The sequence below is a fragment of the Lycorma delicatula genome, chromosome 2, assembly GCF_047948215.1.
Source record: "Lycorma delicatula isolate Av1 chromosome 2, ASM4794821v1, whole genome shotgun sequence".
Classification (NCBI taxonomy): Eukaryota; Metazoa; Arthropoda; class Insecta; order Hemiptera; family Fulgoridae; genus Lycorma; species Lycorma delicatula.
Window position 1 is genome coordinate 16,850,407 of NC_134456.1, and position 72,089 is coordinate 16,922,495.

At 30.3% G+C, this 72,089-nt stretch overlaps 1 protein-coding gene across 2 annotated transcripts; it reads right to left on the reverse strand.

Annotated features, from left to right (window-relative positions):
* Positions 1–541: 541 nt before the first annotated feature.
* Positions 542–48,126, reverse strand: LOC142320507 (uncharacterized). 2 transcript variants are annotated; one of them, XM_075358370.1, is made up of 6 exons: positions 47,841–48,126; positions 18,026–18,446; positions 10,357–10,428; positions 6,672–6,823; positions 6,212–6,323; positions 542–851 (listed from the first exon to the last, which is right to left on the reverse strand). In XM_075358370.1, exons 2-6 carry the CDS (start codon positions 18,273–18,275, stop codon positions 835–837), a joined length of 603 nt encoding a protein of 200 aa, XP_075214485.1. In that variant the 5' UTR covers positions 18,276–18,446; positions 47,841–48,126; the 3' UTR covers positions 542–834. The 2 variants fall into 2 exon arrangements, with proteins under 2 accessions (XP_075214485.1, XP_075214484.1); XM_075358369.1 differs by lacking the exon at positions 6,212–6,323.
* Between the last annotated feature and the right edge of the window lie 23,963 nt (positions 48,127–72,089).

Here is a 72,089-nt window from a genome sequence, read left to right on the forward strand (position 1 = left end):
TTTTCACTTGCCTATTTTTACTTATTTATTTTTTTAATTTCATAAATTAAGTAATATTTTACTGACTGTACTGTCAAATACAAGTCTTTATACCTAATTTTCCTTTATAAATGTACTTTTTAAATTTATGTAGTAAATATTTAAAACAAATAATTTTTTTGTCATTATCACTCCAAAACACTTAAATTGTTCAATTATCTGAAAATATCTTAAGAAAGATAGAGGATAATAGTGTTGAAAATTACAATAGTTAATCACAGCATTATGAAACAATCAGTGCAATAAGAGTACAGATCTCAATCAGTAAAGCATCAAAAAGGAATTCCATCAGAAAAAAGGAATTCAAAATTATATATTCTGAACTATAATATACTACTACTACTACCACCATCTGTTACTTTAGAAAAGAGTGGTCATCAACCTGGTGAAATTGGTAGTGTAGAAAAGGTACTTAATTTGGATTCATACCCAGGACCAATGTACAAAATGTTGAGTACTACCTATTCAGTTACGGAGGTTGGCACTAATTAATTAAATTAAATTACATATTTAAATTAATTTTATTTATTTTCAACAAAATTATAAATGTAAGATTTATATCACAATATTCTTCAACATAAAATTGTTTCATAGATGAATAATATATAAATAATCATAGCGTATTTAAATCCTGTATTTCAAATTATTTTAAAATAAAAGATTTAAAAAAAAATCCATTTATCCTAAAAACCAGATTCTTCATACACAGGAGAAGAAGTTAGTAATGTTTTTCCAGCTCTCTCACCTCGACTGAATAGTATTAATTCCTCCATATGATAATTTCGGACTAGTTCTTCAACTGAAGCAAATGCCTGAAATAATACATTTATATTAAAAAAAATAGCTACTTTGATTCTTGTGTGTGACACATATTTTCTTAATATTATTTGAGCTGCAGTTCTGATATTTGAGCTGCAGTTCTACTATTAAGTATCTAAAATACAAACACTTTAAACCCAAAACTTCTTTGTCATTGCAGTTTCTAATGTAATTCACTAGGATGTGGCTCACTGTTAAGTGGCAGTCCCTTCGTATGCATACTAGTGCGTTTACTGCTGGCATCAGATACCTGTTATTACTCTCGTGTGACCTATTCGCAATTGACAGAGGACCACTTCCTCATGACGAATGTTCCTGTATGAGGAATCCTGTGGCAACTCAGTCCTATGTGCTGGAGTTTATCTACTGTAGCCGTCCAGTCATCTTGCCACTTGGCGTTCATTACCCGGAATCCCACTGTGGCTAGGAATCCAACAGAAACTCACTTGTTTGTGATGGTACAATCTCTTCCATATTCACTTTTAAGGCTATGTAAAATATGGTGTACTTCCCAGATCACACACAAAAAAAAGGACAGTTGCTTTGTATAGGTTAGTATGAATACTGCAACTGGAATTTTAGGCAGTTCCTGCAACTGCTGCATATCAAAACAGGAGAGCCTATTTTTCCATTTGGATCATTTCAATTTCCTAGATATGGTTATAGTACTCTTATAAATACTACTGGTTATAGTACTCATCTAGTAAAGTATTTTTTATTTCAGCCTCATCTGCTAGCTAATCGCATTTTTTTCTAACACAAAAATTACACTTGTCAGTCACAGGAAACCCAAATCCAGGATACAGAGTGTTTTTAAAATGGTGGGCTGGCTAAACTTTTTCAGATTCTACTTGTAAAACTAAACAAAAAATATCTTAGTAAAAATGGCAATTTCTCCTTCGTTCTCCCCAATCCCCATTTTGTTATTTTTATATAAAAATTTTTATCTCAAGTTTGGATAGAGGAATCACATTAATATTTGGTAAGCGTCTTTGTAATAAAGTTTTTAAATAAGCAAAAAATCAGGAATTAATTAAAAAAATGGTGTCAATCTCGGATAATTAGTTTTATTTTTTTAAATTATTAGGTCCATTATTGTGAAAAAATTATTACCTAATTTGATACTAATTTACAATATTACAATTAACAAGAATTAAAAAAAATAAATTTAATCTAATTGAGTGAAAAGTGGAGGACATGAAAACACAAAATTGCAACATAAATTTTCTGCCATAACTTGATTATTTTTTAACAAATTAAAAAAAAAGACATTTTGTTCAAAACAAGACCTAATATTTTAGCAAATAACAAAAATTTTGATAAAAACTAATATTTACAGCAATATATATAACGGATTGCAAAAAAACGTGGCCACCATTTTGTAATTTGCAAAGGTATTTGGTTCCTGATTTTTTTCTAATTTTAAAACTTTATTACTAAGATGCTTACCAATCATTACTGTGATTTGTCTATCTGAACTTGAGATATAAATTTTTATGAAAAAATGGGGAACGAGGAGAATGAAGGAGAAATTGTCATTTTTACTAAGATTTTTTGTTTAATTTTACAAGTAGAATACAAAAACGTTTAACCAGCCCGCCATTTTAGAAACACTAACTGTTTTTTTTCTAATTTTTTTTTGTCTTCTTTTTTTTGTGCGTAATCTTGGAAGTACACTACACCATATTTTTACAAAGCCTAAAAAGTGAATATGGAAGAGATTGAAAAGAAATCTCATCTGCATTAGTAAATTTTATAACTGGAAGAAATTTAAATCTTGTCTCTATAGTTCTTATTTGCAGGTGATTGTGGGGAAGAGAATAAAAAATTTGTAATGCAACAAAATGTGATAAAACTGTAATATTACATTTTACTGTAAGGGGTTATTCATTTCTGTCTGTAGAGAGTATTTGGTAAGGTAGAGAAAAAACTCAGAAAATATGAAGTAATTCTAAATTTAAAAAAGTACAATCAAATTTATAAAAAATTTAATGAGTGAAAAAAATTAGGAACATTTTAAATATATATTTCAAGTGAAGTAAAAACTGTCAGGGATACAAAAGTTAAAAAGAATATTCATAAAAAAATCTAGAACAAAGGATGGTTATTACTGTAAAAGTACAGTAATACCAAGTAAAGTTCTTGTCTTGTACTATCTACAACTCGGACAATCTAAGAAAGTCATTTTCATTAAGAACAGTGTTGCTGAAAAAAATCCCAATCAGCCAATGATCTTCAAATAAAAAAATAAATATAGGATTTGAAATGCTATAAGAAAACGTACATGCGAGGAAGGATGCAATTGTGTGAAGAAAAAAAGGAATAAAATTTAAGAATTTTTTGTGTATTCTGTAAACGTGTTAGTTAACAAGTTTACATTTTTTCATTATAGAATTATGAAATTAAATTATTTTTGTAATAGAATAAAAATATTGTTTTGGAATTTAAATTGTTTATTATTTGAATTTCACTAAAGAAATTTTTTTCTTTAAATTCCCATTAAAAATTCAGTGACATTCAAAAACAGTATGTTCATTTTATTTTTTCAACTTACCCAAAAAGTTTTTAAAAATTAGTAATCTAATATAAGATTTTTCTTATTTTAATTATATTTTTTTAAATTGAATTTTCAGAGTGTGGGTTTTTGCTTAAATAATTTTTTCCATTTTATCAACACTTATAATATAGTGTGCAGAACTGGGTTTAGAAAGTCTGCTCCTCAAGTAAGATTTTCAATCTTGAAAAGTTTAAGAAAATTGACAAACAGAAAATTGGGGGGGTTTAAAAGTTTATTTATTTATTTGAGTGGTTATTTAGTGTATTAAGCTGGTTCAAATTGGCGAAATGTTACTTAACAAGACTAAAAAAGTATAGTTATTAAAAACAAAAAAAAAATATGCGAAGATAGGATCAGAAATTAAGATAGAGCTGGAATATGTTTAGTAAAATATTTGTGCCAACTTTCAACTTTGTCAAAGGATTTATGCAAAATCTGTTTAGAAACAATTTTGAATATTTCTCATCCCTAATTCCAGTTGATTTAAAATGTATACATATTTTTTTTATGATCGTTATGCAAAAAGTCAAAATTAAAAATTGTGAAACTTACCTTTCTACCTTTCTTAATTTTGTAAAACTGTAATGCTATGAATGCTCCTATATAATAATTTTTTTAACGATTTTCAGAAGATTTATGTTAAACCAGTCTGGAAATATTAATAAAAATACAGGCCAACACATGTACTTACATCTTCTGAAAATTTTCTGGTACTTATTTTTGCGTTTTTTCGACTACGGGGGTATTTCAGTGTCAACATTGTAAATACCATGATAGCAAAAATTTTGACAGATTGCTATACTTTCCCTTTATAATCTTGCTGTAGACAGCGTAGACCTATGGAGGGAAATTAATAGTGCTTCCAGAAATTTGTATCATATATTTTCAATATGATTAGGTGGTGTAGTTTGCCAGAAAGGCACTGAAGCATCTTTTCTATTTAAATTGTTTCAGACAGTGATCTCTTGTGCAAAAATAAAACGGACATTTGTATTTTAGCAAAAGCCTCATTAATAGCTTAATGTCACAATGATATTGAATTATCACATAAGAAAATAGACTGCAAAAGAAAAAAGAATGAGAAAACTATTTATTTGTGCATATGAGCATGAATAAAGAAATGATGCCACCTTGAAAATAAAAGTATGAGTGAGAACTCATATTACCTTTCTCATCTGCAGGAAGCTAATGGCTATTTTCATCATGATGGCATATACCACTAAATTGTCATATTTTGTTAGTGCCTGAATTAAATGGATACTGATATCACAATGTACTCGTATTAAGTGCTGGTACTTTAGCCTTTGGGCTTATTCCAAAGCACTAGAGAGGAAATAAAGCTATCAGTCCTTTTGTTAATCCCCACCAGATCAACTGGGGATGGCTGTCAGGGCCTGATCCTGGTATATTCGGTTGGGGCTGATGCTCACAGAATAAAGGATGGATGATGAAAAAGGAGTTTACATCCTCAAACGAATTGTTCTACAAAATGAACAGCCATCCCTCAAAGGTAAGTTTATTTCATCTTCTTTATGAACACTTTTACTATCATTCTCAGTTTCTCTCACTCTATAAGCAGGATTTCTTCTAACCCATGTGGTGATTTTTATCTTCTATACAACATCATACTTCTTTTAATCTTCTATGTCTTTATTTTTTTCTTTTAGCCACCTTTTCCTAGCTTTATGTGTCTCTCTCTCTTTAATTCATAATTCAGTTATCGATAGATTGCTCTATTGTATTCTTCTTCTTTACTTTTATATTTTTTCTTACATTTTTTGTATTGTTTCCGGTATTACCCAAGGTTTCTTTGCCTGGGTGCCTTTACAGAACATGATTCCTTTCTCTGTAGTTTTCCTCATAGATGATTTTATCCTTAGCCACATTTCCAATGCCGGTTCATTTTCCCGTTTACCTTGAGTAACTACTCAACTCCCAAACCTAACTCAAGGGTCAGACCCTAACTCAAGGTCCCATTTACCTTGAGTAAGTACCTAACTACCTTTGTCATCATTTCACCCACTTCTACTCTCCCCCATGTCCTCTATATTCCCTCTATATTTGATTTCTTCACCTTCATTGCAGTTTGAATTCTTTTTAATTTTCTTTTCTTTTCCATCATTAATAGAATATGATCACTTCATTGTTGGCTCTTGGAAACCCATTTTTCTTCTTAACAGCATTCTTTTATCTATTTTCAACCAAAAAATGATTTATCTGAAAGTGAAAGCCATCTGTTGGTCTTCTCCAAGTATATCTTCTTTGTTTATGATTCTTAAAAAAATGTATTCGTAATGAACAAATTCTTCTCTTGACAGAATTGAACCAGCCTGTCTCCTCTTTCATTTTGTGTTTCCAATCCGAACTTGCTCGTTGTCTTTCCATCTTCGCCTTCTTTCACCACTGCGTTCTAATCTTCTATATTTATTTTACAGCAATCATACTCAATTTCTAATAAGAACTCAATGTTATTGTACATCTTTTCAATATCTTCGCCTTTATACTCCGACATTGGCAGGAACTATAGGTCTTTTGGCAGCATTCCCAATCCTAAAAGCCATCACTTATCATTCAGATAAGTTTCTTTTTATATTCTTCTTGCTATACTGTTTTTTACAGCTTAAAACTGTAAAAGTAAAATTGTTTAAAGATTTACAGCTTACTTTGTTTTTTCCTCTTTCAATTCCTGATTAATATAAGGTAACTTCATCACTTTCCAACTCTCCTCTTCCCATCTTACCTCGCTTATCCCTACTATAACAATTTTGTTATTTTTATCTAAGTTTTTCAACTTACCTGATGGCAATAATGTTCTCACATTCCATGTACCTATCTTCAATGCTGTATTTTTTCTATGACATTCTTTATGCTGCTTTCCCTGAAGATTCAAACAGGAAGTCATTTTCTTCTGGAATAAAGAAGACAAAAGAAGACATTACCGTAATGCCTGATTAGGAAAAGTATTAGTATTCTGTTGCCTTCCTATAGAAGTTTCTTCCAACTTTGAGGGTGAGTTCTCACTCGTAGGACAATAGTGCCCCAAACCCTTACCACTTATACTTCCTGTAAAAAGGTCATTGACACTGGGTAGGGGTGGAGCTTTTATTCTGGAGCTGTTTGGCCCTTCGCTCATTAGCCACTTGTATAAATTATACCAACCAACTTTAATATATATAATCCTATATCTATATATATATATAGGATTATATATGTATATAGGAAGTTGACAATATAATAAGTAAAAACAAATACTTACTGGTTCATTTTGTTTACGTGTGCCAAGCGCAAATAGACCATCTTCTCTATGTCGAATAAGAATGTTAAAAGGTCTATGCCGATGCCATAAAGTTAAGGTCAAGGCATTATTACCAGATCCAGATGGCCTCACAAGAAAACAACCTTGGCCTCCTAAACAGTAATTAGTAAATAAAACTGAGTATAATGCAATGTAACTATTATGGAACAATTAAAGTTGCTCAATGAATAATAAAATAATAATAAAATTCAACTATAAAATACTATTTAATATATTTTATATGCTACATATTTTTATTTTATGAAAAACTAGTTTTTTAATCAACTCTTGAGCAGAGGTGTACAATTCATTATTTCTCAGCAGAAAAGGCTATATCAGCAGAAAGTGGTACATCAATTGTTAATTTATATAAATGTATTATGGTTGTGACAAGTATGCCTCCTGTGCACCAAGAGGTATCAATTCATGTTTTTTTTTTTTTTGAAAGTAATGATTTTACTTTACCTACAGAGAACAGAGTGAAAAAGTCATTTGTAGGGTTGAATGTCACTTGCATTTTAATGGGTATGGCATGCTGATGTGCAACAGTATTATTTTTAACTATTATGGGATTAAATTATTCTTAACGTCAGGTTGCCTAAAACTACTTTGTAATTATACCAAACAAAAGACTAAAATTGTTTAACACTATTTTCCTGTCTACATTTTAATCTAAGTGCCTTTGGATAACCACATAGTTTATAAAATTTCTAAAAATAAAATAATTTTATTTCAAGATGGAGTGATTTACTGATCAAAAAACAAGCATTTTTACCTTGGATTAATTTGATTATATACATAGAAAGTTTCTTGGCCTTAAACATAATCTTTATAAATTATATTTTTCATATACTTTTCAACTCTTTATATGCACAACTATGGTCTCAACATAGTGATAACATATCAAGTAAAGTCTACATTGCAATAAGGGTAGTTGCATGTTCATCTTGGAACCACACTCTTTGGGTCTATATATCGCTTACATTTTTCAAAAGCAAAAAAGCTGCCTAGTCAGATGAATTTACGATAGCATTTTTGTATCCCAAAGTTGAACCTCTTTTTTGTGGAAATAAAGAAATCTTTACAGCTATTTGTAAGAATCGTACAACGTATTATGAATCATGTACAACAATTTGCACATAATTTCTGTATACTTTAATATACATACATGTAAACATGAACTTAACTATTTATAACTTGTCTTGTTATCAATTAATTATAAAAACAAAAGGTGTTCAAGACAAAATGTAGAAGACATAGAATTTAAAGGAGAGGTTTCATATTATATGAGGGTCACCTGAAGCAGTAATATGAAGCAGAAATTCCTGATTATTGTAGGTGAATTGAGTATGTAACAAAATGAAATCTTCTTTATTCTTTGTTAAATCTTTTAAGTTTTAATATGAAAATGATGATTTTACTTCTATATGCTATATCATTAGATTCTGGTGGAATTGAAAAACTTACAATGGAATATATCATAATATAATAGTCCTAGCAGTAAACTGAATAAATTGTTGAATACAGTGTGATCACAATATGGGAAATAATTCCTTTAAGAAGAGTATGTACATAATATTTCCAGATACAAATATGTTTTTGGAACTTTGAGAGTGTGGCCTGTATTTCTTTCAGACGTAACATTCATCATCATTCTGTAAACATAATACTTAATATAAAGTACATTTTCAACCTGTTAGTAGCAATAGGATGGGAATTAAAAACTTCCTCTTCATCAAAACTTTTCATTACCCCTATCTAACAGATATAAAAGCAATGAATATAAAATTTATACACATATAGTTTCACCTAATAGTTTCACCTAATATCAAACTGCAAAATTTATGAACTACTAGATGCACATTTCACTCACTCTGAAATATGTAACGAAGTAATGCTTATTATTATTAGAAAAACACAACTGTAAAGAATGAATCTATACTACTCTGAAATAAACAGTTTACAATTGACAACAACAGACAAGAGTAGTAACATACTCAACCAATAGTGACATTATTAGTAACAGTATTAGTGGCACTAGATTAACTGCAGGTCAAGCCAGCTCGGTTTGGTTTTAACTTGCTCAGCTAGTAAATTAAATAGTTCAAAAAATTGCATTCTAGTAGCAGAATATAGTTAATCTTTACTTGCTATTTTCCCTTTTTATAATCTTTGTGAAGTACTTTGCGGAGTAGATTTTCTATGAAAAGTTATTAATTTATAGAAGCAGAGATGTTTGATATTTATACAATATAATATTCTTTCAGTATCCACAAGGCTTAGAATTAGAGAAACACTTTTACCTTTAATTTTTTTACTTCATCAAAATGCTTTCAGGCCTAAGCTCATTCACAGTGATATCTTTTATAAATTCTTAAACTGTTTACAATTTACACATATGTACACAATTTATATAAAATGTAAAAAGCTGTGTTAGCTATTTACATTTAAAAAAAAATTTTTTTCATTCTTGACTGAACAAATATTTGTTCTAGATTTTTTTTAGATGTTGTTAAAGATTTATCAAGTTTTTTCAATTCTGTGCTTTGTGGAGGCTGAAAGTATATTATATTGCATATATAAAATAATTACTATATATATTTAAATATATCTGTAAAAGAAAATTGCTGACATCTGTGGGAGAGTGATAGTGTCTCGGCCTTTTCATCCAGAGGTTCCAGGTTCGAATCTCAGTCGGGCACTATATTTTTCATTTGCTACTTAATTTCTATTTTCATTTACGCTTGCATAAGCTCAGAAAAATCTGTGGTGTATTAATTCATAAAGGAAAAAAGATTAAAGTAATTTAAATTAAATTTATTATTGCCATAAGCACGATGTCCAAATTTAACTTGATGTTGATTAAACTTTCATTGATGCTTTTTATTACATGGGATTTTTATTTTTTACAATTGAAAATCAGCTATCGTTAAAAACGTATTTCAACAAAATAAATGAATTTTGAAAAATATGAGAATATATTTAAAAACAAGTTATTCTATTACTATTGAATTGTATATATATATAAATGAATTATATGCAGATATTATGTTATCTTTATTGTCTCATATGGTTTGCATCCATAAATTAAGCAATTAAATATAATCTACACAATGATTCGCTATAATCCTAAGCTTTTTCAAAGTGTTATTTAAAGATAATACATCACAATAACTATCCAACGAGATTATACAAATTCCAATAATTAATTATTGCTATATTCCCATATAAATAAAAAAAAAAAAAAAAAATTTTGATGTTTATATTACCATGGGCAGGGCCTAGCTATATTAAATATTCACAAAATAAGAATTCAAGAAGATACATGATAAGCTTTGTTACAATAAACAGAAGTAAGGTTTAAAATAATTTAAAATCCAAGTAAAAACTAAAATTTAAACCAACTTTTGGTAAAAAGAGCTTAATCATTATATTTTCAGTGAATTCTTAGTAGATTTTCTGTTGTTTATTTTAAGAATCTGTATTTAATTGCAATGTATGTACATTGTACGCAATTTGTTTGTACATGTACAAACAAATTGCAACTGCAAAAAAAATTCAATTATAAACTTAATAATATGCGTTTCATGTATTTCATTAAGAAAAGATATATAATACATTATCTTCAGTAACATATGATACTAACCATTACGAACCATCTCTTGTGCAGTTCTTCTATCTACTCTGTGAAACCATGCTTGGTGTCCTATTTCAGCAGCTAAAACAAAAAAATATATATGTATATAAACATGTAAAATAATTTTTATTAGCTAACAGTTGGGTAGAGTTTAACATAATGTCGATGATGTAGTACCTATTGCAGAATTTATCTTGAGAATAGTTGAAAGTAATGGAAACTAAGTAAATGGATGAAATTAGTATCTACTGCTAGATGAGAAGCTATCTGCAAAGTTATATTTGGTTTTGGTGCATTGCACGTATTAAATAAATAAATCTTATTCTGATTGCTATATAATGATAAATTGTATAGATCATGTCAGGAATGGGTAGATATACTATTCCACAAATAAAGATATGAATTGCTCAGAATTTGTCTTGATAAATCAAGGGAAACTGCCATAAAACCTTAATGAAAATAACTTCACAAAATACAGCTAATAATATGAAATAATAGATGTGATCATAGAATCCATATTAATTACACTGATAAACATAATTTTTGTTTCCTAACATGGAATACATGATTTTAATTTGTTTTTTGATGCTGAAAACAAATATGAACCCAGAATCTATCACCCACCATTTTTGAAAACTGTTTAAATTTAATTATACATTTTTCAATGTATAGTTAGCATTTTAAGCTCCTATATTGTATTTTGTTAGCTCATTTTTTAATGTTTAATAACATAATTTGTAAGCTATAAATAAACAATACTAGACAAAGAATTGAATCATATCATAGTCATATATTATGACATCAAGTATGAGCCTTCATGGACAAGATTAATTATGTCTATGCAGGTCAAAACATGTAGCTGAAGACACAGCTGTGTTTTTTTTTTTAAGCACTGGATTTAGGAATGAATTAATTTTGTTCAGTCGTATTGTCAAGTTTGTTAAAGTACAGTGTCATAATGCCTTGAAATTGTGTAAATGATGTGGATGCTTTTTGTTATGTATGTGGTGAGTTTACCGTAAAGCCAAATAGAAAAAAAACATTACACCTTTAATTAAAAAAACATATCATTTGTACTTTCAGTGTAAAATTGGTGATCAGGATAAGGCGTGGGCTCCTCAAATAGTATGCACTAATTGTTGTTCTGTATATTTAAGAGGATGGCTGAAAGGTACACGGAAGGCTTTGTTATTTGGAGTACGTATGGTTTGGCATGAACCAAAGAATCATGTAACCGATTGTTACTTTTTTTTGTCTGGAATTTCTAAAAATCTAAACATACTGTAAAATATTCTTCATTGCAATCTACAATCAGGCCTGTACCTCACAGTGAAATTATTCCAGTTCCTGAGCCACCTGTCAATGTATGTTTTGAAAGCAACAATGAAGAATTAGGCAGTACTGATGAAAACAACAATGATTTTGAATTATTTTTCAATAAGCCACATCTTATATCACAAGTTAAATTAAATGACTTTGTGAGGAATTTAAATTTATCAAAAAATCAAGCTCAACTGTTAGGATCAAGACTGCAAGGTTGGAATTTACTTAAAAAAAATACAAAAATTTCAGGCCTTTGAAGCCAAAAAAAAGAACTTTCTCAGTACTTTATTGATGAAAATAATTTGGTTTATTGCACATATATTGATAAGCTTATGTTGCACTTAGGACAAGTTCATAAACCTGAGGGCTGGCACCTTTTCATAAATTCGTCCAAGTATTGTTTAAAAGTGTTTCTATTACACAACGGTAACAAATATCCTTTGCTACCAATCGGTTACGGTATTAATTTGAAAGAGACATACGATGTGATGAAAGACGTTCTTGAAAAAATAAATTATAAAAAACATATGTGGCGATTTGAAAGTTATAGCTATTTTCTTAGGCATAGAGTTAGGCTATACTAAGAACATGTGTTTTCTTTGCAAATGAGACAGTCAAGCTAGGGATAGACATTATGTAAGAGTGGAAGAAACGAGATAACTACAAATGGGAAAAATATTATTCATGAGTCCTTAGTTGAACCCAAAAAAAATGTTTTCCCCCTTCTCCATATCAAGCTAGGACTAATGAAAAATTTTGTAAAAGCAATGAAGAAGTTAGTCCCGGATTTTGTACATCAGGCAGAAATTTCTGAATGTAAGTGAAGTAAAAATTAAAGAAGGAGTATTTGTTGGTCCTCAAATAAGAGAGTTGGTCAAATATAATGTATTTAAATCAATGTTAAATAATGAAGAAAGTACAGCTTGGGCTTCATTTAAAGACGTTTGCAAGTTTTCTCGGCAAACAAAAATCCAACAATTACCAAGATATTGTTATAATAACTTACATGTACATCATTTTTCAACATAGTCCCCATACACTTCAACGTACTTGGTCTATCGTTGCACAAGCAACGATAGACGGCGAGGACAGCAGTCCTCGCCGTTTACTTCGAATTGTAGGCTTCAGCTTGGCAGCAAGCCATCTCACTGTAACGCGCACTGTTTATTGTCGTGCCCCTTTCCTCATAATGTTCCAGTACTGGGCCTTGTGAGTCCCAAAAAACCGTAAGCAACATTTTTCCTGCGGACGGCTGGGTCTTGAACTTTTTTGCAGGGCGATTTTGGATGTTTTCATTCCATACTCTACCGTTTACTCTCCGGCTCGTAATGAGGGAAACATGTTTAGTCACCAGTGATGATTCTGTCGTAAGAAGATGTCCCGTTCGTTACTTAAGTGATACAAATGTTTTTGGCAGATGTCCAAGCGCGTTGTTCATGCAACTGTGCATGAACAACGCGCTTGGACTTGAACTGTGCTTGTTTTGGGACCCATCTTGCACAGACTTTATGAAACCCAAGTCTTTGTGGATGATTTCGTAGGCAGAACCGTGACTAACTTGCAGACGATGTGCCACGTCATCAATAGTTACTCGTCCGTCTAAGAAAACTATGTCACGTGCACACTCAATGTTTTCCTCATTTGTGGCGGTAAACGGTCGTCCGGCTTCTTCGTCGTGCGTAACACTTGTGCGACCATTTCTGAATTTTTCAATCTATTCGTAGACACTCCGTTGCGGCAACACACAGTTCTCGTACTGTACCGAAAGCCTTTGATGAATTTCGGTCCCTGATACACCTTCCGTCCTTCCGATAAAAAGAAGGAAGATACACCTTCCGATAAAAAAAGGATCACTGAACGTTGCTCTTCATCGGTGCAAACAGAAAGCCACGGTTAACAGCAGGGCAGCGATAATGGAACTAACCTAGCAAACCTAGCAGCATAAAACCTGCACAGACATAACAACTTTTAAACCATGCTTGCGTCACCTACGGAACACGACAGTACTACCAACATAAACCAAAAATATAACTAAATTGCGGATAATAATTGACTTACCCTAGTACATTGAGATGCCAAAATAAGAGTATTTTAAAACATTTTTAATTAATTTTATTTAGAAATATATCAATTGAATTTCCATAATACATTGTTACTGTAAAAGAAAAATAAATTTGTGGAACGATTTTTTAATTTTTCAGTAATTAAAAAAAGATGACAGAGCATAATAAGACCCTTTTAAATTGATGTATTATGTTGAATTATATGATAACAGTTCTCTAGTCTTGTTTGATGGGGTTGGATATTGTTTTTTTTTCTAAAAATAAGTGACTATTCTTTTTAGAAAAGATTGTATATTCATAAATTTAAAAAATGATAACGTAACAATTTGGCATTCTAGTAATAAATTCCTACTAGTATCATACAAGTATTATAATCTAAATAATAAGTATTCTTAAAGGAGACCCATAGTTTCCAGCAGATTCCTAAACATACACACCAGGTCCAATTACAAAACACGACCTATTGGACACTCCACCAGTAATTCCTTCACTTAAACAGAAATTTAATAAAATCTTTACTTAAATGAGAAATCTTTAAAGTTTATTTGAGAGAAATTGTATTTTTTGCTAGTATCATGTTAGCATTGTGGACTGGTTGAGGTTCAAAACGACTTTTGGGCTAAAAAACTAGTTTTCTTGTTATCCTCAATTCTTGTGATTGCTATGCACCCATATGGGTTCTATTAATTTGAAATACTGAAGGTTAGAAAACCTTGAATTGCAAGATGTCCTTGTGATATAGAAAACATGTTTATCAACACAATTCATCTCTAGGCAAGTACGAACTCTTTGAGAGAAAGATTCACAAAAAACTCAGTTTGAGAACTGTTAATACATTCTCTCTGCTGATATCAAGGTTAATCTTAAACCTGTATTATATGCATACTTTTGCAAAATATCACTACGTACACAACTTGCATTTTATGCCATTAGATATAATATATTACAATATTGATTAAAAGCGATTATTTCAAACTTGATAAGTATGCCATTATATGTGTGATATATTTTATGGACTGCATCATGTAAAGAGAAAAAATACAACTGTGAGAGTGAAATATTGAATTATTGTTTGGTTTATTTATAAATAACTGAAAGAAATTGAGAAACTATTCAAATCATTAAATGATGAAATTAGAAAATGGGAATTTTAATGTAATGTTTAAGTAGTGACAAGAAGAATTTCAGGAAGTAATTCAGTTAGTTTCACATGTGAATAATCTCAGAATATGCATCAAACAAACTGTCCTGGAGCTCAAAATTACAATCTGATATTTGGTAATATAATTTTAAAGGATTATCTCATCTATATATTTAAAACATATCTTTCCTTGAATTAAAAAAAAATAATAATAATAATTTATAATTTGATATAAACCTTATCATAATTAATTAGAACAATATTATCATTATTATATACTCTACTTTTTTTGAGTGGTTTCCTTCTCTTCATTAAGATAACATACATGTAGAGATAGTACTTATCACAAATAAACAAAATTGTGGTAATATTATATGAGATATATTTAATTAAATCATGTTTTTATAACCTTTATATTATGCCAAGAATTTAAAATTAATAGTTAATTTTGCTTTTAAGAAATCACAGAATCATTTCCCATTTCAGGACTTCCGATTATAAAAAGAGGAAAAGCCTGGATAAGTATTTACAATATCCAAACTTTTAATATTCATTAAGATTAAAGTATTTTCATTATTACTTAATTAGGTTTAGTATAATTCTTAGGATGTAGGTTTGTCGAGTGGTCAAACATTGATTGATTGATAGCTACATAAATTTATTATACTGAAGAGAATGTAAGAGATGACTACAAAGTATGTATATTTAATTCATTTTAAATAAGGATTTAAATTTAAGAAAACAAGGATACAGATTTGCAAGCTCACATACCTCAGTAGCATGAGATGGACTTTTAGAGAAAATACACAATTTCTTATGTTGTCTAAGGTAAATGTTATTCTCTTCATAGATAATAAAAGAGTGTGTTTTATTCATCTTTTGCAAATACTTGTATGATCAATGACAACATCTGATTATCATCATGATAACCACCTTCATATATTCAAACAGTGGCTAGCATCATTCCAAACTCCTTAAAACTATCTTGCCTTTCAAAGAAATTTTTCTCTGTGGTTTGACATATCTTTTTGAAATCTTTGTCCAAGGAAGAAGGGATCATTAATTAATTTCATTTTTACCCAGATAGGTACAATGGGTGTCTACGCCATACTGACTTGTTTGTAATGTCACATTGACACTGTTTGTTCCTGATAGCTACTTTCTTGGGCAAGTCCAATGACTATTTCTATTAAAGAAGAGTGTACTAAAAGCCAAACTTAGCTGAAGTGCTTTCAGGTAAAACTCGAACTCTTTCTAAAATCAACAGTTTGACATCTAAAACTAACTGAATGTACTGGAATTTCATTCGAGACCAAATGTATGTATAAATTTACGTTGTAAGAATTCTAAGACCTAACAATGTCTTTTTGAAGGACACAGATAGTCCCTTTTTTAATTTAATTTTAGAAAAAATCTCTTTCTAAACAGAAGAGGGTTTCAATTTGTATTATTATTTTATTTTTTCTCTTCCACGTTTAGAACTTAAGTTGTTTTAGAACTTCTTAAGAAATCTCTAATTAATCAGAAATTATTACTTAAAAATTCAAATAAAAATGTATTTAAAAAATTATCGAAATAACAGAGAAATATGTTTTATCTCAGTAAATGATATAGTAAACTTGCCTCTATAATATTAATATTTAAAAAAGATAAAATTCTTCATTAAGTTAATTTTATAAAATAAATTTGAAATTTCTATACTCTTGTAACATGTTTAGTAATTATATACTGAAATATTCATCATTAAAATACTGCACTGATTTTATATTATTTTATTCTGTACTTATTATTTAATTTCATATTCTTTCATTATAATAATTATTAATTTTATGAATTAATATGAACTAAAACTGTATTTTTTTATTATTAATTATTTTTAAATTCTGTGATGCTGCATACATCTAAGTTATCCTACAGGAAATAAAATCCTTTGATTACAATTTTTTCAGAAAATTAAAAAAGAAATCAAGTACCTAATATAAGGGAATATTATAATAAATATTATATTATAAATCTATGACAGTTTTATTCTCTGATTTAGTTATCTAGGATACTTGAATCAGATAGCTTAGACTTGTTAGATTAGTTATTATTTATATATGTTTTTTTTTCTCTTAGTGTCTTTATGTGGATTTAGTAATGCTGAAATAGATTGTTTTATGAATGTATTTTGCATGTTAGGTGCTGTAACCAAATAAGTTTTAGAGGATCTGACACAAGGTAGAAGTTACTTCTGAATCTGGCATAGGAATTCTAATTGCCTATGTCAGACTTACTAAAGTCATTCTTACTAAGTAAAGACATTCAATGTTTAGAATGCCTACAACCAGACTGAGTAAAGTGAGGAGAGAAGTGATCCATTGCAGCCATCTTCGATGAACTGAATTAATTGTTGGACATTAGCATGCTCAACCAACAAAATTTAGTAGATGTTCAGTTGAACAAGTGACACCTTCACTCTGTTTACACAGTAAACATCATTACTTTCAGAGAAATAACTCTGAAAGAGACTATTGCTTTGCAAGTATCACAACTATATGAAAGAAGAGCTAAAGAGTGTAAAGCAACAAATTAATATATCCTTTTCATTAAGAAAAAAAAAATTATATACATTGTCTTTACAATGTAGTAGGGGATAAACTGTTTTGTCATACTTTTGAAAAAGTACATATTTAAATGAAACAATAAAACTAATTTTTGAAAAAAAAGCACCAATCAAATAATTTTTTGATTTCAACTATTAAGTCGGCAGAAAAACAAACGAAAAGTTATTAATTCTTAATTTATCTATATTATTCTTTTAAATTAATTTTTTTTTTTTAAAGACTTTGTTATATATTTTACAAAGAACTAAATTGTATAGGCCTATTAAAGGTACTGCTTGAATGAAAAAAAAATTGTTTACAAAAGAAGAAAATTTGAAGCAGAACCTTCTTAAAAATATCTGGGCGAGAATGGAAGTCCTGAATCATGTAAGGAAAGAAGGAAGGAAGGATAAAGGTAAAAAGACAAATATAAAAATATATGAAGCTATTGATTAGTACTATGATTTGTAGGAAATAATTGGGATAAATAAATAGCTTAACGTAAAAAAGAAAGAAACAGAATTTATATCATTTAAATCTCATGACTGACAAAAAAAAAAACATACTTAGGTCATATTCACCGTCTGGACATTCATCTGGTTGCAGTTGATGTATAGATTCAGGCTGTGAAGTAACTGGTGTTTCAGATCCAACATCATCATCGTCTGTACTCTTGCAAAAACATCCACATAGTCTATACACTATACACTGTTTTGTCGCTACTAAACAGTCCGCCAGTTCACTGCCGATTCTAGTAATCAAGTTTTTACCCAACGAACCCAATAGACGCACGTATAGGCACATCCGCGATATCATCACATGTCATTAGTATATTATGTGATGACAATGCAAGATAAGTACTTTCAGAAATTTACAAATGTAAAAAAATATGATTGTCTAAACAGGAACATTCCACTTTCATCTTCTCTTAGTTTCAGAGTATATCATTCTTTTTAACACCATTTATTCTTTTTTTTTAAAAACAACCTGAAAAAAAATTAGTTAATGAAACAAACTTACAAATTTTCCAAGAAGAATATAAATTTAAAATCTATGAAGTTGATTAATATCAAAGAATCCCTGCCATATTATTTATGAAAATAATATAAATGTATATAAGACATACTTCACTCACTGATACAAATTTTGACCCATGAGAAGCATTAGAATATTTATATCTGACTTGATTCAAAACAACCAATTATTTTACAAATTTTTAGTAGAATACTCTCAGGATAAAAATTTCCAAAAAAATCTATTATCAGATTGAAATATTGGATTATCTCATTTACGATTAATAATAATTCTCAAGTTAAATTAAATAATAAGCCTTTGTTTAGCAATAACTGTAATTAATTTTGTAAGTAGGGTGGCTAAGCCCTAATATTTTTTTAAAAATTGTTTTGTAAAAAGAGTTCTGTTGTCTGGTCGGATATTGGTGTATGTTCACTTATCTTTTAGGCATAAGTAATTATATGTTCTTTGAAATTTGTATCCTTCTTGAGCATTTAAATCATTTAATTTTTAAAATTACAAAAATAATTTTCTACCAAAGATTTACCAATAACTTAAGTAAAGTTATTACCAAAAAATCTCCTTGCACTGGTTATTTATTCTTATTTAGTGGAAAAATAATGGTAAATGGCCTTTTACATGAAAAAGGTAAACTTTTTCATGTAAAAGTTTTCTGTTCGCTGCATCCAAAATCACCTCCCAAGAAAGTTTTTGATTTTTATACGTTTACTATGTTTAATGAAAAAAACAACAAAATAAAATGCCACTGAAAAATTAACTTTTTTAATGTTCTTTTTGTGGGTTGCGGGGGTGAATTACGATGAAATTTTTCCGTAATATTATTATTAAAAGTTTAAATAAACCAAAAAAGTTTTAAAAATTTCAAAAAATTGGTATTTTTAAACTTTGATCAGCTCCTCCATCTACATTATTGCCTCAAAAGTATTTTTATTTATTTATTTATTTTTTTTTTTGATTGCTTGCATTATCACTATGTTTAGGAAATTCAATTAAAAAATATGAAATAAATAAAAAGATAGCTTTTTTCATTTTTTGGTGAAGGGGAAATTTTGGAGAAAAATGTTTTTAAAAATGGTAAGATAAGCATGTATACATGTACTGCTTAGTATAAAGTGGGGTAATGTTTACAAAATTTTTTAGAAAATTGACCCCCAAGATCTATCTACCCCACTTCCTGGAGATATTGTCCACAACATTTTTTCAACAAATTTCCCCACATACATAAGTCTCTGTAACAAATTTCATCAAAATCAGTTTATCCAGTCAAAGGATAGTTAAACACACCAGCACACATACATACAAACATATGAATATTACTCCCCACTTTTTTTTGTTCTCTGGGGTTCCTGGGTCACAAAATGTTGAGAAATTAAAAAAAACCATATCCCATTTTTTGACTGTTACCACACTTTCCTTCTTACAGCATAGCACTAGAACTATGATGCCAGGAAAGTAAACATGATAAAATTATTTAATATAATTTTAACACACACACACAAATATATATATAATTATATATATATGTATATATATATATAATTATATATATATTTGTGTGGTATATTTATATATATATATCAATGGTAGAACACACACTAAATATTATAACTATTTTTAATAACTACCTCTCAAAATATTTGGAATTATCCTCCTGATAATTTTTTAAGAGTTAATTATATATCTTCTTTATCAGCAGAGTTACCATTGGTTTATTAATAAACCAGTGTTGAAGTGCTACTGTCTTCATGCTTCATGATGGTTACCATTAATAAATACAATATTGATGATAGGACTAAAAAATGATCTTTTTTAAATAAAATTTCATGAATTTTGTAAGATTCATTTATGCAAAAAAAATGTAAATATTTTAAGTTGCCTTGTAGTTTTATACATTTTAGCATTGGATCACTGTATCAGTTATAATAAAATTGTTACAGTCATACTTGACTACAACATGTACAAGTTTGATAGGCACAAATGCAGATAAAAAACTATATTAAGGATAATATTACCATTAATAATAACAGCAGTATTTTTTTCTCATAGTGTAAAATGTTTACAATTTTATAATTAGATGATAAATTTTCATGGGATTACCGAGCTGTTTTGCCACAAAATCAAACTGCAGTCTTTTGGCTTGAAGTGTTTAATCATTCACTAAAAAGGGAATCATTATTAAACATTTATTTCATATGTATATTTCTGTCTAAGTATAAAATTTCAGCTTGGGACTAATGCAAAACAGGAACAAAGTTTCAGCATATATTAACGTCTTATTAAATTTTTTATTTAGTGTTGGTAAGTATAATTCATACAGATAAATTATATATATACAGAGTGATTCAGGAGGAAAGGGAAATAATTTGGGAACTGATTCTAGAGCTTGAAATAAGGAAAAATGTCCATACAAACATATGTCCAAAAACGCTTTCTTATTGAGTTACGGCTAATGAAAAATTTCGTCCAGAATTCAGTTCTCCCGGTGAAATAAGATCATACTGAAATTTTTAAGACATTATATTAGGAGTAAACTAGTTAGTTTCTTTTGTTATTTTATTATCAAATGTAGAGAATTTAATTTTTAGAAGATTGTGTAATAAAGTCTATGAAACAAAAAAAAATCATCTTATATTATTTAAAACAAAACTTTTTTCTTTTTTCCTAATATGTACATTGTAATCTGTTCGACTAATGAACAATAAGCATCCCTCCTCAGTCCAATGAAAGGAGGATGATATGTATGACATATAAATGAGGTGTAGTTTTGTACAGACTCCGGCTAACCATCCCTGAGACATGTAGTTAAATGAACCTTAACTGCCAAAGTATCCACTGTCTAGTATTCAAATCCATACAAAAACAACTAACTTTTATTAGGATTTGAATCCAAGAACCTTTGACTTCGATAATCAGGTGTTAAACAACAGATTTGTGAAGACTTAACACTAGACCGGTTCAAAAGGCTATTTAAAACAAAACTTAACAGCAAAATATTATGAATTTTTAAAAATTAAAATAAAAACAGCTCTTTTTAGTACAATAAATTCAAGCCTTTGAAAAATTGAAATACATTTAATTTACATTAGAAAAAAAATCATTGTGGTTTATACTATATTAATTTACAAATACAATAAATGTTATAAAATTTCACTATTGCCCATCAATGCAATAGTGAACTTTTCAACTCAATTCCTTATATTTTTTGTCACCAACCTAATGATATCTTTGTTTACTTGGATGAAGAAATTCCTTGTATGCTCAGTGAAGGACTAAGTTGTACTATTTAGTGTACTCCCTTTTATCACCATGTACCGGTTGACGTTCAGATAAAATACAAGAGATGGGAAGTTTACCATTCTCACAAGATTATTAAAAATTCTGCAAAATACTTAACAGTTTGAATATACTCATCCAGCATACCTAAGTCGGTATTCTTCCATAACTAAAGCCATAAAAAAGAAAATGATTAGTTATAGTACTAAGCATATTCTCCATGACTGAGGAGACACAGCATTTTTAAAAACAAAGAATTCAAAATGGAATTTCACTTTATTATAATCAGATTCAATTGGAAAAATGTAGATACAGTTTAGAATTCAACAAACACAAAAACCCTACATAACTTGATTTTCAAAAAATAATTAAATATAATTAAAATTATTTCAAAAACAACTAAACCATCTAAAGTTTATTATTAACCCATAACCTCAATTTTATAACAACGATCAGCAGTGAGCAGTATTCAAATTAATTTTGAAGCATACAGTTAGGTTTAAACTACACTGATCAACAATAATTTTTTTTAAAGGGAGTGAATAATTGATTCTTAGTGGTTTTCCACTAAGTTTTGCTGATTTCAAATATGAAATCAGGATTCTTCTATCAGCCTTAGTTTTTTTGTAACTACCATTCTTATTTTCAAGTAGTATCATGCATGAACGCTATAAGCGTAGCAGTTTATGAACGTATTTTATTATATTATTTATAAACTAAATAGCTTTTGTTTATTTATTACAGTCCCTTAATTGTTGTCACATTGATTTGTTAGACATTAGTCATCATTTTTATTATTTGCACACTAATTAAAATGAATAAGAATGTGATTCATTCTTCCTATTTTCATCTTGCTATAAACATATCATCCACTCATTAATTATTTTTGCCATTATTATATTTACTTATAAACTATAGTGCAGACTAGAGAAATATTTTTAATTCTCATTCAAGTGCGAGTTCTCGTGTGTGCAACATTGAGCTAAATAGCTGGCTTTCATATTTGCAGGTATAAGTTGTTCATAAAGTGTAAAGTTGTTCATAAAGTTGCAGGTAAAGTGTGTTTATAAAGTGTTTCTTTTTAAACAATATTAGTTATTGTAATATATTAACAAAGCCTCGCAGTTGCATTAATCATCCACATAATTTCTGCTACATCTGTGGTGAGGTAACATTGAAGTTTCAGAAAAGAAATATAACTGGACTGATAAAAAAGTCATATGAACTGCATTTTGAATGTAAATTAGCTGATCAGGATAAATCTTGGACTCCTCATATTTGCTGTGCTTCTTGTGTAACATTGATAACCGGTTGGCTAAATGGATCTTGTCACATGCCATTTGCAATTTTAATGGTTTGGAAAATACCGAAGGATCACACCAAAGACTGTTATTTTTGTGTAATAAAGTTATCTGGGATAACAGCTTAAAGTAGACATAGTGCTAAATATCCTGATATTCTCTCTGTCATGTGGCCAGTGCCACATAACCAAGAACTTTCAATTCTAGTACCACCAGAAATATGGAACTTAGATGAAGATGAAATTGTTGAATCTTATGCTGACTTATAAGGCGATGAAAAAAGAGATCCAAAAATTTGAAAATACATGTATTCAACCCCATTTAATTAATCAGTCAGCATTAGATGATCTGGTTCATGATCTAAATTTATCAAAAAATCAAGTAGAAATATTGGCATCAAGACTGAAAGGATGGCATCTTTTACAACCAAACACTAAAATAAGTACTTTCCGTAGCAGATAGTCAGAATTTGAACATTTCTTCTCAGTATGAAAACTTAGTATATTGTAAATTGCATACTTAGTATATGTACTGATTGCATATGTAATGATTGTAATGATGTGTATAATGTACCATCCAATGATGACTTTTTATTGACTTGTCAAAGCTTAGTTTGAAAGGTGTTCTACTTCATATTGGAAATAAATACCCATGCACACGCTGTTAGCATACACTGTTCACTTGAAGGAGTCTTATGAAAATATGAAACTTGTATTAAGCAGAATTCAGTATGAGAAATATTTATAGCATATTTGTGGAGATGTAAAAGTATGCAACTTGGAAGCACTGTTCTGTTGCTTTTTGTGCAAGTGTGACAGCAGGGATAGGATAAACAATTACATCAAAGAGCAGTGGCCAGAGAGGTACTGACTGTCCGAGAGAAGAATGTTGTTAGTCAGGCATTAGTAAAACCAGAAAAAGTTATTCTTCCACCATTACACATAAAGCTAGATTAAATAAAACATTTTGTTAAAGCATTGGATTGTAATGGTGCAAGGTATCAGTTTCTTCCCTAATATAAAAGCGATGCTAAAATAGGAAGGTACATTTTTTGGACCACAAATAAGAAAATTAATTCAGCATTTGATGAATATTTGAATGACTTGGAGGTTGCTGCATGGAAACCATTTCAAAATGTGGTAAACAACTTCCTGGGAAACCATAAAGCCAGAAATACAGAGAACTTGTGAGTGAACTCCTTCAAAACTATAAAGAAGTTGGTTGTAACATGTCCTCAAAATCCATTTCTTACATTTACATTTTGATTTTTTCCCTAACAATCTCGGCACTATCAGTAATGAACATGGAGAAAGCTTTCACTAGGAGATATCTACAATGGAAACATGATACCAGGGAAGATGAAACCCAAAAATGTTAGCTAACTGCTGTAGGAATTTAAAGAGGGATCTACCTACAGCAAATCACAGCAGAAAATCCAAAAGAAATAAATTTTAAGTGATTGTGTAAGAAGTGTACTCAAAAACTAGTAATGCAATTTTACCTTCACTGGGGTTTAAAAGATTAACCCTCTTCAATTTCTTGATTTACCCCCATAAAAATTTAATAGTGCAGTATTTAAAATTAATTTTTCAAAATGCATTCTATATTTAGAAAAAAAATAAAATATCATATAGAGGTTCAGGTTTTTTCTAATTAGCGGGCCTATTTTCTCTATTCACAAATTTAATATAGTTAGAAGTAGTATGATTTTTTAACTTTTCTTTTTTTTAAATATATACTATCTTTAATAATTTGAAAATAATATACAAAATGATAAGCAGGTATCATCCATTAATCAACGTCCATAATTTTGAGATTTCAATAAAACTTGTAATATAGTCATACGCAAGTCATTTTTTTTTCAAAATGTATTCCGAAAAAAAAAATTAAAATACATAATGTTGCCTGTAAGTTATAGGCTCACTTGCCTCCCAAAGATCTTAACCCACAACCTCAGAAGTTAACTAAAAAAAAGGAGTATTAAGATATTTGAATCATTCTTTACCAAATATACCTTGAAAAAAATTTGTTTACCCTTTGAGGAGAATTTTTTCCCTCCAAAGAGCTAATATTCTCCTAAACCAACTCAATTAAACGTTTTAATATTCCAAAATTGGAACCATTTTTAAAATGTGTTCTACTTTGTAAAAAAAATTTTTTAAATCATAATGTTAAAGAAATTAATTTTCATTACTCTAAACGATTCAAATTTCCTTTAAATTAAAATAGAGATTTTAAGATGTTTTAGAGCTTCTTTTGAAAATTCCACATTTCTCAGAGACCATTAAAAATATAAAATATAGAAAATTTGAGCCATGTTGCCCACCCAAGTATAGGTGTTAAGTTGTTGAAGATCAAACTGAAATGTACCATCGATATAGTATTTTCAAGTCTTAATGTTTAAAAGAAAAGCTGTTTATAGCCCATTAGTAGTACATCATTATGTACAGTTTCTATTAAATTGTTTGTTATCTCTTAACAAACAATTGTTGTGTTATAACAAACTGGTGGTGTTCAGCCATACCAGTTTTAATCAAATTTAAATGAGAAGTTAGCCATAAACCCATGATTGAAAATAAAATATTCTATCTTTTAATATTTATGGGAGGACATTCGCAAATTTCTAAATTTTCATATAATCCTTCTAGTGCAAAAAAAGTTACAAAAATTATAAAGGTTTATAAGGTTTATAGTTTTATAAAGGTTTTTTGAGAACTTTACACTATTTATGAGTGATGGTAGAGCATGATCATTACTATGGTAAAACCAGATATCCCTGTTGTGTATTTGTAAAAAATAAAAAAGGAATATCTCTCTTCCTCTCTCCTCTCACTCCTTCCTTTGTTTTTAAAGAGAACAGAAGAAAGAAGAGAATATTTAAGAAAAAGGATGGGTTTCCTTTTTATTTAAAGGAGGCAACCTCCCACTTTTTTAATTTAAAAGGATTTATTTTTTTATATAATTTCAAAAGTCTTTTTTTAATTTTTAATTTTACTAATTAATTTTTATTATTATTTGTTCCTATTTATAGTTTATGTACACATACATTATGTAAATTAGCTCCAGACAGATTACAACACCACAGCCACTGTAGGGTTATAATATTCTGTATCTGTAGCATGTAATTAAAAACATTGTTTTTATACAATTTATATAGTAAATTGATAAGTTATGCATTTAAACTCAAATTTTTATTTCATCTTTTCAATATATTTTGCATCTGAAATTAAAGATTTATTTAGAATTTTATTTTACACCCAATAACACGTCTGTAGAATAGGCAATCATATTATGGTATAGTGGTCAGCATGCACATTTCTAAATACTCTTGTATTATACCAAATGAAATTCTCAGTATGTTTGTATTTCTTGCATTAATTATTATTAAATCTTTCTACTTCAAAAAAAATTATCTGAAAATGGATGACGAAAGTTGTAATTGCAAACAATAAGAAAAAAATTATATTTGGAAAAATATAGTTAAAAGAAGAGACAGACTTATAGGCCACATACTAAGGCATCCTGGAATAGTCGCTTTAATATTGGAAGGACAGGTAGAAGGGAAAAATTGTGTAGCCAGGCCACGTTTGGAATATGTAAAACAAATTGTTAGGGATGTAGGATGTAGAAGGTATACTGAAATGAAACGACTAGCACTAGATAGGGAATCTTGGAGAGCTGCATCAAACCAGTCAAATGACTGAAGACAAAAAAAAGGAAAAAATTACCTTTCTATCAATAAATGTATAATAATCTATGTCTATGTATCTGTTTACAGATTAAAAGATAACATAAAGCGATAATAATTATAATAAAGAATGTAACAATTGATAGGGAAAAGATTTGATTTTATTATAATATACAGTAATTAAAAGATATTAATTTGTGATAAGCAACTAAAGATTCATTACAAACATTTTAACATTTAACATTATACTAAAAGGTAAACAAATAACATTAACCTAAATCACATCAATTATTTCTTATCAATTTATTAATTCAGGTGATAATTATTATTAAATAACTGTAGAAAATTTAAATTGAAAACATTTTTATAAAAAAAAATGTGTTAAAAATATGCACTAAAATCAAAGACGTACCAAGCTTTCTTTAAATTTCAAAATTTTAGTCACAATTTAAAAAAAAGAAATCAAAAATCCTTTGAAAGTAAATTTTTTTAAGTTGGCTTTACTTTTCTTGAAAAGTTTCTTATTTTTTAGTTTTACTTTTATTTAAATAAGAATACATTATAAAAATTGCTGTCCATTTGAAAGTGTCATTTCAAGAAATGTGATAAGAAACCTGCTTTTAATACAATCAAGAAAAGTACAGAACAGCAACATAAACAGATTACCCATGAGAATGATGTTTGACTATCTTTTATATTTTTCTATCTTGCCTTCAGAACCACCGTAAGGTATTACTTCAAAGGATGATATGTATGAATATAAGTGACGTGTAGTCTTGTAGTCTCAGGTCGACCATTCCTGAGATGCGTGGTTTATTGAAACCCAACCACCAAACAACACTGGTATCCACAATCTTGTATTCAATTCCATATAAAAATAACTATCTTTAGTGGATGTTTGACTATCTGAAATAAATTACTGCAATCTGAATTATATCATATTCGATATGTATTAGTTTCCTGCCTTAAGTTTACCAATTAATTGTTACGTAAAAGTGCTTTAAATATAAGGTGATGTAGCTAGTTATATATTACTATGCTAAAAAAATTGAGAATCAAGCAGTAATGGTTTTTTTTTTTTTTTTACAAAAAACCTTCAATCAGTTCAGTTATTGAAAATTAAGGCTGGCAGCTGAGGAGATACCCATTTTACCCACGTAGAGTTGCTTCAGCGACTGGAAGACTTAAAAATACGAATAGCCCGGGTCCGGACATATTCCAGTTCCAGTAGCCAAAATTATAGTATAACAAACACTGACTGAGATCTTAGGTTTCTTCAACTGATCTTGAAGAATGAGTATATACCAAATGACTGGAAAGAGGCCTACCTGGTCCTGCTAGGTAATGCAGACAATTTGGATGTGATGGCCCTTAGACCAATTTGTTTGGTCAATAACTTTACCATGAGCTTTGAGTGGCTGCTCACATCAAGGTAGCTGGCAGAGGTTAAAGAGACAGGAGGATTTAGCGACCAGAAATACGGATTCCGACCCGGGTGATCCACAGTGGATATTATGAGAGCCTTGATGGGAAGAGTAGATATCGCAGCCCAGGGAACATGGAGGACCAGACAGATTACATTGGTGGTCCTCTTAGATATCTCGAATGCTTTCAATTCCCTGAAATGGGAATTTATACTTAAATCAATGGATTGGGACATTTGTCCATATTTGAGACGCACGGTACAGGCGTACTTAAGTGACAGATGATTAATATACCAACAAGGTGCGGATAGCCTATGTTTCAGGATGACCTGTGTAGTTCCTCAGGAATCTATATTAGGTTCCCTATTATGAAATATCGCGTTTGAGGGGCTTCTGAGAATGGATCTCCCAGATAGTGTCAATATGTTCGTCTTCGCCAACGATTTGGCATCGGTTGTTTCGGCGAAGTCGGAGGCGAAGGTGGTTAGTAGAGCCGAAGAAGTCATCACTGGGATTGAGATCTGGTTGGGCGAGACCGGGTTACTACTTTCATCACGGAAAACTCAGGCTATTCTAATGACCGGAAGAAGAAGAATACAGCCAGTGAGCATTAAGATAGGGGATACAGAGGTGCAGACACAGAATCAGGCCTTATATCTCGGAGTCTGGTTGGATAGAAGACGGGCCTTTACCTGTCACGTTAAGGAGATTTCCCATAAAACTGAAACACTGGTGAACAAACTGACTCGACTCCTTCGTAATGTCGGAAGGCCTTGCTCTAAGAAGAGAGAGTTATATGGTCATGTAACAAACTTCTGTTTGTTGTTCGCTGTACTGGCGTGCGGAAGCCAGAAGTAGACGATTGCTTGAACATGTACAGCGTAAGCTGGCGCTAGGATAGCGATGTACTATAGATCAGTCTCGACCGATGCATTACAAGTCATCACTAGAATGCCTCCCGCATCATTGCTGGTGAAAAGCGATTTATGGAGGCTGAGATAAGGATACCGTATAGAGTAGAATGCTGGCCGAATGACAACTAGACGGGATACTTCTGACATTGGAAGGTAGACTTACGAGTTAATAAGGCACATCAAGCCGCGATTCAGGAGGAAGACCAAGAGCTCAGCTCCCCAGCTGAGCTCTTGGCTCTCCCAGTTCCTTACGAGCCATGGCTGTTTCAGGTCATACCTGCATCGGAGGAGACGTGTTTCTATTGGCTACTGATGGATTCGCCAGCACATGTTACGTTCCACTGTTCCAGAATGGGAAGCCCAAAGGCAGCACTTGTGTAGAACTACTGAGCTCTTAAACACCAGCGTTATTATCAAAATAATGGTGCAAGTCAGACGAGGCATTCAGTAGCATTTTTAAATTTTGTTCACGAAATATTGCGATGTAAGGACCGAGAAGCGTGCGTTACATGATTTGGTTTTCAACACAGCACTGGTCGCCAAGAGCGAAGACGCCGGTTAGCAAGAAAACGCCTTGAAGATCTGGGTATCGGGAACGGTGACGCGAGACCGATTGACCCGGGGAAGAGGTCAGCCTGGCAGCGAAGCCATCGTCTGTCCCCATAAGCGCGGATGAATGGCGGTAATGACGCTCCTGGGACACCAGATCCGCCGTCCGTAACACTCTTCCGTGGAACTGTCACCTTTTGGTGTCATTGAAGCTGACGGGACTGGAGGATCGCTCTGTCCGATGCATTCCCGTTAAGTGTCCATACCTGTCTCGGAGCTGCGCATGCCTTTTGGTGAATCCGGTTCCTAGATTGGGGATAAGGCGCAGTTTTTGATTTAGTGGGTTCGTGATTAGGATCTTATGAATCATATCTACTTTGTATTTACACTTTTATTTAACTTACTACATTTAGATTTTAGTTTTTTATTAATCTATAACTATATATATATTTATTTTTTATCAGTTAAAATTCTTAGGCATAAACGCCACATTTCTATGTCATATATGACTCAGTTGGAATGCGGTGAAAGAAATTCCAGTAAATTGATAATTCAGAAATCCATCATCATATTGCAAAAGCATAACTATTGATTGCAACAGGAATTATTATGTACAGTATCAATTCTACAGAAATATGGTCGTCAAGATTACCAAATATTACTGTTCACTTTTTCAATCGATCCTTAAAAAAACACATTTTCAACATAAAGTAGCTAATATATTCTACATTCAAAGTTTGAACGAAAATTAGATTGGAAATCCCGTTACTGTAAAGTTCTTTGTTTTTTGGACGAAAACTGTGATAAGCGATTTTTACCGATAATTGGTCATATATACGAGATGTGTGAGAAAGGTAATGAGATTGATAACACTGCGAGCGATTTGACAACGCTGTGTCTACCGGTCTGTGCTAGACCGGTTTGTTCATCCCTTCCACATGCTCAGTACGAGTTTCAACTCCGTTCAGCCAACACATTATTTTTTATAGCGCCATCAGTGAAGTTGTGTGTTATTCGAAAATGGAGCATCGGAAATTAGAGCAACGTTGTGCAATCAAGTTTTGTGTTAACTTGGGGAATCCGCGAGTCTGACCTTTGAAAACTTGAAACAGGCCTATGGGGAACATTGCTTATGAAGAGCAAATCTTATGAAGTTTGCTTATGAAGTTTTCCGTGGGCACAAATCATTTTTGGAAGGCCGAGTACACGTTGAAGATCAACCTCGCTCAGGGAGACCTTCAATTTCAAATCTGACGAAAACGTTGAGCGTGTGAGGGTTCTTGTGGGATCAGACAGTCGTTTAACAATAAGGATGATGAGCGAACAGTTAAATTTAAACATTTTCACCGTACATAAAATTTTGACAGACGATTTGGACATGCGAAAGGTTTGTGCGAAATCGGTGCCGAAAAACCTCACAACGGACAGAAGGACAATGGAAGAAACGTGTGCGTTGATCTTCTTGAGAGGATTGACAATGACCAAGAATTCTTCAATCGTGTGATCACAGGTGATGAATCCTAGATATTTGATTACGATCCTGAAACAAAGCGGCAAAGCGAAGTCATCACGCCGTCATCTCCTAGACCGAAAAAAATGTTGAATGAGCTGATTTGATTTTTTGACAGTATGGGTATCGTGCATAAAGAATTAGTTCCTCCAGGACAAACTGTCAACCAAGTGTTTTACAAAGCTGTCCTTGAAAGGGGCTCAGGAAAAGAGTGATTCGCGTGAGACCAGACATTGCAGACAAGTGGAAGCTTCATCATGACAATTCCCCGTGTCACACGGCCATTTCCTTCAGGGAATTTTTGACCTCAAAACGCATTCCTACGGTTTCTCAACCTCCTCCCCCCCCCTATTCACCTGATTTGAGTCCTTGTGACTTTTTCCTTTTCCCGAAATTGAAACATGTCTTAAAAGAACGTCATTTTGGAACTCTGGAGAACATTCAAAAGATTGTGACCGACAAGTTAAAAGCCCTACCAGTTGAAACCTTCCAGTGTTGCTACCAGGAGTGGGAACAACGACTCCGGCGGTGTATAGCTGCCCAAGGGAACTACTTTGAAGGGGATAATATTGTTGTTTGAAAAAAATAAAAACTTTGGTAAGTAAAAAGTCATTCTCATTACTTTTCTCACACACCTCCTATATATATGAACAACTTTATGCGGTTAAAAAAATTCTGCTGAGGCCAAAAGTAATAATAACCCGGCGGTATAAAGTTAGGGCTGAAAGGCGGATGCATAAAAACTTCTCTGGCAATCACTCTCAATTTTTGATGGGGCACCAAAGAGGTTTGGGTCCTGGATGGAAGAAGACACGTGTGGTTGTAATGGAAGAAATATTTTTTCCTGACGATCAATTCTGGTCGCTCGATCTCGACTGCTTAAGGTAATCTTTCCAGTTGTTGGCGCTAGAGATTAAAAACAATCGTTTAAAAAAGCGCAGCAGTTCATAGCGAAGAATTTCTTCTCAATCTCATCTCTCATACTGCCATCCCACACGTAGCATTACTTTTTTTTGACGTCAACCCTGGTTTTACACTTTATTCGGAACTTCCACTTTGCTCCAACCATGATTTTTTAAATTGTCGTATGAGATCTATTTTTATCGCTTATATGAGACGTTTCAAGAATTGTTCGATTTCTTTTTGTTTTAGCAACCATTTGCAGATGGAAATTCAATTCATCGAAACTTAAAAAACTTCAAAATTTATCGAATTCTTTTTTTTCCATTTACTTTTAAGACGCAATGTCTGTCAAATAAATAGAAATATAATAATCATATCGTTCTAAAAATACCAAGCGATATGTCACGTTTCAAAAACATGCAAGTGTACACAGATTTGATTTATATTACAAGAGTTATGCAGTTATAAAGCTACTAGTGGGAGTTTACTAATAAAATTCCCCTAACTCCCATATTTTCATTACGTGACTGCAACAATCAAACCTATCTTCTTTAGATATATTTTCTCTTCCTTCTTAATGAAATTATTATAATTTGACGTATCTCAAGAATTTTTAGCCGATCGAATATAATGTTTTGATTTAGTCCATGCTAATATTTTTTGGACTGAGCCACACTCAAGTTTGGAGGTAAAAGTATTACTCTATAATATTGATCGGGGAAAATTTTATCGGTTAGAAATATTCTTTTGGTTTTAATTTTTCAACTAAATCATGTACTGTAGTCTACTTCATACTTGTATCACAAGAAATGACTTTTGTTTCCAATTTGAGGTTTGTCGATTTGCTTGACACATTGACTATCGCTATCGCAGATGATATTAATAAATTTGGTATTACTTTTTCCGTTAATTGCCTTTAAAAATATCTATATGATTCATTTGCTCGTGATAATCTCCCATTTATGAATCCTTCTCGTCCTTCGATATTAGCCACGATCAGTTGAACATAACTCCTATAACATCTTCATTTTGCCAATACTTTCTGAAATTAATTTTATTCTACCTATGTCTCTACAAAATATTAGTAGTTTTTTATGATTTAATTTTTAATTATCTAGTTCTGAAATTTACAACATCCTGTCGTTAAATCAAAAATTTTATTTTCGATTTGCACGTTATCAACATAAAACCCATTTTTTCAAGATTTTTCAAAGAGTACAGTATTTCTATTTAAAATTGATCATATTTTCAATGTCGGAACAACTTTTTGAAGGTAGGAACAGTTTTCTCTATTACATAAAAATTTTTTATTACTGATCTATCAAAGTTATCGGTTACAACATTTTTATGTTCAGAGTGTTTTCTGTTTTTGTTTGTTTTTTTTTGGTTTTTTTGGTGGTGTCGTTCCACTTTCATTACATCGAATATCCTTTCGTGTACATTTTAGTGTTACTATCGAAACGTTATAGTAATTTGACATTCGTTACAGCACTCTTTTTAAGAGGAAAAAAAATTATTGTTAGGTTCCTACTCTCAATACATTTAAAACAACATTCCTTTCTGTACAACGAATAGTGTTAACAACTTTTTCGAACACTCAAAATTGTAATCTCTCTCTTTTTCTGTTTAGCCTCTGGAACCACCGTATTACTTCAGAGGATGAATGAGGATGATATGTATGAATGTAAATATAGTGTAGTCTTGTACAGTCTCAGGTCGACTATTCCTGAAATGTGTAGTTAATTTAAGCTCAACCACCGAAAGACACCGGTATCCGCGATCTAGCATTCAAATCCGTAAAAGTAACCGCCTTTTTTAGAATTTTAACCTTAGAACTCTCGACTTCGAAATCGACTGATTTACGATGACGAGTTAACCAGTAGAACAGTCTGGTGGGCTACATTGCTATTGCATTTTAAATCTGAAATCTAAAACTCTAACAGGTAAAATACGAAAATTTATTTACCGTATTAAAACGAATTTATACGAAAATACGAACAGTACTGTATATTAATAGATAATTTTCAGAAGGGCAGGGTAGATGTATGCGCTCTAGGCATTATTCAATTCACACCTTGCTTTAAAGAGTTCTCCTGTACATTAGTATAAATAAGCTGTCTTATAATGTATAACTGAAAAAGTTATTTGTATGATATTATTTAAATTGTTCTTGATTCACTTTAAATTTGAACTCTATAGCTTATCTTATCGGTAAAATTAAAATTATTTATTTTGAAGTTTTTCTTTTTGTTTTATAGTTGAAGTTAAATAAAATTAATGACACAAAATAACACGAGTTAAGAGTTGTAATAACAATAATAATAATAACTATTATTATAAAATTTAACATTAAGACAAATAAATTGAATTAGGAAAAAATAAAATTATTAAAATAATATCATTTATGGTAAATTTTTTATTGTGAATTTAATTTATATTTAATTATTTAATAATTATCTACTGCTTATTTTTGAAAGAAATAATTTTTTGCTGGATAAGCAACAAGTCAGCAAAATTATTATGGTATATCCTCAATTTTCTATCGTAGTATTATTTATTCAATTATTCATTATATATCAACCAGCCGGACACAAATGCACAAGAAAAGCTACTCTAATTTCATCACAAACACAAATACTATTTTACAAAATTTTAAAGTAATTAATAAAAAACAAACAAAACATTTTTAATTTTACAGATATTTTTAGGATTTACAAGTACTTAAAAAATTTTCCATGTGGATTAAAATTTTTATTATATTGGAAGGAACAAGAAAAAATGTATCAATTAGCAAATTAACAATTTTGTAAAGGATTTTGGGTATGCGTCTCCGCTACATGTAGATCTACCAGATTTGAGGCACAAGATTGAAGCAGCTGTTGCTCCCATTACATACTGCCAAAATATGGAACAAACTAATCGGTTGGATGTGTGCCGCAAGAAGAACACACAATTTCCGATTTCCGTGGCGGAGTGGTAGCGTCTTGGCCTTTCATCTGGAGGTTCCGGGTTCGAATCCCGATCAGGGATGACATTTTTCATAAGTTACAAATTTCCATTTCCATATTCTCACGTATAAAATTCGAGCTTTTATGATGAATTAATTCATCAAAGTCCAAAAAAAAATAAAAAAAATACAAATGGATATTATAGTTAAACTCAATTACTGATCATATCTGAATTAAATAAATAAAAACAAAAACCGAAGTTAAAAAAAAAATACAACACACTAAATTTATAAATAAAAAAACTTAAAAAATGTAGTGTACGAATTAAAAGAACTCTGGATACAATATAGTTTTTAAAACAACAAAAAACGAACCGGTATACTTAAACAAATTTAGAAAAAACCCTGTGCCTCTGAAATGTACAGCGCTGTTAGTGAAATATGACTGGAAACTTTTAAATAATTCTGTAGTTAAATCTAGTAGTTAAACCTAGAAAAATAAAAATTTATAGTTCCTACCACAAAAAGATCTATTTCTTCGATGTACAACCACCTCTCTCTTTTTTCTGTTTAGCCTCCGGAACCCACGTAACTTCGATGTACAACCACCTCTCTCTTTTTTCTGTTTAGCCTCCGGAACCCACGTAAGGTATTACGTCAGAGGATGAATGAAGATGATATGTATGAATGTAAATGAAGTGTAGTCTTGTACAGTCTCAGGTCGACCGTTCCTAAGATGCGTGGTTAATTGAAACCTAACCATTAAAGAACACCGGTATCGGTAATCTAGTATTCAAATTCGTATAAAGGTTACTAGGAACCTTAGAACTCTCGATTCGAAATCAGCTGATCTGCATTAATGAATTCACCACTAGACCAACCCGGCGGGTGTACCACAAAGGATCACCGATTTTATTCATCAATTAATGAACTCAGAGAAAGTAACTCTGATTACATCTCTTCCACCTCAGTTACTTGAAACAAGAAAAATTGGGGGAGATCGCATAAATTAATAAATTACAAACATTGAATTGAGAAACAATGCATTGTAGATGATGGTTTTACTTAAGAAAAATATAATCATAAACGTTTTTATAACTTTTATTTTTTTTACTCATCTGAATATTTTTACAGAACATTTTGTAAATTTTTTGTTGATTTAACATGTGATATTAAACTATTTCTTCTAGTACATTAAAAAAAAGCTATACACAATTATATGTTGAGGAATTGTATTCCGTATCCTGTGAGCAGTGTTTTCTATATAGATTAGTAATCGTGCATTGTATGCAGTTTGCTTCCATGAGTTAACCGTTCCTGAGACGTGTAGTTAATTGAAACCCAGCCATCAAAGAACACCGATATCCACGATCTAGTATTCAGATCTAAATAAAAGTAACTGCCGTATAAAACCAGCGAATCTCTCCCATTATACAACGAAGGGAAATTAAAAAATCTTAAATTGAAATAGTAAGGTTGTGATATATCATTTTTAAACATAACATAACATAAACAACAAACGAAACATACATAACAATAATATTTCAACATAATCTTATAACAATAATATATAACATACATAACAAAAAATTTGAGGCTACCACGCTCCTAACCTAAATAGCGACCCGATCATCAGTAACATCAAATATATAAAAAAATATTACAAAATAAACTCATTTTAACCCACAGCAAACTAAAAAGCGAAATAAGCCACAAATTCCAATGTAAAAACACAATGAAATATTAAAGACCAGAAGAAACAAATCCAACAGCAACTATGAAGGAAAGCCAATCAAACCTATATTCCTGATTTCTGATAATCGATTTTTTATCATAAGTACTTTTTCCTAGCAAGTTTCAAAAGTATCCTACAATATGATGACACAGTTGTAGGACTTTCCGTCACGTGGCTGTTTTCTGATGTCCGGCTTACACACCCACACACACACACACATATATATATATATATATACACACACACACACACATAAACACGCGCGCGCTCGATTTAATTAAAAATATTTATTGTTTATTTAATTCAATGATTCTAACTAAAGCGCGCGCACATACCGAATTTCATTCACGCAGATGTGGCGGTACTAGCAGCCACTTTAAATACTTTTTTACACTTTAAATATTATTTATTTATTTAACTCTACCGCTCACCTGTGACTTCACAACATAGCAGGCGACTACAACAGCTATACGTCAGTGCTACACTAGCTCTCCTTGTGATGAGAGGAGGTACTATTGAGGCAGTATACCCAGTTAGCCGCTTGTTTACTTAGATCATTTTTTGTGCAAAAAAATTATTTTTGCAAATATTGTTATTTTTTAATCGTTAATAAATGTGTTTAAGAAAAATAAGACCGTAATTAGGCGAAATCTCGAGATACTGAGGGTGACGTTGCTCTACAGCCTCATCCCTTGACCTTTTAGGTTGAAAATTTAATGCCCTCAATACCTCATATATGGAAGTAATTTAACAGAGTTTGGTCAAAATTGGCTCAGTAGTTCTGCAGATATAAGGGGTGCAAGACCAAAAATACACACGTACATACGAACATTAACACCCGGAAAATTTTCATCCGGTTTTTTGAGTTTCTTTGGTGTCAAAACATCAAGATCCAGTGAAAACCGCATATGCCCAAATCGGACCGATTACAATACTTTCCCTTCTAAGGAAAAGAATTTTATAGCTCTGCTATAGCGCTAGACGGGAAAGTAAAAATATATCTTTTTACATAGGAACATTTAGTAGTTTTTTTTTCATTTATGAGAATATAATATATACAATATTTTATATTCTTCAGGGTTTAATTACATCAGTTTTTAAAAATATTTTTTCATCCTGTCAAGTGGTAGAAATAAGTATGTATTTCGGGAAAAATAATACACTAAATAATTGTTTTTAGACGTGTAAGCTGCATATTTAAGAACCAATTATTTAGCATTTAACTTATGAAATAATTTTTCCCTTGGTTCCATACTCGTTAAATGCAACACTAAGAGGATTTAACATTTTTAGAGACTTTAAAATTCGATAAAGAAGCATTCAATATAAATTACTTTGTGTAGTTACTTTGATCACTTTGTCTTTTGTTATATTGATTTTCTTTCTAGTGGGTAATGAAAAAATTTTATTATTTACATTTTGAATCCCCGACTACTAGAGGGAGATTATATTTGTATAACATAACCGCCAATTGTAGCCTCCACTTTTAACTTTTCCCTACCCTAAAGAATCTCTGAATCAAATATGCCTTAGCGTATTTAGATAAAAAATTACCCGACAGGATTTATCAACTTTCCAAATTAACGTAACTCAACAACTTGAGAATTTATATGCGATGTTTTAATTTTTTTATCGTAGTAAATCAAATTATTTTTTAAAAATTATTGAGATTCTGATCTTGACATTGACTCATTTTCAAAAAAACTGATCGCTAAGCTGGGGACTCATATGTTTCTCAAAGCATTACCAATAATCGATTTAGAGAAAGAATAGAGACGCAACCATATCCATTTAAAAATACTTTTTAGGTAAATTTATATCGTAAGCACGATTAAAATTTACCAATATCTCAATTATTAACATTAAAAGATGTTAAAAAAATGACTGTTAAAAAAAACAAAAATAACAGGAAAATTGATGGCCAATATATTTTGAAATACTCGTGGAGTTCTCTTCAATATTATTCATTTTTATTGAGGAAATAAAGATCTATCTATACGTCTAAATTTGGCAATAAAGAAAAAAAGACCGCATTTTACGATAAAGAAAATGATTTTATACTAAGACAAAGCATTACAACACCACTTCGATTATAAAATCATAATTGTTCGAATTCGGGTACCAAATTTTTTCGCATACTTCCAACTCCACTTTCAAATTATATTAAAATAGCTTGTTGCTGGAAAGATATTTATGTGAAATGATAAAGTTATTTGAGAAACATCTAACAATTTTATAAACTTGAGAGTAAGTAATATTGATAAATAAAAAATATTTTTCCCGAAAAATGATGTCTTCTTTATTTTACAATGAATTTATCAAATACCTCAGGTTACAAAAACATACTGTGGAAGTAGAAATATTTAAAACGTGAAATTCGGCTGCTAAATAGTTTTTACTTCTTTTTTTTTAATTTAACTATTCTCATGCATTTTAAGTTTATTCCTCCTAAATTTATTTATTTGTTTTTAAATACATGTTTTATAGCTACTATACTTTCCAAATTTTTCATTTTTGACTAAATATTGAGAAAAGATTCATTTAAGATATCATTTAACCTATTTCTTCAATATAAAAATTTTTGTTCGTAAAATATGACGGTTAATTATTATAAAATAAAACAAGAGAATTAAATATCTTTTCTTTGTTTTGAAAGAACTGGCAACCAAAGCCTCGGTAATTAGCCCGGTGGAAATCGGTAGCGTATAAAAGAGATGCCGTGCCTGAGCGGGATTCGAACCCGGAACCTCCGCACGAAATGCCGAAACGCTACCTACTCAGCCATGGAGATCGGCATTAAATTTTTAATTGTATTTAATTTTACAATTAAAATAAACCTTAACGTTTCATAATATACAAGCTCCTTATTATTTTAATAACAAAGAATTAAAAACAAAAATAAATAATTATTTAAAAAGAAACAAAACCAAAAAGAAATTAATAAAAAAAGGAATGCCGTTCATAAGAGTATTAAAAATGCAACAGATGATTCACATTTGTCAAGAAGAGATGTATAGTACACAGACAGATATTATTGTTGTTATTAAGAAAGAAAAAGGGGAAGACAGTGCGTCTGAACGTAGAACAATAAAAAAAACCTATGACCGTTTTTTCATAACCTAAGCAAGGAGTAAAGACCTCAATGATATCTGATTAGATTAAATTTAATAAAATACATAAAAATATTAATAATGACTGATTTAATTTAATCATTTGTTATATTTATTTATAAAATCCTTTGTATAATATATTATTTTATAGATGAATTGACGTACAATAAAATATATTTTTCAACGACTGTATTATAACGTTTGAATTACGCGGCTGGAACCTGTGTACCATACATAACGAGGATCATTATGAAACATTTTTTTCATTACAATACAGTTGTTAAACCAATCAAAAGCCTACGTTTTTCAACCGCTCAGAAGCGTTGTGGTAAAAATTGGAAGAGGTTATTTAAGTCATAAGTGTAAATATTGATTGCAGTTATGAAAGTCGGGGAAGTGTGTTAAAGTAATGATCGAGTTAATTATCAAACCCAAAGAAAAGACTAAAAAAAAAATTTGTTTAGATAGAGTTCTAGTTCAGATTATCATAAAGAAAATAAGAATTTATAAAATAGGTATTATTATAAAGAATTAATTCATCAGAAATTTCATCTGTTCAATATTTTATGATATTCAACCAGATAGGGATTTCAACAATTTTTATTACTCTGTATACGTTTATTAGAAAGAAGAAGACCTCAATCATTTTGTAGAAAGTCGTCAACTTTATGTGAAATCAGAAGTATATATTTTAGAAAATTTTCCTAGGGATGATGATAAAAAAACGAATAAAATTCATCTCAGTTGGTAAACTATGTACGAGCAGCATTTGATTGATAAATTTAATAATAACAATTTTTATTAAAATGAAATTTGATGTGGACACCACATAACTATCTTGTACGCCTATTAAATTGCATATAGACATTTTTAAAAGTAAATCAAATTTTATTTCATTTATAACTTATTGTTTTTCATATTTATTATTTCTTTTATTGTTACTAGTGAATTATTTTTTATTGTAAAAATTATTTTATAATGAGAGGTTAATAATTATTAATAAATCAATATATTTAAATTAAAAAAAAGTTAAAAGTATAAAAGGAGATGAAGTCAGATTGAACCGATGTAAGATGTAAAATTTCATTAATTAAATTTTAATTGGCTATAACTGTAGACAAACTGGCGAAAGAAGAGTGGATTAAAGAAAAGTGTTCAGAAGTGGAAAGAGAAATGAACATTGGTAAAATAGACGGAGCATACAGGAAAGTTAAGGAAAATTTTGGGGTACATAAATTAAAATCTAATAATGTGTTAAACAAAGATGGTACACCTATATATAATACGAAAGGTAAAGTCGATAGATGGGTGGAATATATTGAAGAGTTATACGGAGGAAATGAATTAGAAAATGGTTTTATAGAGGAAGAAGAGGAAGTTGAGGAGGATGAAATGGGAGAAACAATACTGAGATCTGAATTTAAGAGAGCATTAAAAGATTTAAATGGCAGAAAGGCTCCTGGAATAGACGGAATACCTGTAGAATTACTGCGCAGTGCAGGGGAGGAGGCGATTGATAGATTATACAAACTGGTGTGTAATATTTATGAAAAAGGGGAATTTCCGTCAGACTTCCAAAAAAGTGTTATAGTAATGATACCAAAGAAATCAGGGGCAGATAAATGTGAAGAATACAGAACAATTAGTTTAACTAGTCATGCATCAAAAATCTTAACTAGAATTCTATACAGAAGAATTGAGAGGAGAGTGGAGGAAGTGTTAGGAGAAGACCAATTTGGTTTCAGGAAAAGTATAGGGACAAGGGAAGCAATTTTAGGCCTCAGATTAATAGTATAAGGAAGATTAAAGAAAAACAAACCAACATACTTGGCGTTTATAGACCTAGAAAAGGCATTCGATAACGTAGACTGGAATAAAATGTTCAGCATTTTAAAAAAATTAGGGTTCAAATACAGAGATAGAAGAACAATTGCTAACATGTACAGGAACCAAACAGCAACAGTAGCAATTGAAGAACATAAGAAAGAAGCCATAATAAGAAAGGGAGTCCGACAAGGATGTGTTCTATATCCGTTACTTTTTAATCTTTACATGGAACTAGCAGTTAATGATGTTAAAGAACAATTTAGATTCGGAGTAACAGTACAAGGTGAGAAGATAAAGATGCTACGATTTGCTGATGATATAGTAATTCTAGCCGAGAATAAAAAGGATTTAGAAGAAACAATGAACGGCATAGATGAAGTCCTACGCAAGAACTATCGCATGAAAATAAACAAGAACAAAACAAAAGTAATGAAATGTAGTAGAAATAACAAAGATGGACCACTGAATGTGAAAATAGGAGGAGAAAAGATTATGGAGGTAGAAGAATTTTGTTATTTGGGAAGTAGAATTACTAAAGATGGACGAAGCAGGAGCGATATAAAATGCCGAATAGCACAAGCTAAACGAGCCTTCAGTAAGAAATATAAGTTGTTTACATCAAAAATTAATTTAAATGTCAGGAAAATATTTTTGAAAGTGTATGTTTGGAGTGTTGCTTTATATGGAAGTGAAACTTGGACAATCGGAGTATCTGAGAAGAAAAGGTTAGAAGCTTTTGAAATGTGGTGCTATAGGAGAATGTTAAAAATCAGATGGGTGGATAAAGTGACAAATGAGGAGGTATTGCGGCAAATAGATGAAGAAAGAAGCATTTGGAAAAATATAGTTAAAAGAAGAGACAGACTTATAGGCCACATACTAAGGCATCCTGGAATAGTCGCTTTAATATTGGAAGGATAGGTAGAAGGATAAAATTGTGTAGGCAGGCCACGTTTGGAATATGTAAAACAAATTGTTAGGGATGTAGGATGTAGAAGGTATACTGAAATGAAACGACTAGCACTAGATAGGGAATCTTGGAGAGCTGCATCAAACCAGTCAAATGACTGAAGACAAAAAAAAAAGATCAGATGATTCCATTATATCTCTTTGGTTGTGTATATTAGCAATTTCGTTCAGTATTGTGAAATAATAAGCTAATTTTTTTTTTTCAATTCCTTCACTACATTGAATTAAATATAATTTCTGTCATTAGTAAAACAGGCACAAAATTGTCGGATTGCATAATATTTGTAATTTAATAATTTCATGTTTAGCTCAGCTGTTTATTAGCCAATTGGAATAAATGAGGCTTCATTTTGTTCACAATTAAAGGCTTAATATTTTATCTTATAATAAACATAATTCCAGAAAATATATTTACGGAGTATTAATGATTTATATATTTAATAGCCACCTTTTGAAACTTCCAAAAGTACAATTTTCAAATGTACTTATTTTATAGAAGATATCCGGTACATTTACAACAAATTTTATTAAAATATTTTAATCTGTTTTTAATATATATTTTTGTAAAAAAATAACACAAAATAATGGAAAATTTAAGCGATATTTTGCATCTGTTAACATGAATATATTTTTTTTGTTTATTTTGATATCGTGAATCAGTTCCTTGAGTTTGGCTAATACCTCCTGAAATATGTATGTGTGTTTTGTGCGCGCGCGGGTGTATGTGCTCGCTCGCACCTGTGTATATATGTTTGAATGTATGTGTATATATATGAGTATATATTTATTACTTTACTGAAATTAATTTTTTTAAGATTCATACTGTTCCTCTGTACTGTTAAATTATATTTAAATAAATCACCAAGTGCAGAATATCGAGATAAGACATATCTTATTTTAATTTTTCATGAAAGTACTTTCGCGGGATCCCGCATCCTCAGTAACGATTGAAATAATTTCGTTAATGCATAATAAAAATATAAAAATAAAAACACTAAAATAATGACAATTGCGATTAATTTACATGAGTGCTGCTACCTGTTGCAGCTTTTATGAGAACGTCTCCTTCAAACACTGGCTTGCCTGATGGTTAATAGAACTGAAATTTTGTTTGTATTTATATATGTAATATATTTAATTTTACTAATTTTACGACATCTTTATTAAAACACGCGCGCACACACACACATACATATATATATTTTTTTTCTCCACCTACTCTTCCAATAACTGCCGAACACTGATGGGCATGTGTACAGGGAAATATAATTACCGCTACCAGGCCTGACGTAGCTGCATATATAGTACAAAGTAAGTGTAAATGTAACGGTAATCATGTAGTCTGGAAGAGACTCAGGTCGACCGCTTCTGAAATATGTTATTAATTGAAATCGAACCACCAAAGGGTATCGGTATCCACAGTGTAGCATTCAAATCCACATAAAGCAACTGCCTTTACAAGAGCACGACCTTAGAACGCCCGACTACAAAAATCAGGTAATTTTTGTAGATCGTAAAATTACATGAATTTTGTAGTCGGCAAGTCCGGCAAGTTTGTAGTCGGACAAGTTTAACCACTATACTAACTCGGTGGTTGTATATATATATATATATATATATATATATATATATATATATTAAATTATTTAATCATCAAGTTTATTTGGTAATAAATTTTTCAATGTTATCAGCAAAGAAGTAGGTACATTGGTTTTTCGTATATTTAGCTGAGTTTACTGGTACATTTTTTAAATGCTGGAGAAACCTAAAGCCCATATTTTTAACAAGAACGGACTGTTTCAGACCTAATGCTTTGGGTCATAACACTTTATCCCGACATAACCTAAAAAAACCACATTTTTAATCGTAACTTTAATACCGGTAAACCAATTTTTATTTTATTTATACCAAATTACTCGGCATTCAAAGGGCCTTCCAATGAGGTGACACAAGCTACATCGTCTTACTTAAAAAAGATAAGTTTTCAACACTTGAAAGTCTTTTCTTTTTCCTGTTTAGCCTCCGATAACTACCGTTCAGATAATACTTCAGTGGATGAATGAGGATGATATGCATGAGTGTGAATGAAGGTGTAGGTCTTGTACATTCTCAGTTCGACCATTTCTGAGATGTGTGGTTAGTTGAAACCCACCACCAAAGAACACCGATATCCACGATCTAGTATTCAAGTCCGCGTAAAAATAACTGGCTTTACTAGGACTTGAACGCTGGAACTCTCGACTTTCAAATCAGCTGATTTGGGAAGACACGTTCACCACTAGACCAACCCGGTGGGTTAACACTTGAAAATCTAGAAAACATTTAAGGGCGAAATTTTGTGTTGAAATCTAAAAAATAATTTTCTCAGTTTATTTCAAACGGTTTAAGAAGTAATATCGCGTAATTACATAGTTACTTCTGTCGGACTGAAATTTAAAAAAGTACTACCCCAAATGGTTTTTCGCACCTACCGAGCGAAGGGGTGGGCGGATTTTAATTTTCTTTTCACCAAAGTTCATTATTTTTTTCGGGTTGTCAATTAATGCAATTACATGTTACCATTGCAAGTTAAGATTTTTAAGTTAGGATAGGTGTAGCGGAGAGGGTGGGTTCCATTCCTTTGAAAATAATTATAAAAAGGTTTCTCTCGAGAATGTATACATGCCTGCAAACAGAAATACGATGGGACTGATAGCTGTTGAATAATAAATGCGATAACTTTTCAAATGATCACCCGGTATATGGGGAATTGTTGGCATTAAATTTAAGACAAAATTATAAAGATATTTTTGCTATTATTTACTGTTGAAATTTTGTACAACGGTGGTAGGAAATTGAGTTTTAACAATGACAGTACTTTATTTAATATCCCAAAGTTTTAAATCTATTTAGGGGGTGGAGGATATTCACATTAGTTTTAAAAAATGTTTGCTTCGCATCTCGAAAATTCGTAGACAAAAATAATTGAAATTTTGCACAAATATTTGGATATTATAAATATATATTTTTTTTAGTTTTGGACTGATTTTCACTAACTACGATCAAGGGATATTAAGTTATCAAGTTATTAGTAGAATTACTACTTTTTTTTTTTAGCAAACTATATTCTATTTAGCCTTGTTGAATAATATCATATCAAATTGGGCAGACATGTAAATAAATACTACAATAAATAAATTTTCAACCCCCTAAAAATAAAGGGCTGAGTAGGGGACTAATACTTAAAATATCAATTCTTTTTAAATTTTAATTTTCAAGTTTGAAAATTCAACTGTATCACTATTACTGTATACGTCTCTGCATTTTTTTTAAACAAAAAAAAAAGGTTTTATAATATTCCATTGTATATTTAGTTAAGAACCAAAGTATTTTTGTTTAAATTTTCTGTAATTTCTGATACTTTATTCATTTTTCAAACAGCGGCTATTATTAAAAATATTATATGAGGTAGATTTCAAGCAACGGGGTCAAATTAGACTTAAATTTTTCAATGAAAGATTGCCCTTTTCCACAATTTTAGATCAGATCTGCCTGGTGTATCCGTTTAATCAAATCAATAAAAATACTATTTTTACTATTGTTAATAATAACATATTATTTTGCATACGCATAAACCGGACATAAAATTTATTTATACAGTAAAGTACAATTTTAGTAAAAAATATGTATGAAATTAGAAATCCCTTATAATGCGAGTATTGTGACTGACGTGGGATTACCATCAAATTAAAAACTAATATAATGATAAAAAAATAAAAGTTACAAAAATCTTAAAATCTATCGTGAGTTCTGTGGCTTAGCTTATAGAATAAAAAAAACGAAATTTTAAACAGTCTAGCAAAGAAAATAATAATATTCTATATCTACAATTAAATAAAATATGTTGTTAACGTTTTCAATTCGAATAGCCAAGACCGGATTCATTAAGCAAATTCTATCAAATTTCTAGGATTTTTGATATTATTTTAGGTATAGAACGTTTTAGGAGCAAAGTATAAGTATGATATTTTTAATTTCCAATTTAGGTTTAGGGATAAAAGAATACTAGCACATCTCGAATTCCCCGTGACAAAAGTACAATTTTTTACATCCTGACTAGTGTTAATTAAAAATAATCCTGTAACATCTTAACAATATATATTTAAGGGAATAGTAAAATATTTAAATGATTCATGACGTCTTTTCTTACCAAGAATCAATCAAATAACATGTTTTTATCCGATACTTAATTACTTAGTGACACTGCGATAAACTTCATTTATTAAAATTATTTCTATTTTTGTTAAGAAATCATTTATAATAACATTAAAATTAAAAAAATAATCTCTAGATTCAATAAATTAAAACAATTAAATATTGAAGAATTAGTAAAAATACTGTATTTTTTGGAGGCCAAATTTAATACATTTTTCAACAATTTTCAATGGTACATTTAACAATATTGTTCTTCGGGAAGGTTAAAAAATATGCAAAAAATTTTATAAAATACAACTCACCCTTACTAAAAGAAAAAAAATAGTATAAATCCTCCACGATCTCTGTGGAGGAATAGTTTTAGTCTTTCATGGCGTAAATCCCGGGTTCAAATCCTGAATCAGATATGGCAATTTTTTTTTATTCTTTACAAACATTTTAATTCCAATACAAAAGCTTCACGTTTGTAAATTTAAAAATTATATTTAAAGAAAAACGTTTCTGTAATAATATAAGAATTTTTTTATATAAAAATTTTGGTATTTTTGGGGGGTTTCAAAATGTAGTGAAATACAGAAATCTTTGGGAAGTCAATATTTTAATTAGCAGTAAGTTTCCTCTTTTATACCGAGTAATAAATAAGAAAATATCATTTACAACTAGTAAATCCCATAATTGAAGCGTTTAAATAAATAAAAAACGTTGGAAATTATATTAAAATTTGGTTTGTCCAATAAATAAATATATAATAAACAAGAATATACATATATTTCAGTAAAAGCATCTTCATAATATTCGTAAGGTAAAAAATTTTTTTCTAATTTGCATAACTGTTATGCAAATTAGAAAAAAGATTATTTTTACAAATTAATTACATATATATTATAATTTTCAAAAATATACACATAAAGACTAAGACACACCTACACAGTTACACACTCTTGGTGCTCGCATACACATACATACAAAGAAACAAACATCTATTAAAAATATTAAACTCACCTTTTAACAAAAATATGTATATATTATTGTTATTATTTGTAATTAGAAAATGCTTAATTATAAATAAATTTAATCACAAAATATTTTATTTGATTTTAAAAAGCAAATAATAAAAGCAATAATTATAATAATTTATTTTTTGTATACATGTATTAATTACACGTAAAAATTATTTTAAATGTCTTACGAAAAAAAAAAATAGAAAAACAACGAAAAACACAAGGATTAATAAAACTAAAAACTCCGATTTTTAATTGACATTAAAAATAGTCACAAACACTCTTAATATCCCATTCAGTTTTAACGTGATACTATTGTCAATCTAAAACACAACAGTGATGCAATTCATAATTGTAAAACAAAATTCCCACTAATTATAAAATATTCCCTAATTATAATTTTTAATAATATAATATTATTTCTATGTGTTTTTTGAGAATTAATTTTATTGTAGTATAGAAATAAATAATTATAAATTTGACTCTCGATTTACTAGAATTCTAATTATTTATTCACAACTTGTCTTTGAATTGTTACATGAAAAACTGTTGATTCATGAAAAGAAAAATATCAAAAAAGAAAAAGAAACTGGCACATTATTACATGATTTTCCCAGCTACGCTGGCCAAAAAAAAGAATTGTACCTACAAAAATGTAAATTAAATTATTCTTAAAAAGTCATATATTTTTGCACAATTTTGTCATATTAAAAAGAATCTTTCAATAACGCTAACATCCATCAAAATTAGTTTTATAAATGTCGAGATCGAAAAAATTAAAAAAGATTTTACCAATTTATTTTAAAATTTAGAAACTCAAGTATCAAACGGGTTTTTATTTATTGATTATGACGATTATAAAAATAAGATTTAAGTATCAAAATTAAAAAATTTCGAATAAAAATATTTTTGATTTTTAAGATTTCCTTACTTAGTGGGGAAAATTTAGGTAAACTTTATTTATAAAGTTTACGTGGTTTATAAAGTTTACGTGATCTCTAACAAAAAAAAAATTTAAAAAGAATTGTTTAAAAATATTGAAAAAATTGCTTCTTATTTTGTGTCCAGGATATAATATAAATGTCAAAGCTGCTTTAATTTTAATAATTCTTTTAGTGATGAAAATAATACAAAAAAAGGTTTTTTTTTAAAAATTAAAATTAAAAGTGAATGTAAAGAAGAAAAGAGTGCGAAAGTGCTGAACAGAATGAATGTGCGAAGAATGAAAGAACATCAGAAAATCAGGAAAAAAATTCTTTTTTTCTGATTTTCGTTACCAAAAAGTGAGAATCAGAAAGAATGAAGGAGAGAAAATCAGAACAAAAGGAATTATTAAAATGATACTGCGTGATCCTCTGCAGGCCTGTTCAAAAAAATAATTAAAATACAACCAAAATCAAAAAAGAATTCATACTTTTAGAGATGGAGAATAAAGTTTAAGAAATTTAAATAATTTTTATTTTAAATATTCATCTATAGGTTATTTTAAAAAAAATTTCTTAAGTAAAGTTTCCTCTAAATCTAACACCCCCTCCAACAAATGCTAAAATAAGAAAAAGAGAATTTCCAAAACATTTTCTGCATTTTTAAGTCCGGGGTCGATAATTTAAAAAAAAGTACATTTTTGATAGCTTTATACAATTGTTAACTGTAAAGTTTCAAACAAATTTTGAGATATAATTTAAGTGAAGGGAGATAGAGCAAAAGGAAAAACATATATTTCAATCTCAAAGTGGGGGGGGGGGGGTTGATTTTTTTGAAGAATTTTTTTTAATATCTTACAGTGTCCTGCGAAGAAACGAAGAAACATTCCGGATATGTTCTACTAGTGAAAACAATGAAAAAAAGTCATTTAAATATAATTCTGAACGCTTTATTTTCGAGTTACGGTTAGTGAAAGAATTCGCCCCGATTTCAGCTCTTCTAATAAAAAGAAGCCCTACTGTAATTTTTGGGACCCAAATTTAGAAGTAACGCTGATGGTTTGTTATGTAACTTGAGCTTGAGAATAGGATAGAACAGGTCTACGAACCGTAACTCCAGTAGTTTTTAAGATATCCGATGCGGGAAAGTAAAGTAATATAAGTAATTTTGTGATTATAAACCGCTTAATTACATTATTGTTAGATTGGATCAACAAAATAGTTATTAATTAGCAAATAGAATAATATTAATTACGGAATGTAACATTTAAATAAATAAATATTTTATTTTCATAATAATACACAAAGGCTTTCGATAACGTAGACTGGAATAAAATGTTCAGCATTTTAAAAAAATTAGGGTTCAAATACAGAGATAGAAGAACAATTGCTAACATGTACAGGAACCAAACAGCAACAATAACAATTGAAGAACATAAGAAAGAAGCCCTAATAAGAAAGGGAGTCCGACAAGGATGTTCCCTATCTCCGTTACTTTTTAATCTTTACATGGAACTAGCAGTTAATGATGTTAAAGAACAATTTAGATTCGGAGTAACAGTACAAGGTGAAAAGATAAAGATGCTACGATTTGCTGATGATATAGTAATTCTAGCCGAGAGTAAAAAGGATTTAGAAGAAACAATGAACGGCATAGATGAAGTCCTACGCAAGAACTATCGCATGAAAATAAACAAGAACAAAACAAAAGTAATGAAATGTAGTAGAAATAACAAAGATGGACCGCTGAATGTGAAAATAGGAGGAGAAAAGATTACGGAGGTAGAAGAATTTTGTTATTTGGGAAGTAAAATCACTAAAGATGGACGAAGCAGGAGCGATATAAAATGCCGAATAGCACAAGCTAAACGAGCCTTCAGTAAGAAATATAATTTGTTTACATCAAAAATTAATTTAAATGTCAGGAAAAGATTTTTGAAAGTGTATGTTTGGAGTGTCGCTTTATATGGAAGTGAAACTTGGACGATCGGAGTATCTGAGAAGAAAAGATTAGAAGCTTTTGAAATGTGGTGCTATAGGAGAATGTTAAAAATCAGATGGGTGGATAAAGTGACAAATGAAGAGGTATTGCGGAAAATAGATGAAGAAAGAAGCATTTGGAAAAATATAGTTAAAAGAAGAGACAGACTTATAGGCCACATACTAAGGCATCCTGGAATAGTCGCTTTAATATTGGAAGGACAGGTAGAAGGGAAAAATTGTGTAGGCAGGCCACGTTTGGAGTATGTAAAACAAATTGTTGGGGATGTAGGATGTAGAGGGTATACTGAAATGAAACGACTAGCACTAGATAGGGAATATTGGAGAGCTGCATCAAACCAGTCAAATGACTGAAGACAAAAAAAAAAAAAATAAAAATAATACATTATATAATGTATTATTATGGGAACTGGTGCAGTATTTACAATAAAACACAGCGCAAAACACATAAGCACACTCGCGCACATGCGAAACGCATACGCACACACACACTTACGCATAAAAAATATTTTGTACATCTAAATACCTCCCTATACAATGTATTTTTTTAATAAGAGCGATAAACATAAATTTTATCTTCTTAATAAATATTCTTTAATAATAAGTGATATACAAGTGTCTAAATAAGATATTGAAATGACCGTCTTTTATTTTAAACAAGGCTATTGTTATCACTTTTTCAAATATTTAACCAGATCTCTATATATATCTTAAAATATTAAACGCCGCTTCGACTAATGTCATAATTTTGTTTCCGGTATGAACCGAGCAAGTGTAATTATAAAAGAAAGTTTGAAAGAAAATGTGACAAAAAATTAGAGCAAAGACCCATTTTGGGGACGGATCTACTTCAATACGAACACGTGCGGGAATTATTCACTCTTGGCCTTCTTCTGCCATCTTCGTACGGTGATCTTGACCGACATATTGAACACGGATACTGCGTGCCACGCCCGTTAGTTCTGCAACAATCATGTTGTTATCTGGGGAAAACACGCCAAATTCCCTCCAGCATGCTTCCCCATGCTGCAGGAACCGACTGCAAACGATCGCATACGGTGTCCTCCTTTCCGCAGTAGTCGCATTCCGCAGAGAATCTCAACGCGCATTGGCAAGGTTTCCTTTGAAGCATCCGTGATCAGTAAGGAACTAGGTCAACTCGTATCCTGATTCTCCGTGCTTGCGGTTTAGCCATCTCTGGAGGTCCGCGAGCAGCCTGCGGGTCCATCTGCCCTTCGTTCGCTGATCCCATGAGTATAAAGAGTTTGATGACGATAGATGAATTTGCTTCAAATTTTGTTTGAAGCAAATTTTGAGTTTGATCGCTTCGATCAAACTCTTGAGAAAAACGTTTTTGAAACTTTACTTAAAAAGACATTTGAAGAGCTGGGTGAAGATGATTAGGATGTACATAAAGATACTGCACCGGTAAGAACACATAATGTACTACGGAAAATTTTTCAAACTCTTCGTCAGTAGGCCCAATATTAAGTTGAAGATTTTTATCAAAAGTTTGAATGCGAGAGTTTATTAATGATTTTTAATAACAGGTATCAGGCAAACGACTTTTTTTGTACTATTTTATTTACAATCAGTTTCTCAAATAATGGAACTCTAAATAAATCGTATAAAGCAAAAAAGACATAAAAGAGAGGTATCCAGTGATACCTCCCAAGGCAATACAGTAAAAATGCGAACAAAGTATAATACAATTAAAAGTACAACCAATAAAACATAACTAAATATGCACCAAAGTCTGTAACAAAATATACATATATCAAGAAGTAAAGAATAGAGCAAAAACGGAGAAATGGTCAACACAAAATCAAAACAAAGAAAAGGACAATATTTACCGCCCAGCTGTCTCAAGATTCAACACATGTAACCTTTTCAGTTGTCTCACGTCCTCATTGTTATCCAAAAGGTTAGCAGACAGATGGTGTTTTGTGTGTTAAGCTTAAGAATATACTTTGAGTTTAACCGGTAAATTTATTTACGAATAGACGGCATCCCTAGGCAATCTTGGATCTCTTTGTTCTTCGAAAACCATGGCGCCTCCGATTTGTTCATAAGCACTTTCTTCTAGACCTTTAGATGAGGTCGATATTGCTATTGCTTGCCGTGCCACAAAATTGTATTCCGTATGCCCAAGTTACCTTTAAAAATGCCTTATTCAACAACTTGTTACTTATAGACAGTACGAACCTCCTTTCTAGTAACCGGTTCAATTGCCCGGCTTAATATTTATTTGTTTTTATTTTCTCTCACGTGATTTTCCCATGTTAGACGGTGGTCCAAAAACGTCCAATATATCATACGTTGTCCGAATGAGGGAGGTGAATTCCATCTAGGCAATTTCTTTTGCCTAGATGGAATTCACTTATCTATTCATTTCCAAAACTCGACTCGAGTTTTGGAAATGAGGAGGGGTACAGACGCCTCTCCTTATTGAAAACATCACATAACTCGACTTTGCAACATAAAATGTTCCTTCAATTGAGCTAGCCGTTCATTGAGAAGGTCTAACTCTGCACTTTCTTTGAGGCTACTGCTGGGTCAACATCAACCACAATAATCCCGTATCAACAGCAAAGAATTCAAGAGTGATGTAGTCCATTCTAGGAAAATTTGCAGTGTAGATTGAATATTTTGACTGTATTTGAATATCTTTTTTAAAATTATTTGAGCTTCGATATATTATTTATGAACATTATTGATCAATTTTCTATGTTATAAAATCCAATAATTTAATGGAAAAATTCGCTTTTTAACAGAAAAGTTTGGTTTTTAGACTTAAAGAGAAGTAAGCCTATAAATTGTGTGAAAAATAAACGTAAAAAATGTATATTAAACAAATAAATGAAATATAGCCTTCGTAAATAAAAATAACCTAATTACGAGTATATAAATTAATGAAATAAAAAGTAGGCGATGAATTTCATAACTTTCCTGGCCATGCCGGTAAAATTATGCGATTCATTTTTCAATTCAATCGTTTTAAGCTCTACTCGTATCTTATGATAAAATAATTCCTTTTAATTAAAATACAATAACGAAAATGAATTCTTTGCTTTTCACATTTTTATATAAAAATGTTATAATTTTACGATACAGCGAGTATTTGAATAAATAAAAACAGAAAAAAACTTATTTCTATATTTGTGAAGGACTTAATGAAAGTTGAACGCTGAGACTACTGCTTTGTGTTCATGAAAAATACATTTTTTTTTAAATTTGTTGGGGCTCCCGTAGTCAAGGGCAAGCATTAGGGGAAATTATTTTTTTATAAAATAATCCCTAAGTGATGATATTAGGTTTAAAAAAAGAACTTTTTAAAATTGCTTAAAAAATAAAAATATTTATAAATCTAAAGAGCCATAATTCTAAATAAACGAAGTTTTAATTTTCTAAGGAGATGAAATTTTTCTCTTCAAAAAATACTAAAACGTAAGGGCTTTCAAAAAGGTAAGATTTTTTTCATTTTAAATGGAACGGGCAACTTGCGAGATTGATTTAAATTTAAAATAAACTTAAAAAATCTGTTTAAAATTAAAAAAATATTTTTTGTTACCACAAACCACTTGAGTGGGACTGGAAAAAACATTTTTAAGGGGATTTGAAGAAACCCCTTAATTTAGAAAATATATATGCATAAAACTTCCATTAACTCCTTTTCTGAAGCAAGATACGGCTAAAAAAATAAAAATATATATAGCCATTTTTTTGCGGGAGAGATGAATATTAAATAAGACTTTTTGATAATTTGTGATCTTTATAAAAAAAAAAAAAACCATTAAACTTTAAGAAAAATATTTTTCTAAATTCCACAGTAAAGATTTGAAATTTTATTTTGGCCAAAATACCTCTCCCTTTTCCCAATTTTGAAAAAAATTAATGCCTTCTTTCCCCCGAAAGTCGTACCTCTCTACCAAGTTTGAAGAAAATCTATCGACGAGATCCAGAATTATAAGACCAAGTACAGGCCAACATACATACGTACGTACACACATTCAACCATACGTACATACGCACAAACATCAGTCTAACAGAAATAGATTTTTTGGACATAGAAGGATTGGAATAAAATGTATCTACGATTAAAATGAATAAAATGCATTACATCTAAAATGTATTATATCTACGAATAAAATGTATTTATTTACGAATAAAATGTATTTATTTACGATTTACTTAAAACTATTTTTTTAAATCTCTTCTTAAGGCACAAAACTTAAAAAAATAGGATTTTTTTTTAGATTTTTTTATCTATTTATGTACTTTCCCGTTATAACTATAGAAGGATACATCGGTACAACCCACCGGGTTGGACTAGTGGTGAACTCGTCATCGTAAATTAGCTGATTTCGAATCAGCTAGGTACAATCCAAGTAAAGGCAGTTGCTTTTATATGGATTTGAATACAAGATCACTGTTACCAGTGTTCTTTGGTGGTTAGGTTTCAATTAACCACACAATTCAGGAATGGTCGACCTAAGACTACACATAATTTACATTCATACACGTCATCTTCATTCATCCTCTAAAGTAATCCCTTACGGTGGTTCCGGAGGCTAAACAGGAAAAGAAAGAAAGGATGAATCGCTATAGCCGGAAAGTAAAACAAAATTATTATAAAAAAAAGATGAATAAAAAAATTTAACTAATCTGAAAATTCTCTTTAAAAGAAATATTACTAGTATGAAATCGTAAAAAAAATTAAAGAAAATTTAATCAAAAATATATATGAAATATATAAGTCTGGTTTATCCTGCCGTGAATTTAACTTTGGAAATGAGTTCTTTGACGGTGTATCTAAATATAAGGAAAAATTAAAAATTAAAAAATGCAATACCGGTAGAGGCAAAAAAACACTGTACAAGAAACACGTATGGTCATTTTTTTGGGGAGGGGATGAATATTAAATAAAGATGTTTGGTAATTTGTGATCTTAATAAAAAATTTCAGATTTTTCAAGAAAAACGTTTTGCTAAAGTGCCCCAGTAAAGATTTGAATTTTTTTTGGCCAAAATACCCCCACCCCTTATTCCAATTTATGCTAAAATTTAATAGATTCTTTTCCCCCCCCCCGAAGGTACTACCTATCTACCAAATTTGAAAATAGGTCAACGGGGTCAGAGTTGTAAGCCGAAATACAGGCCAACATACATACATAATACTTAAGCCAAACATTCGTCTGGCATAAATAAATCTTTTGGACTTAGAAATACTGGAATAAAAAATTTTGTTTCCAAATTAATAAAATTTATTTAAATCTATTTTCTTGTAAATTCTTTTTTGTTTCCTGTCTCAAAACTTAAAAAAGGACCAATTTATTTTAACTGATTTATATACTTTCTTGTTATAGCTACAGCAGCATTTGTCGATATAAGCAAGAAAGTAAAAAAATAATAATTTTATGAATTTTGTTTTGTAGTAGTTTATAATCTATTTGTAAATTCAAGTGTGTATAATTAATCAATTATCATATAATCCAATAGCATCATTTCGTCGAAAACAAACTTAGAAACACAATACAGATAAAAAACATTAATAATATTATCTTTCATTTAAAGAACGTTTTATTACGAAACAAAACTGCATAATTTTAATCATTCTTTGTTTTTGCACACAATAAAAAAAATTTAAATAATTGCTATCTTCTTTCACGAAATAAATAAAAATGTCTTTATGTATGGATATGTATTATATGTTAACGTCTATTTTAGAATTATATTTCTTTACTCTGTCCGTAACGGCGACAAACACCAATACCGCTATATATTATTTCAATTTCTGCTAAATTTTATTAGTTAAACAAGGTGCCCTACGGCAACGTTTCTTTCTTTTTCCGATTAGCCTCCAAAACCACCGTAAAGTATTACTTCAGAGGATGAATGAGGATGATATGTATGAATGCAAATAGAGTGTAGTCTTGCACAGTCTAAGGCCGACCATTCCTGAGATGTGTGGTTAATTGAAACCCAACCACCAAAGGACACCGGTACCCACCATCTTGTATTCAAATACGTTTAAAAGTAACCGCTTTTACTAGGATTTGAACCTTAGAACTGTCGACTTCGAAATCAGTTGATTTGTGATGACGAATTCACCACTAGACCAACACGATGGGTGCGCTACGATAACCTGACAATTCTTAAAACAAAATAAAATGGCAACCCCTAATGTGAGTGTGGAGATAACCCGGCGACTTGTACATCGTGCATTCGTAGCGGAAACATATTTTTAAAATGGCGATCGGTTGTGATTATGCAACGATAATATTATCACATTTCAATATTCCACGCCATGGTACTACTCCTAGCCTCGAAATGATAAAGTTTGAAGGTGAAAAATTTCCATCGTATTACTTATATGATGGAAAACAAATCACCAGGTCCTACTAATACCGTGATAATTTCACCAAATATTGACAGCATTAACCAGAAAATAATAATATTAATAATAATAAGCTGTCAGGACTGAACCGTAAAGCACTCTATAGTCCTTCGTTTATCCCACAGCAGTGTCAGAAAGATTCTGCACAAGATTTGAACTTTTATCCAAATAAAATGATAGCCGATTGGTAACTAAGTGAGTCTCACAAAGCGAATCGGGTGATGTTCTATGAGAATTTATTTCGCATGTTTATCTATGAAATTGTCTTGTTAATGAGTGATGAAGAACATTTTCATTTATCGAGCGCAATAAAAGAACAAAACTTTCGTTACCATTCTGATTTGAATCTGCATCATCTTCAAAAAATCATTCTTCTGAAAGTAAAGAGGACGCTTACGTCCTCTTTACTTTCAACTTGTAACTATCTGGTACCCTATAAAAGTTTTTGGAATTGAAAGCCTTTGACGAGAAAGAGAAATCGGTGACAATCACTTCTTCTTTTTACTATAAGATTTTCCTGAACGTCTTTGTCGCGGGATAAGCTTGTATGTGGTGTATTTTAAGCAGAGGCAGGGACAATAGCTAATACTACCAGAACATTCATACCGGTGGCTCGAGAGATGTTAGGCTACGAAATTTCCAGAGGCAGTGATATTCTAATAGTCGGCACGTTCTCCAGACCTCTTGGTATGCAACTATCACCTTTGAAGTTACTTCAAGTATAGAATGTTAATTACTAACCTAGGGAAACCAACAAATTTGAGAATTCCATCCAAGAAGAAATCACTGTCCCACCAGACAAACGGTGTTAGCAGCAATGCTAACACCGTTTGTTAATTCTATGCTTTCAAAGAAAGCATATAATTAAAGGGGCATGAAGTAAGAAGTAAGTGGAGGTACCCTGATAAGAATCCCTTTTCAAAACATCGCCTTCCTCTTCCGAACAAGAAGGTCCAGAGGTGCAACTCCGGCCATTGCACCGGCGGCTACGTCCAAGATGGTCCTATAGTTGCAGCACACCCGAAGCGAGACAGCCCTGTGCATCCGGTTTAGAATTTTTCTTTTCGTGAAATTAATTTTCAATAAGCAAGTTCCCAAAAAAGAAACGTAATTTTGCTTTAAGGAGGACAGTTGAATACCCGGCTGAAATTTTAGAAGATATTTCTAACAAAACAGCGTAACTTTTAAACGACCCTTAAAAAAAATTGTGTTGGTTTGAATTCAACCCATATGTATGTATTTATTATAACTGTTTAATGTAAACTCAAACCTTAATTTTTATTAGATATTTAGATTTCAATAATCTTTTTTGTGTTTTTAAAGAAAGTTTCCCCGGCAATAAATTTCTTACAAATAAACTAAAAGAAAATTTTTTCTTCTTCTATGTAGGAGACGAATTATGATTTCTTAGTACAGTCATTACAATTTCTGAGTGAGGTAATGGTACTGAAGAAATTCATTCTCATAAGCATGAGTTTAATGAACACGAAAGGTGTTCGCTCGCGCTATGTGGTTACTTGCGTTTCCCGTTGCGGTCAATATTTTATTTTACGTTTTTTAATCAAGTAACTAGAGGCAGGTGCAGCCAGTCGCACATATAGTAACGGTGGCAGTGGCCGTGTTAGTTGCGAAGATATAACATTATTTCCGAATAACCGTCATTTGTTAGACCGAGAGTGTACCTGATGCGTGCAAAAGTTAGCCTTCAACCTACTAACAAATACCCCATTTTAATTATCCAAATCCGTCGATTGTTTGCAGAGATATTATAAGAGCACCCCATTGCACCTCCTAAATCAGGGCTCCAAGGTGCCCCGTTTATAACTAGTTGATGGTAATGATTGGTTTAGCCTTTCACAAGGTGCTCGCATACCTCACCACTCTAGCTTCACACGCAGTCCCCACGAGAAGTTCATTATTGTTAAACAGGAATTTTTTTAAATTTATTTAATATTATTTTATTTAACGTAAATTTAATTCTTTTATTTTTGTAATATTATTCATTCCTAGTTAAAACCTAGCTCACACAGTGATAGAGACTCACAGTTCACAGTTCATTAATTCAATTCATTAAAAGTTTTGCCTTAATCGGCAAATCTCCACCACCACATAAATATTATTTGTTTCAAGGCTTTTTGTGATTATATATATATATCTAAAAAAACTTCTCAATTATGCCAAGAAACATGGAAAAAAATTTGGTTACGTTTGATGGAGTAGTTTTTTTTTTTAACTCGAACAAACAAAAAGAAATATTTTTTAATAATAAAATTCTTAATTAATAAAATTTCTTCCTCTTTATATAATAGCATATATTATATATTACAATATACATAAAATATATATATATGAACACGAAAATTCATAATGTATGTCAGCCCTTAAACAACATTTCAACCGATAAAATAGGAAAACGAAATTTAGCAAGGCTGCTTTCTCGAAACTATTTATTTTTCATATCCCAAGCAGCCTAAGAACCTTCATGGGGAGTAACAAATCAAACCTTTTTTAAGAGAAAAGATGGAATTATGATGACCATTTTAAAGGGGATTGAAAATAAAAATTTTAACTAAAGACCTTAAGGATTAAAAAAAATAAAACTAAATTTGCCTTTATCTAATGAAAACGTTTTACAGCTAATTTCAAAAATTTACTCCATGTGGTCTCATACAGAACAATACATTTGTAATGAGAAAAGAATATTTGCAAAATTTTTGTTTAATGTTTTACTGTTGAGCGATTATTTACGATTTACTGTCGATAATTTTGAAACTCTATGGTAAACGTTAAATGGCTACCATTTTGGTTAGCAAGTTTGCGGCTTGAAAGTTTTTTTTACGACAATATTGTTATCATTCAATTCTCTCTAAAGTGATTTATCACAGTTGTATGCTTTCTGTTAAACATTTTTGAGGTGTTTCCTTGAGTACTTGGAATGTCGTGTATCAAACAAAAAAATAGAACATCGTTTCACGTTTGGAAAATTTGCTAAATTTCATTTTTTTTTTGTTTAGCAGTTGAAAATAATTTAAGGATTTCCATACTTCATTAACATATTGTATAATACAAAAATATTATCCGTAAAGTATTACTTGTTTTTTAACGTGGTTATCTCCATACAAAAGTTTTATTTTCAATTATATATATATATATATATATAAATAGCAGTTTTCTTATTATCATTGGAAAGGTTAATTTTTCCTTTTGAAAGTTTTCAGATAAGTTGTCATTTTTTATTTTATTAAATAATCAGTACCATTAATTTAATTGCATAAAGGGTATATGTTTATCGATTAAAGTTTATCAGTTAAGTGGTTTGTTTTTCTGATTAAAATTTATTCGAATAACAAAGATTTCGTAGTTAAATTTTTTCTTAAGCTTTTAAAAATCTATTTAATTTTTTCCGTTTAATTTTTGTTTATATAACTCAACTTTAAATTTTATCTAAGTTTTATATTTGCAACATGTTTACGTTTTGTGATTCTGACAGACGACTTCTATCGGGTGAAATATAAGATTAGATAAAAATGTTTAAAATGTAAATTGTTAAAATTGATAAGAAAAAGAAGGAAATGTAAAAATTATGTTTTACTACTGGTTTTATCCAATATATTGCTTTAATGGCTTGTATTTTCCATTTAAGTGATGATTTAAATAAAGGTACTTTTTTTATCATATAATCATTATATAATCATGTCATTATTATATAGTAGGGGGAAACTATATGGACGATATCTCTCGATATGGACAACGACATTAAATTTAGTAAAAAAGTTTTAGGTTATTACTTCCTTATACGAAATAAAGGAAGTACTATGATCGCGAAAAATCTCGGTTTCCAGATTTCAACGGAAATATCCATTTTGACCATCCCTGAATCCATTTTGACTAGTTTCGGCGTGACATCTGTACGTACGTATCTATGTATCTCGCATAAATCAAACAGGATGTTGAAATTTTGGATTTAAGACTGTTGTAACATCTACTTGTACACCTTTCCTTTTGATTACAATCGACTGGACCAAAAGCGTCCGAAAAAGAATAAAATCCAAAAAATATGGAATTTTGTAATTTTTCTTAACTGTAGTAATAAGCCCTAATTGAGAGATTTTCAACGATATATCATAAACGGTACTTATTTTCATCGGTTCCAGAGTTATTGCCAAATGAAACTTTAATTAATGAAATATTTGGATCTTAGGGGAAGGCATATCGGTTCGAATCAAACTTTATCTCCTTTCTTTTTTTTAAATTTTTTTTATAATTTAAATATATTGATTTGTCAATAATTATTAACCTCTCATTGTAAAAATAGATTTACGATGAATAATAATTCAATAATAACAAAATAAAATAAAATATGAGAAGTTTTTAACGAAATAAAATTTTATGTACTTTTTATTTTGAAAAAATGTGTAAATGTAATTTAATAGGCGTACAAGGAAGTCATGTGTTGTCCAGATCAGATTTTATTTTTTGATTTATATAGTATTACTGGTGAGGTTTGAACTGCGGTAAATATTCCGGAGGTAATAAGAAGAAAGAAAATTAATGGTGAATTAACATTGTATAATTTATTATTTTCGTAATAGTGCCCGTTTCATTGTTTTCATAAGTTACAAAAATGTAAAAAAAGAAACGTTAATAGTAATATTAATAATTATATAGAAGATAAAACTTTTATAATTTAAAAATAACAGTGCGTCCACAACGACAAAACATTGTCGACACACAATTCGATCCAAGAAAATGAGAGAATACAGAAGAAATGAAACAGAGGTAGAAATAGCACTAAACAATTTCCAATTAAACTGGGTTTTTCAATAACGATAAATAAATCACCAGGTAAGTCGTTGCAAGCGTGTGAATTGAATTTGGGAAATCCATGTTTTTCTCACGGTCAATTATACGTTGCATGCTTCCGTGTAGGAAAACCTAGCGATTTGTTATTGGAGAGGTGTTCGTTCTACCAATCAAAAGCCTACTCTTTTCAACCGCTGACCAATCAGAAGCGGGTATTGTTTTTCCAGCTGTTTTTTTTTTTAATCCAATTTACTTGTTAGCAAGCAGAGACTAATTTGAAAGTGCACCTATAGGTAACTAAATTTCTATATTACACTGTTTAACCTTTTATCGATTATGTCGGATTCTAAAGAAGAAATGTCTTTGCTACCGATCGATATAAAAAACAGGCAGGTCCTATGACTATTTAAATACTAGGTCATTGATACCGGTGTTCTTTGGTGGCTGGGTTTCAATTAACCACACATTTCAGAAACGGTCGACCTGAGACTGTACAAAAGTACACTTCATTTACACTCATACACATCATCCTCATTCATCCTCTGAAAAAATCCTGACTAAGGCTAAACAAAAAAAGGAAAAAATTCTTATGACTAATAACCTACTGCCAAAAAAATGTATTGTTTATGTATTTTTTTGGAAAACTTAAAATATTCTATAAAAAATGTATTCCATCAACGATTTAAAACAATAATCCCAATATTTTTTCAGCCGTAGAAAAAGTACAAATGGAACTCTCTGTAATGGTCATTAATGGACTCTTGTAAAGTTTATGAAATTTGTCAAGGCTCGTGTTGTAACTTACTTCGCACTCGTGCATTAATGACTGTCAATATAGGCTCATTAAATAATGTACTGTTTCAAAATCGTGCTGCATTAAGTATTATTTACGAAACATAAACCGAAAGCCAGGTTAATTAGATCTGTGTATTTAATTTTTGCAATGGCTGATTTATAATAACAGGTGTAGTAGGTTATAAGTATCTCCTGCAGCGAAACGATTTTCTTCCACTTATCAAGAACTATCTACCAACATCTTATCCCCTTCCTCCTAGCGCCAACCTTAAATATAAATGAAAAAACTCGGCAAATAATTTTATAAGTATGCAAGTAAAAAATTATGTAAAAAAATGATTTCACTCTTTGAGTAAAAGTTTGAAATACGGGAACCGTGGTTGTTGTATTTTTCCACTCGCTTAACCAATTTTAACCAAAATTAAATGGCGTTAATGAACCGCATTCAAAAGTCATCGAACAAAATTTCATAAAAATCGGTTAATCAAATCTTGTGATATCAAGCAAAACAATAACTGAAGAAAAAACCTAAAAGAATTATATTTATTTTCCCTCAAATTCTGAATGAAATCATCCAAATACATAATCGAACTGACATATTAATGTTATTGAATCATCTATTTAGAACAAGAAGGTGGTGAATTTCTGAGTTCACAATTTACAAAAAGAAAACGGGTTTTTACTTCCATCTTTTTATAGAGGTTTGAATAAAACCAACCCCCTATGTTCCTTAGCCAAGACACAAGCCGGCTAAGGAACATTAAATTATATGGAAAAATTAACTACCCTTTGAGTAAAAGTTTGAGAAAGGGACTTATAAGGTTCTTATCGCCAACAATTAACCGATTGTGACCAAAATTAAACGGCATCAATGCACTACATATAGAAATCACTTCGCAAGATTTCATTTGAATTACATCTTTCAGTCTTGAAATATCAAGCCAAGGACAGGGCAATGCAACACTTAAATGCTTCAAAGATTTTTTAACGCTCAATTTTGATTTCAGGATCATGAAACATCAAGATCTATAAAATTTTTGACGTTAGAAATTTGACCCGATTAGCACACACTTATCCTTATATGCATAACTGCACTGTATAACTGCTTAGCCGGGAAAACAGAAAATTTTAATTTTTAAATAAAAATAAATAAGATCGTAAAAATAATTTCAAGTCAAAAAATTTAGATTTTAGTGTTAATTTATATACCAAAATAGTTTTTATTTGCTAATATGCGACAAAGGTTGTAAAATCAGTTTTTACTCACAATTATTACTAAACAGATCACGTCAAGTAAATCTAATTATTCCCGGTTCAGATATGATCGACCGAGTTATGTAAATAATATTAATTAAATAAAAATAGAGAAAAATATGTAATTTAATTAGGATTTATACTTCGATTTTTAAATTTATGATAGATTTTAATTTAATAAAAAAATAATAATAATAATGTTTTTAAAACCTGATTTTCTTCAAAAAATAAATAAAAAAAACAAAAAACAATTCAAATAAAAAGCAAAAATTAATTTTGTTTTCAAAAAAATTTCTAATTATGCAAAACTAAAAAGAAAAGCGTGGGGCGCGCTCTCATCCCAACTACTTTATAATTAGAGCGCGCCCTACGCTTTTCTTTTTAGTCATGCGTAAATAGAATTTTCTTTTAAAGTAATTTTCTTTAAATTTTTTTTTACTTATTAGTACAAATTATTTTTATTTTTTCTGAAAAAAGTACTTTAAAAAATTTTTTTTTTTTAATTTCTACTTTTTAGTCATAATTAAATGTAATTGTCAACGACCACAATTCCTGCATTTTCTGTTGACCTAGGTAACATAAGTGGTAATTTCTAGCACAATATTGCAATTCGCGTTGGTGTCGAACTGCCAATCGAATTTCACTCTGTTCTTGTGTTTAGTTAGCTCTCAAGTGCGCTTTTATTGCGGTTATGAATATCCAATCTTAACCGCCTGTCTTCTTTTCTTGGTATTTTTGTCGCGCTTTCTCTAACCGCTTCTTTCTCCGAGTCGCTGTCTCTTTTTTAATCGTTGTAGAACTTTGTTTCCTTTCCTTGCCGAGATTCATTGTCAATAGAAGAGGTGTCGAAACTCCTCGTCTATTAAAATAATTTCAGTCGAATTACATTATTTTTTATTTACTCCACAAAACCGAGTTGTTTGATACCGCATTTAAACAAATTAAATTCTCATAACTCATAAAACCTCTTGGTAAAGAGTTATTATTTTTTTTAATCGTTTGAGTATTTAAACCGACAATAAGTTTTTAATTTTAGTTTTTTTAATTCTATAACGAGCAAACAAATATTTATATGCAGTTTTGACTTATATTCTAATCTGGATAACTAATTTTCATTATTATAAATGATACCGGTTATTATTAGACGATTATCAAATGATTAGCGTACATAAATTTTACAAAGTAAATTTATTCAAGCTAATTAAAAATCATCTCAGGACTGGTCGACCTGAGATTGTATAAGACTGCACTTCAAGTACATTCATACATATCATCCTCTGAATCTCTATCTTACCTTCCGGAGGCTAAACAAAAAAGAGAGTTATATTAAAATCCGTTTCAATAGTCGCCTGATATACCGAGTCGAAAGTCAAAATTAATCGGATCGATAGATACAATTTATCGATTTAACTCCCTTCCTCAAGATACTCTCTTGTGTCTCCGTCAGCTTATATTTAAATGTGTTATATATAAAATAAAGAAATATATGAAATTAACAATGAAATATCGTATTGTCACCCGACTTACGTCGCTGTGTAATTTTACCATTGTATGACGTCGGGAAACGGTTTAATTAAAGTTACAAGATTTGAGGATACGGTTAAACCATTACAAGTTAAAAAACATATAATAATAAATTTGTATGTAAACGAAAATACAACAAAAAATAGTACGCAAAAAGTAATAAAAACCCGACAAAAGAAATAGAATATAGAATCTTAATTAAAGACGGAATGTACAAAGATAAAAAAACAGGTGATGTTTTAAATAAATTATATATTTTTTATATATCATACAAGACGCATATGTAAACACTTTTACTACTTTATAGATCTATGAGTAATAATAGAGAAAGAAAAAGACAACTTTAAAAACCCGAGTTTAGAAGGGAATGTTACATCACTGCAGTGTTCCTTTTTTGCCTGTACATGTGGTAACCATACATTTGAGAAGGGACAGATAGAGCTCTCTGTAAGTAATCTCATTTGTAACAAATGTAGACCCAAACTAAAGTTATATATCTATATTAAAAAAAAAAATTAGTCTCTTAGTTTAAGCATTATTTTTAAACGGTTTATCCGATTTTAATTAAATTTACAGGTTGATTTTATTTTTAGTTCTGTTGCAAATTTAATAGCTTTTCAAAAATGCAGGAAGCTTCCTCCTCTTCACCCCTCTTTTGAAATTTTTTCGCTTCAATATTATCTTAGCCAGCAAATGGTTGCAAAACTTTTACGGCTTCATCCTTGTGAAATTTTTATTTCAAATACTCCGGGGTAGAGGTTTTAAAATATTAATAAATTTAATATTTTTGTTTGAAATCGATTATAAAATGCAAAATTGAAATCGATCTCAAGAAACGAATTTTTTATTTTCTTAATGTATACGTTGCAATCTGTTCAACTAGTAAACAATAAGCAAACCCCCCCCCCCCATCATGGCTCAATGATATGAGGATAATATGTATGACATATAAGGAGGTGTAGTTTTGTACAGGCTCGGTTCGAACATTCTTGAGTTGTTTGGTTAATTGAACCCCAACCTTTTTTTTTTTTTTTTTGTTTAACTACCAGGACCACCGTTAGGTATCGCTTCAGAGGATGAGATAGATGATTTGTAGCGTGTGAAAATTCCACGCCTGACCGGGATTCGAACCCGAGACCTCCGCGGATGGTAGGTCTCAACCTTTCATCCAAAGGTCCCGGGTTCGAATCCCGGTTAGGCATGGCATTTTCACACGCTATAAATCATCCATCTCATCCTCTGAAGCGATACCTTACGGTGGTCCTGGAGGTTAAACAAAAACAAAAAAAACATCTAAGTATACCTGTATCCGCTGTCTAGTATTCAAACCCGTATAAAAGTAACTAACATTTACTAAGATTTGAACCTCAGAACCTTCGATTACGAGAATTAGCTGTTAAAACAACTGATTTACGACGACAAGTTTACTGCTAGACCAGCCCCGTGGGCTATAACGAATTTAGTAAAAATTTTATAAAACGCCCTTAGAAATCGATTTCTCCACGATATTTCTAAGATTTTTAAAAATAGTTTATTAGGTGAGAGGGGGCGCCGAATCTAGTAATGTTTATCTCGTTTAATTTTTGTTTCATCCTTGACTAGAAAATATGCGCATTTTTTGCGAAAAATACTCGTATAAATGCTGATATCTCAAGAATGAGAAAATGAAATTGAACCTAGTTTATTATGTCTCGTAATATTAAAAAATGCAAATTTTTTGATCGGTAATTGTGAGGAATGACCTTGAAGATTTAATTTTTTGTGCGGTTGCGGAGCTTTGGCCAAATTTTTTAGAAACCGTTTCTGGTAATCAGATTTGGAAACGCACAAGACTCTTGAAACAGTTTAGCTAATAATATAATATCCCTACGCCTAAGTTTGATAGACTTAAAATTTCCATACTGTAAACGACTTATATAGCACTACCGCTGTACCGAATTTAAATTTCTTACGATAGCTCCATAAAAAGGTGAAATTTTTAAACTGTGGCTAAAATTGCCCCTTGTCTGATAAAAAATTACTGGCATCCCTGCCTCATAAATAGATATACTTAATACAAATTTCAAGTTTTAATGTTCAGGCGGTCCAAAGATATTTATTAATATACAGGCATATACACATACATCCCTCCAGAATTTACCAAGGGTATTTATTGTGCTTTTTCGGTTAGAAAGGGTTATGAAAGGTCAAGATTTGCAAAAAAATCTATCCAAAATTTTTACCGATCGCCATATTTTTACTTCCTTGTACGAAGTAAAAGAAGTATTGTAATCGCGAAATATTTTGGTTTTCAGATTTCAACGGAAATATCCATTTTGAACATCCCTGAATCCATTTTGACTAGTTTCGGCGTGACGTCTGTACGTACGTATGTATCTCGCACTACTAAAAAACGATTAGCCGTAGGAAGTTGAAATTTTGGATTTAGTACTGTTGTAACATCTAGTTGTGGACCTCCCCTTTTGATTGTAATCGACTGGACCAAAAAGTATTAAAAAAAGCCCAAAATCCAAAATATTTGGATTTTGGACTTTTTCTTAAGTGCAGTAATAAGCCCTCATTGTGAGCTTTTCAACGATATAGTCTATCATAAGTGGCGCTTATTTTCATCGGTTCCAGAGTTATAGCCAAATAAAATTTTAATTAATGAAATATTTGATCTTAGAAGGGGAAGGCACATCGGTTCGAATCCGACTTTGAATACGTATATTTTTTTTAACTTAATATACTGATTTATTAATTGTAAAAAAAAATTGCAATAAAAAAAAAAAGAAAAAATCAGAAGTTATTAGTGAAATAGAATTTTATGTACTTTTCATTTTAATTCAAAAATTTTTACAGAGGGTAATAAATATTAATAAATCAATATATTTAAATTAAAAAAAAAAAATAAAAAAGATTATACGATGAAGTCGGATTTGAACTGATGTGTCCATGGTTACGGATCCGAAACATTCTCACTTGCACCGCATAACTACTTCAGCAACATGAAACAAAATTAATATATAAAGTAATATAAAATGCTGATACGGACAAAACAAAAAAAATGTGATGCATTATAGTGTCTACCACAATGCAATTGTGTAACTTCCCGCTTTATTAAGAATTGGAAGATAGTATTATTATTATTTTTGTCTTCAGTCATTTGACTGGTTTGATGCAGCTCTCCAAGATTCCCTATCTAGTGCTAGTCATTTCATTTCAGTATACCCTCTACATCCTACATCCCTAACAATTTGTTTTACATATTCCAAACGTGGCCTGCCTACACAATTTTTTCATTCTACCTGTCCTTCCAATATTAAAGCGACTATTCCAGGATGCCTTAGTATGTGGCCTATAAGTCTGTCTAGAAGATAGTATCTGACTTTCAAATGAAATAAGTTTAAATGAAGTGCAGCAAAAAATGTGTATATGTAATTTAATAGGCATACAAGGAAATCATATGATGTCCGCATCAGATTTTTTCTTTTAGCTGTAGCTGTCCCTTTGATCAAATGATGTTTTTAACATAAAAGTGTATCCTATATTTAAAGTAGAATTCAGAAAGAAATTAAAATTTCTTAAAAAAACATTTTTGATCTAATGTGAATAAATAAGTTTTTTCATCAAAATTATAGTGAATGTACAGTAAAATTGCTAATATGAAATCAGAATTTTTAGTGAAAACATTTGGGTTCCATTTGTCTCTCTTGCTAAACAGCTACAACATTTAAATCATAAAAAATTCAAAACTTTTTAAATCATTAACTCGGGTCTCATAGGAACCCTTTTTTTAGAAGATCCTATGTCTTGTACAATAATAGTACGTACAATTGTATTTTCAGTCTTGAAGTTTAAAAAAGTTAAGTAAGGGTGCCATTCAGACATGTTTTTTGAAGCTTAAAAGTTTTTTTTATTAGAGTAATAAGTATTGGATTATATAAGTTGACTCGATCCGGTGCAGTTTATTCAACAAGACTAACAAAAATTATTGATTACTAAAAGATATAGATATTTGATTTTCACAAAATTATTTAAAAACTCACAACAGTTGTTTCAGAACACAATACCTCCCTCAGGTGGTTGTATCATCTGAGAAAGGTACTCTGGATTTTGCTACCTAAACAGCTATTATAATTTTCTAAATAATTTTGCAAAAATCAAATAACATATTTGTTTATTTTCTTTTGTTATGGATTTTCATCAAGTAACGGCTTCATTGATCAATTATTATTATTATTATTATATATATATATATATATATTAGATAATCAATGGATATATATCCAAATATTTGTGCCAAATTTCAGCTTTTTTGGTCAAGAGGTTTTTGTTTTTGAGATATTTGGTAATAACTATTTAGAAATAATGTTAAATACCCTCCATCCCTAAATCCAATCGATTTAAAACTTAAACATAAAATTTAAGACTTACAATTTAAAATAATTTAGTCATTACTTCCATCATATTAAATTTCAATTTTCTACAACCATTATACAAAAATTCAAAAATTTAAATTATCAAAACTACCCCTCCATTTTTTTTTAATCTTGTCCAAAATTTAATAGCATCAATGCTCTCTTTTTTTCTATCTCTGTTTAACCTTCAGAACCACCATAAGGTATTACTTCAGAGGATGAATGAGGATGATATGTATGAATGTAAATGAAGTGTAGTCTTGTACAGTCTCACGTCAACCATTCCTGAGGTATGTGGTTTATTAAAACCCAACCACCAAAGGACACCGGTATCCACGATCTAGTATTCAAATCCACATAAAAGTAACTGCCTCTACTTGTGCTCCAAATATAGATTTTTTTTAAAGCCACTTTCAAATTTATGTTGAACTAGTCTAGTAATGTTGAGATGTTAATCAAAATACAGGCCAACACCCGTACCCACATACAAGTATGTACCTCTTCCAGAAAGAATTTTCTAATACAATCACAAAGAATTGATTTTAGCAAATGTCTTAATAATCAGAACTTAAATAACAGTTTCATTGTAAAGTTTTTAAAATTTATGTGTTGTGTCCATTTTCCACCCAGGCAAAACGTTTTTTTCATGATTACTTGAATATAAAATTTGTAAAACGAATATTCAGAAAATGAAAAATTTTAATTTATGCTTGTGCTTATATTTACGAATGTGTAACCTTTGCTAAAACAATAGACACTTATACTTAAAAAATAACTACATCCACCTCTATTAAACCAGATAACAAAACTGTTTTCATCAAACTCAACATAACACTTCAGCTTACAAATAAAGTGCTTCCAATGCCATTTTTAATAAATTACCGTTCGATTTAAAATACCTTCTTATTAATTTACTTAAAATAAAAGAAAAAAATTTCTTTTACAGAAACAATATTACTAATTATAAAAAATTTCCTGAATTTTGTGTATCCAGTTCTTCAGTGTACATAAATGTGCACGCAAAAGATTTTCATTATTGCTTCCTGAATTGTGAATTATTTGGTTATTTTTTAAAAATATCTTCATGTAACATGAAGATCTAATGTATTTTACTCTTTATAAAGTTATATGATTGATATCTTAATTTATCTCATTTTGAAATTTTAAATAATTAATACAAACTTTAACCACATCTAATTTTTATTTTGTAGTTTTTGTGATGCTCTATCTAATATTTTACATGATTTCTGTTGATCCATCCAGGCAAATGTTTCAAAAGTAGTTTCTTTTTTATCCAAAGAATAGCATATTTATCCATTCCAGATGTGATCTATATAATACATTATTTTTTAATGGTCTAAATTAAAGTTTATTTATTTTAACATAAGAAAGTATGAAGGATAGAAGGAAATAAGTCAGTGAATGTTTACATAAAAGGAAGAATTTACAAGTAAAATAGTACAGTTCTTTAGGAGTATGTTAACAGAAAATTACAAAAGTAAAAAGCAAAGAACATGAATATCAGTTAAAAGGGAAATAAACGGAAAGCAAAAAGAAAAAAGTATTTATTATGTTGTAAGATAGGTTTACATTTGAAGAAGAAAATTGTAAAGCGTTATGTTTAAAGCATATTTCGATACGGATATGGATATGAAACATTGACACCAAAGAAATGAGATGAAGAAAGACTGGAAACATTTCACATATGAATATAGAGGAGATTAGAGTAACTGAGTGAATAGAGAAGTGAAATAAAAAATAATGAGAAGAATTAAAAAAAGTAGAATGTTAATCAGAAAAATCAAAGTAGGAAAGCTGTTTAGGATGTGAGATGAGAAGAGATGATTAAAACAGTGCTACAGATGAAAAAATAAAATTAGAAAAAATCTTAAAGGAAATGGGAATTCTCAGGAATTTTCATCTGGAGATGGACACAGTGCAAATAATCTGGCTAGGTGCTGAACAACATGTGACATGAATTTCATTTTATTTGTATTGTCATGATATTTGTTAGAATAATAGTTAAATTGTTTAAATCACAATTACTTTTTACCTTAATATTACATGCCACATTTAATAATTTAACAATGACAAGCTAAAAAAAATAATAGCTTTACGTAACATTTTAGAGAAACTATAAGTGCAGTTATCAAG

Coding starts and splice junctions, on each gene's coding strand:
- LOC142320507 (XM_075358369.1), bottom strand. CDS start 18,275: ATGATATCGCGGATGTGCCTATACGTGCGTCTATTGGGTTCGTTGGGT. Junction 6,824..10,356: donor ACAAGAGATGGTTCGTAATG/GTTAGTATCATA, acceptor ATTACTGTTTAG/GAGGCCAAGGTTGTTTTCTT. Junction 852..6,671: donor CACGTAAACAAAATGAACCA/GTAAGTATTTGT, acceptor GTATTATTTCAG/GCATTTGCTTCAGTTGAAGA.